This window comes from Camellia sinensis, chromosome 5 (assembly GCF_055761805.1).
Source record: "Camellia sinensis isolate YWXY chromosome 5, ASM5576180v1, whole genome shotgun sequence".
NCBI classification, from domain to species: domain Eukaryota; kingdom Viridiplantae; phylum Streptophyta; class Magnoliopsida; order Ericales; family Theaceae; genus Camellia; species Camellia sinensis.
In genome coordinates, this window is record NC_138965.1 from 217,196,394 (window position 1) to 217,268,482 (window position 72,089).

The 72,089-nt window shown below is 34.3% G+C and overlaps 2 protein-coding genes across 3 annotated transcripts; one reads left to right on the forward strand and one right to left on the reverse strand.

Annotated features, from left to right (window-relative positions):
* Positions 1–18,610: 18,610 nt before the first annotated feature.
* On the reverse strand, positions 18,611–30,389 carry ACOS5 (acyl-CoA synthetase 5). The gene is made up of 7 exons (XM_028237569.2): positions 29,938–30,389; positions 28,759–29,019; positions 27,666–27,986; positions 27,152–27,350; positions 21,611–21,756; positions 19,343–19,410; positions 18,611–19,017 (listed from the first exon to the last, which is right to left on the reverse strand). The coding sequence occupies exons 1-7, from the start codon at positions 30,355–30,357 to the stop codon at positions 18,765–18,767; spliced, it is 1,668 nt and encodes a 555-aa protein (XP_028093370.2). The 5' UTR covers positions 30,358–30,389; the 3' UTR covers positions 18,611–18,764.
* Positions 30,390–64,352: 33,963 nt separating this feature from the next.
* LCR (Galactose oxidase/kelch repeat superfamily protein) lies at positions 64,353–69,314 on the forward strand. Of its 2 annotated transcripts, none has more exons than XM_028237978.2 (2): positions 64,353–64,711; positions 67,852–69,314. In XM_028237978.2, exons 1-2 carry the CDS (start codon positions 64,515–64,517, stop codon positions 69,098–69,100), a joined length of 1,446 nt encoding a protein of 481 aa, XP_028093779.2. In that variant the 5' UTR covers positions 64,353–64,514; the 3' UTR covers positions 69,101–69,314. The 2 variants fall into 2 exon arrangements, with proteins under 2 accessions (XP_028093779.2, XP_028093785.2); XM_028237984.2 differs by lacking the exon at positions 64,353–64,711 and adding an exon at positions 65,327–66,263.
* Positions 69,315–72,089: the final 2,775 nt, after the last annotated feature.

The following is a 72,089-nucleotide window of genomic DNA, read 5'->3' on the forward strand; positions in this document are numbered from 1 at the left end:
GTTCAAAGGTCATAGTCTTCACTGATCATGCCGCTTTGCAGTATTTACTATCAAAGAAAGAGATCAAACCTAGGTTAATTAGATAGATTTTGTTGCTTCAAGAATTTGACCTAGAGATCTGAGATAAGAAAGGATCTGAGAATATGGTGGCGGATCACCTTTCTCGAATCCTTGTCGAGTATACTAGTGACCCTCTTATTTTGCATGATTTGTTTCCGGATGAACAACTCTTTGAGCTGTCGCGAGCGAACCCCCTGTGGTTTGTACATATTGTGAATTACTTAGCCATTGGGCAAATTCCGCAGAATTGGTCTAAGCAAGACAAAAACTGATTCATTTCACAAGTCAAGTATTATTTTTGGGAGGATCCGGAGTTGTTTAAATATTGCTCCGACCAAATGATCCGACGGTGTGTGCCAAAGAGTGAGGTGCATAGCATTCTTATATCTTGTCATTCTTCTGCATATGGCGGTCATTTTAGTGGGCATAAAATGGCCGCCAAGATTCTACAAAGTGGGTTTTATTAGCCCACAATTTTTAAAGATGCTCATTAATTTTGTATAACTTGTTTGCGTTGTCAACAAATGAGTTCGATATCTCGGCGTGACATGATGCCAATGACCCCTATTCTTGTAGTAGAGATATTTGATGTTTGGGGGATTGATTTTATGGGACCTTTCCCGTTGTCATTCGGGTTTGAGTATATTCTCTTGGCATTCGATTATGTGTCTAAGTGGGTGGAGGCGATAGCTACCCGAGCAAACGATCATAGAGTTGTAATCAAATTCTTGCATGAAAACATCTTTAGTCGTTTTGGGTTTCCTAGAGCCATAATAAGTGATCAGGGTACGCATTTTTGTAACCGGTTCTTTGAGTCGGTAGTCGAAAAATACTCTATCACTTATAAAGTTGGCACTCATTACCATCCTCAAACTAGTGGCCAAGTAGAAGTCTCAAATAGAGAGGTAAAACACATAATAGAGAAAACGGTGAGGCCAGATAGGAAAGATTGGTCACAACGGTTGATTGATGCATTATGGGCCTATTGCACTGCTTATAAGACACCCATTGGGATGTCACCATATAGGGCGGTGTTTGGCAAAGCGTGCCATCTCCCGGTTGAACTTGAGCATCGAGAATTGTGGGCCATAAAAAAGTTTAACTTCGATATGGCCGCGGCTAGGCTCAACCGGAAATTGCAACTCAATGAGTTTGAGGAAATTGAAATGATGCTTATGAGAGTTTGAGAGTTTTTAAAGCTCGGACTAAAGAATTCCATGACAAGCACATTAATATAAAATCGTTTGAACCCAGCCAAAAAGTGTGGCTTTTTAACTCAAAATTGAGACTCTTTCCGGGTAAGCTTAGATCAAGATGACATGGTCCCTTTATGGTTGTTGAGGCATTTATTCATGGCGCTGTTGAGGTGCAAGATCCAAAGACTGGCCATACTTTCAAAGTAAATGGCCAAAGACTGAAGCCATATATAGAGGGGATTGTGAATGGGGAAATGATTGAGTCCATTGCTTTGATGGACCCTTTTTACTATGATTGATAGATCGATTTCTTGTTCTCTTTTTTTTCCCTTCTATTCTATTCTGCCTTTATTTGTTCTTGTTGTGCTTTATCTGCATCTAGGAGACTTTAAATCCTCTAAAGGTGTAATTTCTTTGGTGCTAGCCGTGCCCGAACGGCATCTGACGGTCTGGTATAGCCACCTAACTGTGTTTGTAGTGAGTTCCTAGGAGACCAACTGAGACGGTGGAAACTAGAGTTCGAATGGCAAAGCCTAGAACACAAAGGTTTGGAATTTTCGAGACTAGAGTCTGGTTTAAATACCCAGAGGTGTGGAGATTGCTTCAAAACTACCTCGGCTTGAACTTTGTATGGCAGCCCCATAGGTTGAGGTAACTTTATGCGCCTTGATTCTGGATACCGAATCAACCTAGTCTGTCACCCTATTGGAGAATAGGGAAAGTTACAAACACAGTTAGGGAGAAAAGTAGTACCCATGTTTTTCGTGTGAAGATTATACCTTTGTTCGGCATTCCGATATTTTCTTAAAGTGCTATATTTATTGCGGATGACAAATGAAAGTAAGAATGGTTTAGCATGATTTCGGTGGTTCTTGGTTTTAATTTATTTTCTTTACTCTTTTAAAAATATTTTATGGTGTAGATATATATTTATACTAAAATAAATAAAAGAAAAAAATATATAAATAATTTTTTTTTAAAAAAAAAAAATGTACTTGGTCAATTTTACTAAAATAAATAAAAGAAAAAAAATATAAATAATTTTTTTTTTTTTTATAAAAATGTACTTGGTCAATTTTTTATATATATACATATATATATATATATATATATAAAGAGAAAAGAAGAAAAAAATTGTACTTGGTCAATCTATATAATAATAATAATAATAATAATAAAATAAAATAAAAACTCAGACTGCTCAAGCGAATGGGCTGAGCGCCCGAGCGGCCCAACCCAAAATGGCTATTGCTTTCACGCCACAGGAGCGGCCCAAACAAGCCGCTAGAGCGGCCAAAAATAGGCGCTTGTGTGGCCCAAATGGGCGCACGAGCGGTCCAGTAAAAAAAAAAAAAAAACCAATCTGCAGTCTGTTTATTTATATATTTTTAATTTTCTATTTTATATTTCATTTAAAAAAAATTTGTGTATACATATGTATATATAGTTTTTCTTTTATTTTGTTAAAATAAAAATATAAATAAATAAATAAATAGATAAATGAAAAAACAAAAACAACAACAAAAACCAAACCTACCACAAACGTATCACTTTCCCAACCATCTCTCTCATTCTACCTATCTCATATTTTTCTTCTTCTTCAACTTCTTCTTCTCTCTCTCAACCCCACACATCCATAAACTCAATCAAACCCCACCATCAACAACTTTCACCTTCCTTCTTCCTCACCACCATCTCACCGCGGCGCCCTATTTCCTCTCCGTCCAACAAATCTCCAGTGACCACCATTTTTTCCGACGAATCATCTTTCTTTTCTCTCTTTCTCCACTTTTTCAAGGTAAAATTTTCTTCTTTGTGTAGATTTGTGGGTGTAGGAGTATATTTGTAGAGCCTTTGTTTTTGGTTGTTGTTGTTTTTGTTTGTGATTGATCTGGTTCTTACTTAAAAAAAAAATAAAAAATTGAAATCTGGGCAAGAGGATGATCACCGCACGTGTCCATGCCGAAAAAAAAAACTCAAAAATAAAGGTGCTAATAATAATAATAATTTAGTTTATTTTTATTTTCTTTGTTTGTTTAGTTTAAATTGTTTCGTTAGTGATTCTGATTAGTTTCATTAGTTAGTGGATTGTTGTTATTTTTATTATTTTACTTGTCTAGTTAGTGATTTTATTTTTATTTTAATTGTTAAATAGTTTAGTTTTTATTTCATTTTATTTTATTTTTGGAATTTTTATTTTATTTTGTCACGACCTGCTCCCCGTACCCAAGGGTTAAGCATCGTGATGGCCAGTAACTGAAGTTATCTACGGCCAATTCTTAAACAAATAAATAAACGCAAGCGGAAGAAATATTTCAGTAAGGGTATCAAAATAATCATTGGAGTTTCTATTTTTATTACAAAATATATTAACCAAAAAGGCCGATATTTACATATAAAAAAGTGCTATGTATGTCTATTCCGTAGCCTCGCATCTAAGACTTTCCAGAAACTATTTCAGAATTGCATGTTTCCTGAAAATTGGTAAACAACTATAAGCACATGGCAGAATGAGAAATATTATACCAAGAGTATAAGGGACACAAAATAACCATGGATAGTTAATTAGGCCAAAACATTTATATAAATAAATCCTTTGAGTAGCAGAAATCATTTAAATAGCAGAACTGAAATACATAGATTATGTAAGTAAATAGCCATAACCACGGTACAGAACAGAACAGAACAGAGGTCACAGAAGTGACAGTCAGAACAGAGGTACGGATTCAAGAGGTGGCTCCCACAATAGTGTAGCACTTAGTTCCGCACAGCACTTTGGTCCGCACAAAACAGAGGTACGGATTCAAGAGGTGGCTCGTACGGATTCTAGAGGTGGCTCCCACAATAGTGTAGCACTTAGTTCCGCACAGTACTTTGGTCCACACAAAACAGAGGTCAATGGATCAGAGGGCCACAAAGTAACCGAACAGAGGCCAGTGGTTATTTAAGTTCCCCAAGGCGTGGGACTCCCGTGGTGGTACTTACAAAACATAATTTTATATAAGGTCATAGCTAAATATTCTTTAAAATATAAACAGACATATCCATGGGTTTCCTTTTAAGGAAATAGGGTTTAGAAGATAAACCACATAACTAGAATTTTTATAAAACATAACTTTTATTAAAAACATAACTTGTATAAAACAGATTTTGGTAAGTTAAAACATACGTAAAATACATTTTGATGACTCAAGGTATAATATAACTCACCTTAACTTTAATATCTTACTCTTTCTTTCTACTATCAAAGACTCTTTTAACTTCCATTATTTTTTCTTTCCTTCCCTCTTTCTTTTCTTTCTTTCCTTCTTTCTTTTCTTTCTTTCCAACGGACGCCTCCTTCCTTTTATAGGGGGAGAGTTGATACGGGACAGATTTTAATAATCATTACAAAGATTCATTCTTATCCTTAATAGATATTTAAGATAATTACTTGTTGATCTAATATTTTAATATAATTATATAAATAATTTAATTTTTAATTAAATTACACTTTATCGTATATTAACAGAAAATAAATTATTTATTTTACTACCACACTCATTATTATTATTTTTTATATTATCGATATTATTATTATTTATATTTTTACCCCTAAACTTTTAATAATTATATTATTTTACAAAATTATGCATAATAATATATAATAAATTATATATTTTTCGAACTAAGATTAAATAATATTAGTATAAATTTTACAAAATAATTAAAAATTTGGATTGTCACAATCATCCCTCCTTTTAAAATTTCGTCCTCGAAATTTGTCATATGTAAGCTATCCGCTGCGCACTCTGATAAATATATATTAGATGATTAATCTGATAGAAAATAGTACCTCTAAAAAAAACTTTACCAAAAATAACTCACTGTCTAGTTGTCAAAATTGGTTTGGGCCAATTTTGATGGGTATCAGCTGTCACGACCCGTACCCAAGGATTAAGTATTGTGATGGTCAGTAACTGAGGTTACCTCCGGTCAATTCTTAAACAAATCATTAAATGCGAGCGGAAGTAATATTTAAATGAGGGTGCTAAAATAATCATCAGAGCTTCTATTTTTATTACAAAATATATTGACCAAAAAGACCGATATTTACATATAAAAATATCATAAAAGTGTTGTGTGTGTCTATTCTGCAGCCCCGCGTCTAAGACTTTCCGAAAGCTATTTCTAAATTGCATGTTTCCTGAAAATTGGTAAACAGCTATAAGCACATGGCAGAGCGAGAAATATTATACCAAGAGTATAAGGGACACGAAATAACCATGGATAGTTAGTTATGCCAAAACATTTACATAAGTCAGTTTGGTAAATAAATCATTTAAGTGGCAGAAACTGAAATACAGAAATTATGTAAGTAAATGACCATAACCACGGTACTGAACAGAACAAAACAGAGGTCACAGGTGTGACAATTAGAACAGAGGTACGGATTCAAGAGGTGGCTCCCACAATAGTGTAGCACTTAGCTCCGCATAGCACTTTGCTCCGCACAGAACAAAGGTCAATGGATCCATGACAAACAGAGGACCACAAAGTGGTCAAACAGAGGCCAATGGTTATTTAAGTCCCCCAAGGCATGGCACTCCCGTGGTGGTACTTACAAAACACAACTGTTTATAAAGTCATAGTCAAATATTCTTTAAAATATAAACAAATATATCCATGGGTTTCCTTTTAAGCAAATAGGGTTCATAAAATAATCCACGTAACTGAAATAATAATATAACTTAATATAATTTATAAAATATAACTTGTATAAAATAAGTATGGTAAGTTAAAACATAAGTAAAATACATTTTGGTGACTCAAGGTATAATATAACTTACTTTAACTTTAATACCTCACTTTTTCTTTCCACTACCAAAGACCCTCTCAAATTCCATTGTTTTTTCTTTCTTTCTCTCATTTCTTTCTCTTTTCTTCGTTTCCTTTCATTCTTCCCTTCATAACCCCATTCCTTCTTTATACAAGTGAAATGCTTGCCTAGCAAGCTTCAAGTGCACACGTGGCCATGCCACATAACCCTCCCTATATATAGTTGGCATTATCACCTATAGGATTTAATCTTATCCCTCAAAAATAGATAAGTATAGATTAGTTAATTATTTATACTTTCACCACCAAATTTCTTACTAATTATATTGTTACAAAATAAATTATATATTTTACTACCACACCCATTATTATTATTTATTTATACTTTGACCTCTAAATTCTTAATAATTATATTATTTTACAAAATTACACATACTAATACAAAATAAATCATATATTTTTCCAACTGTAATTAAATAATATTAGTATAAATTTTACAGAATAATTAAAAATTTGGGTTGTTACATCAGCAGTCAGTTGCCTCTCTGCAAACTGACTTCTATGTATACCGGGATTCGAGTGGGCAGCGATTTGATCAACGGTTTGATCAGTTTGATCAGCATGGCATTAGGGTTCATGACGAGGCGTTCGAGACTCGGACACTGATGCATGCCCTATTTGAGCAGCATTTCCCACCACCGCCAGATCCACATCAGTTATTTCTGTATATTTCCTTTATGTTCTTTCCTTATTCATTTTGTTTTGTTTTGTTTTATTTTATTTATTTTTCTTTTATACTGTACCAAAAAAAAATAAAAAAATTCAAAGTGTGTGTTTGGGTGTCCTTGCCTCGCTGGATATGCGCTCACGCTGTCTGGTAAGATCTTTTCGCTCATTTTACTATCTAATGTATACTTGCTTATATTGAGGACAATGTTATATTCCAGTTGGGGGGTGAGGATATCTGTAATAACCATTCATGTTCGTACTTGCTGTATTTGATTGCACCACTTCACTTAATGTTTACTTTGTGCCAGTATGGTAATGATATGAGCATATGCTAATTGGGGGACATAGTGGGCTTGTATGAAAAAGGGTTTATTGCGTAAATACTCACTTGTGATGTTTGCACTAGGATAGTTGTTTGTGTTTGTGGTATTAGTGCACTTGTTATGAGTATGCCTTAATTCACATGAACACACTATCATAGTAGTGACCTCTTTATTACAATCTTTGGTGTACATCATTGATAATGGCTAAAGTTGCAGAAAAGAATAAACGAGTAACCAAGATTCTTGTTAAAAAAAAAAAATTTGACTTGTTTGGGTTCGTAACCTCTTTAACTCGAGTTATTAAGCCCGTAGGGGTGTCTCTACACCCAGTGCCCTAAAATCTTCTGGTTTGGGAGTCATTGGCCCAATACTTGCTACATGGGTTAATTAGAAAGCTTATGGGACCTAGATATTGCACAGTTAAGGAAAAAAAAGGAGAATGACTAGTTCGGATTCGTAGCCTTTTCAGCTCGAGTTATTAAGCCTGTAGGGGTGTCTCTACACCTAGTGCCTTAAAACCGTTTGGTTTGGGAGTCATTGGCCCAATGCTTGATACATGGGCTAACTAGAAAGCTTAATGGATCAGGATATTGCACAGTCTTTTATCCACAAAAATAAAAATAAAAATAAAATTGAGAAGCTTGGTTGCAACAGTTTAGTTTTTCTATATACGTTGAGTGTTATTATGAGTTACACTGGGCTATTATAGTGGACAATTAACTAATATGGAGATTGCACTTTACACTGAGGGTACTAATGATGTGTCTACTAGCATTCATAAGTATTGGGGACTATACTTTTGTATTAACTGAATTGTGGTTTAAGCTCAATAGATTACTTCATACTTGTCCACTATGCCGTCAATGACTCATCATGTTTTAATATCACACTGTAGTGGCCCATAAGTTGGTTGTTGTGTGGAGTAGTGTGGTTAATTGTTGTTGAGCGGATATGAATATGTTGATGTTTGTGGGTATCATTTTTGAAAATCCTTACGAGACTATACTCGTCCACTTGGGGTAATCTTGTGGTTTAAAGGCTTGTTGCATATGCTAAATGCAATCGTGATCCCTACGAAAGTGGCTGAGAGTATTTTACTTTTCTTAGTTCTTTTGTTTTGCTTGAGGACTAGCAAAATGTAAGTTGGGGGATGTGATGTTGGCCGAAAGGTACCGCATTGAGGCCACTTAAGTTACAATTTTAGTCTTTTAATTTTATTTATTTGGTGGAGATGATGTGTTTCGTGCACTTGTACAGATTTGGCAGGAAATATGAAACTTCAATAAAAAAGAGCGCGAAAGCAGATTCTCCGTGCGATAAGTGAAGAATCCGAGCCAACTAGACTACCGCACGTGCGGCTAAGCTTCACCGCACGTGCGGCCCACATGGGTGCACGAGCGGCCAACCTAGAGACGCGTGCACGGAATTTTTAGTCTGTTTTGCTGCAAATAAAAGACAGAAAAATAGCCAAACCTAGGGTTCGAAAAATTAATTCAGAGAAAGGGAGGCTAGGGTTCTAGAGAGGGATTCTACCAAGGCTTGAGGAACACTTCCATGGGGGTTTCTTCTTCATCTTCTTCCTTTTCCCACTCCTCCATGAGTGGCTAGTCGTCTTTTCTAGGGTTTTGATGAAACCCTAGCCATGTAATGGGATTTCTCATTAGTTTTAATTGTGAATTGGTTTGAATGGATGTATGGATAGTTTAGAAGTTTTTAAATTTGTTTCTTTTATCTTTTCAAGCATTTTACTCTCTGTGATTGTTTAATGCTTTCCATACATTAATTTTCTTTGTGTTTGTATTTAAAGTATGAGACGAGTCATGCTATGAGAGACGGGTCGTATTGCTACCATAGTTTAGAGCAAACGACTCGTACTACTCGGGATGATTCGTGCCTGTACATTGAATGCAACAACCCTCTTGATCAATATTTCAAACTTGTAGTTGTAAAATATTGGGTAGTTCAAATCGAATCGCAATTGTTGGCCAATGTTAAGTCTTATTCATGTGGTTAGTGGTGAATTCTTTGCCCTATGATTTTTTTCGAAAATTAATATCTCAAACCCTAATTTCGATTGTCAGTACAATTCCTCAATTTCATTTAATTGTTATTTAGTTATAAAATCAATCTTATCTTTTTAATCAAAATTAATTTAGGAATTTTGCGATGGAATTAACCTAATTTCACATTTGTGCATGTGGATCAGCACCTAAACTTGCCATTATTGTAATAGAATTTGGTATAGTTTAGTGATTTATATTTGGTGTGTGTAATGACCCATCAACCAACTTCCCAAAGGGAGTCTTAAGAGATGAGACGAATAAAGATATAAGAAGGGAGATAGAGAATTACATACTTTTAAATTATATTTACCAGGCTCTTAGGTAGTATTTGGTAATATTTACGTTTTTTTTTTATATTTATAAATTTTTTATAAATTAATTTTTTTTTTATTTTTAAAAAAACATAAATTATAAACGCGTTTGGTTTAAACAAAATGTTTGAAAAATTTTAAAAATATAAACTAAAAAATATGTTTGTTTAGGCCTAAAATATTTATATTTATTGTTTATTATTTTATTACAATGGGATTATACACATTAGAATTGAAAAAAATAATTTTAAAAATTAATTTGAAAAAACATTATTTGAAAAAAATAATTGAAAAAAAAATATTAGCCAAATTTTTAAATTTCTATTTAAAAACCAACATAAACTCATTTTTTTAGTTTACGTTTTTTCTTCAAATTTACAAACTGAGACAACTATTTATAAACTAAAAAAATTATCAAATAAATTTTTACTATAATTTTTAAAATTTTTATAAATATAAACTAAAAACAAAATAATTATCAAACAGACGGTTAACAATTTTAAATCATTTTTTTTCCCCTCGCATAACTTGTTTTTGGTTCTTTCCAAACAGAGTTAAGTGTGACTACAACTTCTTTTCTTTCCTAGCCCCACACGTCACTTTTCTTGAGAGATGAAACTTTAGTTCATCAATTCATGTGAAAAATGGTGGTAATGGCAATTACTATTAGCTTTTTGTGTTTGGTACTTTAGATTTTAGCTTAGGGATGTTTTGAAAAAATAATTAAAAATTAATTTTTTGTTTTTTTAAATTTTTTTGAAAAATATATAAAAAAAATAAAGAGATAATGTGATTCAAAAAAGTCAAAAAATTTAAAAAATTGGTTTTAAACCAACTTGCCAAAATCGCCCATAATTGAATCAATCTATAATTTAAAATATTTAAAGTATGAGCACACTAATTAATTGTTTAATAAGAGCAACTTGGACTAGTTGACATTATGGATCTAATAAATATAGGTGCAAGTGCAAGTGTTTGCGTGAGACAGAGCCATTAAGGGCTAAACTTTGTTTTTTTTTTTTTTCGTTTTTTGGCATGCAAGATGGGATTTGAAGATCGGCTCTGCTACAGAGCCCGAAACCCTTTCGAGCCAATTTGGCTCGAATTTGAGAAGAAGGAGGAAGAAGAAGAAGGGAAGGAGGGGGAGGGGGAGGGGGAGGGGGGGGAAGGACTGGAGGGGGCCTAAAAAATGGAGGAGGAGGGACTGAGGCGAGGACGCGATCGGCGGTGGCCGACGCGATCGGAGAAGGCAACGCGATCGGCGGCTGGAGGCGACGCGATCGGAGAAGGCAACGCGATCGGCGGCCGGAGGCGACGCGATCGGACGCGACCTCTCTCTCTCTTTCTCTCCCTCTCCCTCTCCCTCTCTTTCTCTTTCTTCCTCTGCAAATGCAGAGGTCGAAAATGGCGGAAAAAAAAGAAAAAAAAAAAAAAAAAAAACGGAATGCCCAAAACGACGTCGTTTTGGGCATTCGGGGCATTCGAGCCAGATATTTCGGGCCCTCAAACATTTTCCTTTGAAGATATGTATAACATGGCTGTCTGTCAGGTGTGGTCGGATATTTTTTTATTATTTCATTTTTGGGTAAATTACATATACTTCTCTCAAGATTTAGTTAAATTACAGATATCTCTGAAATTTTGAAAATTATAGATATCCTTGATGTTTATATTTTTATAATAAATTGCCTCCTGAAGTTTATATTTTTATAACAAATTGCCTCCTGAAATTTATGGGTATGTTTGGTTTGTGTTTGGGAGATGTGTTTTAGAGATAAAAAGTACGAAAATTTGTTTGGTTTGGTTTTTTTCAAAAGATGTTTTGGAAAATTATTTTGAGAGAGTTTTGAAAAAAGTAATTGATTTGATGTGTGTGAGAGAGAGATTTGTTTGAAAAACTTGTTTGGTTTACAAGTTTTGAGAAATTTTTTTGGAAAAATTTATTTAGTTTGATTACTTTTAAAAACTTATTTGTAGAAAAAATTTCCCAAAAACTTTTCAGAAATATAAACCAAACAAACCCTATATTTTTATAACAATTTATCTCCTAATTTGTTATGCAAATAATACTTTCAGAGGATATCTATAATTTCTTACACCTCAAAAGAATATCTTTAATTTTACTAAACATCGAGGGGATATATGTAATTTGCCTTTTATTTTTTCATAGGTGGATGGACAACTTGTGGTTTTTTTTGGGGCGGGGGGGTTGTGAATACTCGTGGTGGGTTATTCACATGCTATAATTGATTTAATACTAAACAAAAAAAATATGTTTAATAAATTTTATTGTAAATTAATAATTAATAATTAAAAAATACAAGTATATCTTTCAGCTTATGTAAAATTTTTTAACTTAATAATCTATAAGTAAAAGTTATATTAAATAATCTAGCATAAATTTATAAAATTTAATATATATATATATATATATAAGCAACTTATATAAATTGTACCTAATAATCACGTTTAAATATACATATTATTTGATGCAAAGCATTAAATGGTCTGAAGATATTTGGTAGTGTTTTGTTGGAGTTTTTTTTTTAATATTTTAAAGAATCAATTTATTTTTCAAAATAATTCATTTTTTAAAATTATTTATCAAATTAATTTACTTTTGTAAAAGTGTAAGTTCAAAATGCGATTTTATCATGAAATCGCATTTTTAAAATGTGATTTTATATTGACTTGACTTATTGATACATAGATATAGGTCATATCAATATGAAATCGCATATTCAAAATACAATTTCATCATGATATCATATTTTGAACCTGTGATTTTAAAAAGTGAGTTAATTTAATAAATAGTTTGCAAAGTTAATTATTTATCCAAATAATTTAATTTTTTAGAATATTCACACACAAAAAAACTCGTGTTTCAACTTAGATTTTGGACAAAAATAAAATAATTATTCCTTTGTCTCTTAATAAAATGACTATTCTTCTAAATTGGTAAGTGGTTATTTCCTTTGGAAATGTACATTGGCAATAGGCTCTCCTTTGTTTTTTTTTTTAGTTAAAATAGTACAAAAAGATAAAATAAATTAAAATTAATAAGATAAAATGTCATATTAAATTTATAATCATTTTATTTTTTATTTTACAAATATCACATCTAATTACAAAAAAAAAAAAAAAACAAAAAACCCTATTCCTAAATACAACTATTTTAGCCTATTGAAATAACTAACCGATTAAATATTAGTTTAAAGTTTTATCCGAATTAATATTAGGTTAGTAAGGCCATCTCCAACGGTTCACTAGATGCATCACCAAATTTTAATTCGGTGAAAAAGTGCATCTTTTTTGGCTCCAATGATTTTATCAAAACGATATCAAATTGAGAATGCCTTAAATTTTTTATGAAACTGAAGATGTCTTGCACCTTTCAACAATTTACCGTGCATAGCTGTTGAGTGTGGACCACTAGATGACTGGCCGAACATCCTCCCAGATGACCACCTCAAGCAAAATTTTGTAAAAATTTTACACTGTGAGGTCAACCCACCAGTCGACCACCTCTTTAACCAAATAAAATTATTCCATTCCCTCTCTGCAATTGTGTCCCTGATGAATACACAAAGCAGCTATATCATTTGATCTAATTGAAATCTCAAGCAAATTTGAAACCGACCCAACACTCCTAATCAAATCAATAAAAGATGTAACGTTTGAATTTGAGTTTGTAACAATCGAAGGAAATTTTTCAGAACCCACAAAAATAGATAGTAAACCAAAGCCTTTAACTTTTTTTTCCATAATTGGGAAACAGTGATGATTAGCTTTGGTTTGCAATCTTTGATTAGTTTTGAAAGCTTAGAGACTATGTACATAAGATTTACAGTAGTTGCGATTGGATTGAATTTGGGGCGAAAATGAGTACAACATCGTTTTTCTTGATACCCAGATTGAGCAAACCATCATTTTTTTTTGGTTTTGGATATGGAACACAAAGCATAATTTTATTTTTTTCCATTTACTCTTGCTGGTCGACCGGCCGATCGACCCTCTGGATGACCTTTGTTTTGATGACAACTATAAATTCACCGTTTGAATGACTGATATCATATAGAATAATTTGTACTTTTTTTTACTTAGATTTGCTGAAATATTTCGTGAACTGTTGGAGATGCCCCTAGACCATCTCCACTAATTACTTAGATTTGCCATCAAATTTTAATTTGGTGAAAAAGACTCATTTTTTTGCTCTAACAGTTTCATCAAATATGTATCAAATCTAGAATTTCACTTTTATTTCAACAAACTAAGCACCATTGTGCCTTTCATCAAACCACTATTCATAACCGTTACCGAATGTCCTCCCAAATGTCCTTCCGGATGACCACCTCGAATAAAAAATTTGCTAAAAAATTGCACCAGCCGGATGTCTACCTAGTCGACTGGTGTTCTGATAAAGTTTCAGAATTTTTCATTTGAACACTTGATATAAAAGGAAGTCTTTACTCAAATTTTTATTCAAATTTAATAAAAAAAATTAATGTACTGTTAAAAATGCATTAAGTAAATGGACAAAATCTTAATCCGTAAATGAAAAATAATGTCGATGTGATAAATATCATCGGTTCAGATTGGACGTTTAACTCAAACTTCTTTGAGCTGGAAAGGAACTAAGGGCATCCACAATGGAATAGTCAAAATTATTTGTTAAAGTGTGTTATATGACAAAAAGTGATAAAAATGGGGCCCAAAAATATTTGTTAAAATGTGTTAAGAGTTTGTTAATTTTAGAGAGTGAGTGGTGGTGCAATGGATGTGTTAAGGAGTGTGTTAAATATATATATATATATATATATGGTATATAATAAATAAAATAAATAAATAATTTAGTTTAATAAAAAATTTCAAGCTTAAAATTAAATTTTAAGTCCAAAAAAAAAATCTCAACAAGGAAAAAAAAAAAAAATCCGTTGACCGGGTCAACCGGCCGGTCAACCCGAAAGACAAAAAAAACACTTCCCTGCGTTAGCTAAAGCGCTAACCGCAGTTAACAAACCATTTAGCAACTGATGCTAACGAAGCCCACTAACACACGCACTAACAACTCCATTACAGCCCCAAACACACACCACTGCTAGCCAAAACTTGGCAACTGACACTAACAAACGCGTTAGTGTGTCCATTGTGGATGCTCTAAGCTCTAATAAAAGAAAGTAAGGTCCAACATTAGTTTAGTGTAATTTAAGATGCAACTCCATAATAAAATTAGGAAGTAGCAACTTGTTTAGATTAGATTAAATTACAAATATACTTCTTAAGGTTTACTTAAAATATAGATTGTCCTTTGTAATTTAAAAAGTTATGAATATTTTACTGTCAGAATTCTTTTATTTAATAAAATTAACTGAAAAAATAAAATTCATAATTGTTCTTCTATATAATAATAAAATTATCTAAATTATTAATTAAAATATATTTCTAACATCATTAAAAACTGTTAATTAACTTGATAATTTATTAATAAAATAGACGATTTATAATGAAATTAGAAATCTCAAGAGACGAACGTAATTTTTAAAACTATATAAAATAATTCGTATTTTAATCAATTTTTATGAGGTGTATTTATATTTTATACTTCAGATTAAATTAAAGACATTTTTTTAGACATTTATCTATGGATTTTGTGTGGATTAAGGTTGGCACCACGTAAGTTCTTTGGGCTAAAATATTATTTAATTAAGGGAGTGCAAAAGGTTAGATTAATAAATCAGAATATCCGAATGAGCACATTAGTACTAAGGCATTCATGTCCCTAGACTCTGCCTGGGTCTATATTCCTCCATAAATTGTACTTTGCACTTCTCAGCCACTCATATGAAGAGTCAAACAAGAGGTTGGAAGGTGCTAAGCTAAAGCTAATCCAAGATTTTTTTGACTTTTATTTCCTAATGCCTTCAGGAGATAAGTTATTCTCCCTACCCTATCTATTCATATATATATATTTTTTGAATTTTCTAATGAAAATCATATATATAAAAATTATCTTAATAGAACAACTATAAATAAAGAAACAAATCATATTTTATTTTATAAAATAAATGATTTAAATTTAATTATATTACCATAAAATGGGATTTATTTCTATATTTATAATTTTTTGATGAAATTGAATTTTTGCATGAATAATTTTTATTGCGAGTCTTACAAAATAGACGGTCCAAATTATCGATGAAGTTCAGATTGAAACCTATAAGAAAAATATAGAGAGATGTGATATGCATGAGAACTTATTCCCTGCAAGATCTATGACTATAAATTATTTAATAGTTCTGAAATATTACGTGTTTGTATGTCTAACCATCGATATTTTATAATTTATCTACCATCCTCTCATTTCTAAAGTCATGTATTTATTTGTGTGTCTAACGAAAAACAGAATAATGACTAGTTTAATTATCAAATTAGATTGAGTGAAATTACGGGTACGATATAATTGATTGATAAAATTATTAATATGCCAGTATTAAATTAATTAAATGTAAGAACCTTGATCATATGAAAGAATAATTTTACTGTTTTTATAAAGTAAGGGTAAAACAGTCTTTAGCCATCTAATAATTCTGTAGAATTAGATTGTGAATTTCATCCCACCCGAGAAATACTAGTCCGATCCCGTGGGTATTAACAATCTATGGAGAATCTTAATTTTATGTGATTTTCAATTAATATGATTTTGATCTGGCTCGCGAATCAGCAAAGCTCCAACGTTGCAATCGGACAAAAATTCCTAGGTGAAAATGGGTAACGTTAGACACATGCGTTTAATCCTAAACAACCAGTCATCACAATGAGAAAACATGTGTAACCTCATACCTACAACAATGGGTCAATAAAGACAACGTACAAGTTATTCAATGCTCATAGAACATGATTAAATAATGTCTCAATGAGATTGTAATCAATAAAGATGATGAAAATTACCACTTTATAATGAAAATTTGAGAAATAACAAAGACATAATATTTAGTGATTAGTGTATGAAGATGAATATTTCAACTTTTGCGAAACGACAGGTAAAAAGAGTAATGCTAGAGACCCCAAATATTCTATCAAAAGTTTTATCAAGTATCTCACCTACACAATGTGGGTCCCATGTGGGTCTCACACCCACATTTGATAAAACTTTTAGTAAAATTTTTAGAACCTCTAATATTTTTGCAGGTAAAAATTCCACACTTTGTGTGTGGCTTGTGTTCGGATGTTCCGAGCATTTCTTTTTGGGTCGAACTCCTCTCTAGTTCGGATCCGAACTGGACGTCCAGTTTAAGCAAGCAACGAATGCTGCCCATGTTACTACTTTTTGCCACTTACAAATCCAATCCAATACTAAGGCTTCGTTTGTCATAATTTAAAAAAATTAAAAAATTAAAAATTTATTATCTTATTTAAGTTATATTATTTTATTTAAGTCATGTTATTTGTCTATCACATCACTTTAAATTTAATTCATATTTTATAAAAAGTAAAAAAGTGCATTTATTTAGATTATCCCAAACCACTCTTAAGTCTTGGTTTGACGTCTCTAAAAAAAGTCAAAAAAGTCACTATCCTATTTAAGTCATATCACCTCTCTGTCACATCGGCCTCGTTTGGGAAGTGACTATTTTAATAGGCTATTTGGCTTTTTGGCTATTTTAATAGGCTATTTTGATTATTGTGTTTGGGAAGATGAGATGGATTTTATTTGAGTTACTGTATTGAAAAATGTGTTAAAATGATGTTTGAAATTAGAATGATAAATTTGTCCCTAAAAATATATTTTTTTAAATTGCTGTCAAGGGGTAAAATCATAATTTATGCACTAATGGAACAATTTCTGCAGCTGACAGTGTAGGCTGGCCGGTTGTGCAGCCTATTTTTTTTTTTATAAAAAGCTTGCAACAGTGGTCTTTTTGGCTAAATTTTCATTTTAGGCTATAATAGCCTCTTTAGCCACTTCCCAAACACCGCCATCATTTTAAACTCAATTCATATTTCATAAAAAGTCAAAAAATATATTTAGATAATCCCAAATCACCCTTAAATTTAAATAAAAATAATAATTCGATAAAATTTAAACTTTTACCCATGGTACGGACATGAGAGAAGTTGTTCTCTCCTTTTTAGTAAGGATACACTATGAATACATTTTTTGAAATTTACTTAAAATATAAATTGTTTTTTGCGGTTTAAAAAATTACAAATATTCTCTTATTGAAATTTTTTATTTAACAGAATTAACTAAAAGAATGAAATTTATAATTGCTCTCCTATACAATAATAAAATTACATAAATTATTAATTGAAACATATTTTTAACATCATTAAAAATTATTAATTGACTTGATAATTTATTGATAAAAATAAATAATTTGTTATGAAATTAGAAACTTCAAGAAGTAAAATGTAATTTTCAAAATTACAAGAAGCGATTCGTATTTTAATCAAATTTTAAGAGGTGTATTTGTAATTTACGTTTTTAATAATGTCCAAACTTATCCAATACAGGTGGTTGGTGTACAATTACGTGAATTCTAGCTATATTTTGTAAGAAAATTTAGTCAAAATCTTTTTATTAGATATTTATTTGGTGAAAATGATAATTTAATTTATTTTATTTCATAAATCCCATAAAGAGAAAATATATAATTAAGTAAGGATAAAGTAACACATTTTTTTTTTTTGACAATATTATTAGATTAACATGGTACTGTGAATCAGAATAACATATTATCGTGAAATAAAATAACATGTTACTGTCAAATAGAATTTAATATTTTAATAATAATAATATGTGTTAAATTTTTTAAGAAAAACATTTGTGTTTATTTTTAATATATTAAAATTCTATAGTGAGGGAATTTTGATTAAATCACTCTATTTTGTGTTTGGTGAATCCAAAATGAGCATGTCCTAGAGAGATTGCATGATAGGTATCATGAAAAACCTTTCATAAAAATAATCATGAAAGTTTTGTGATCCTTAAATTACACATAGAATAAAGTACTACACACTAATCAAGGTAATCCAAGAATCATAAATTTTTCATGATCCCTAACTTTTCTCAAAACTAACACATCAACATCAACAACAACAAATGTAGGTGCAATTCAAACATACTAGATTTCATTGGAAGCAAGTCACAGACGCAAAGATCAAGTGGTCCGACCAAATTACCCAGTTCCAACCAAACCATTACCAATTAATATATAGTTTAGCAATTGGCTTGAAAAAAAAAAGGGTAAATTTTGGGCAGTGTCAAGCTGAAGAATGTTGCACCACTTTTGGGTTGGTTGTCATGTTTTTAATCATCTCTTCTTTGAGAAGCCTTCTCAATATTTTCCCAGAAGGTGACCTTGGGATTGAATCCACAAACTGAACCACTCTTACTCTCTCATAGTTTGCAACATTAGAGGCGACATGTTTCACGATCTCATCTTCACTTTCTTTGGCATTTGAGTTCATCACCACACAAGCCGCTGGTATCTCCCCCGCTTCTTCATCCGGTAGTCTGAGGAGTTAGAAAAAAAAGGTAACTCAAAAAATAATTAAAAAAAATAATAATTAAGTGCGTGGATCAAAGTCGTACTAAATTTGAATCTAGACCGCTTGAGCTGCTTTTTACGGCTCAATAGCTTTTTCTTAAAAATAATGACAAATTATGATATAATGATAACTAAATTTTTATTTATTCAAAAGAAAATAGTGTGGCGTCCAGATTCATTTTAAATGCGAATCTTATTATACATAAATTAAATCTGAATCATATAGTATTATTTTTTGATAGAAATTTTGAATACGTAGAATTAGTGTAATGATATATAAATGATACTTACGGAATAACAGCAGCATCCGCAACAGATGGGTGAGTTAAAAGGATGCTTTCTAAGTGAGCAGGAGCCACCTGCACATTCAAAGTTAATGAAGTTAAGCAACCTCTTATTAATCCATGAACTAATTAACTATTAATATTAATTTGAACTTTACTATATGATAAACAAATTTCTTGAGGGGTCCAACTACTATCACTAATAATTAGTCTTTAATTTTGAATATTATTTTCTCCACAAACTTGACAAATAGTTAAATGAGGAGATTTTCTATTTTAAATAAGGTTACCCACACTCCAAATTAGCTTATTACATTGTTTTAACTAATTAAAAAATATATTTTATTTATATATCATGTTAAATATGTGTACCAAATAAATCTTTCTAAAATTATTTTAAACTTTGTATAAATTTTAAATTTATAAAGGAATTTGTGAAAGAGAAAAGAAAATGGATTAAAAAAAGAGATATTTACCAACAAATCTTATCTCACAAATAATTGCTCTAATTAGTTTCAAATTCTTTCTATTGATTTGTCAAGTCCTATTAGTAAAGAGTTTCTTTTTGTGTGGTCTTATTTTTTTATTTTGGTAATTTTTTGGTGGATAATTATACTTTTTTTATTAATATGACAGTTATGATTTGATACTCTAATGTAGCAGGTATTAATGTGATATTCCAAAAAAATTAAAAACTCTTTAGTGTACTTTTTTAAATGTGACAACGTAACGGGTATGATGCGACACTCCAAAACTTTTACTCAAAAAAAAATAAAAATTTCTTAGTGTACTTTTCCAAACGTAACAACGTGACAGGTATGATGTGACACTCAAAAAAAATTAAAAACTTGTTAGGGTATTTTTTTTCAAACGTGACATGTGACATTCCAACATGACGGGTAGATGTGACACTAAAAAAATAATAAAAACTCTTTAGTATACTCCAACGTGGCCACTATGATATGACATTAAAAAACTTTTTAATGTATTTTTTTAAATGTGACACTCTAATGTGACAGGCAAATAAGTCATTACACATTCAAAATGACTAAATGGATCAAAAGAAAAAAAAATATGAAATTATATGAATTACAAGTCCAAAATATGAGATTTGTTGGTCAATCTCCAAAAAAAAAATTAACAATTACTTTTGGTTCACATTTAAAAAAAAAATATGAACGTAAGTAATTTTGAAGTATAAATATATGGTATTTCATAATATTATGATTGATAGAGAATGTGTGTAACTGAGAGATATTGCCTTCGTTTGGGATGTGAGTTGACTTTTTAGCTTTTTGATTTTTCGCTTATTTGTGGGGCTAAAAAGTCTCGTTTGAGATAGGCTTTTTAGGTTTTTAACTTTTTGTGAAATAAAAAATAAAATGATCATAATTTGGATGTGATACTTTGATGGTGTTTGGGAAGTGAGTTTTTATGTAGATTTTAGTAGATGTAGGTTTTTATGAGATAAAAAAATTTTGGTGTTTGGGAAGATAGTTGGGTTTTTATGTGGTTGGATGTGATGTTTGTGAGAGAAAAAGTGAAATGATTATGGGGTTGGATGTGATATTTTGTTTGGATGTGTTTTTTTTGGTTTTGCAAAACTTTTGTCTTTTAGTGGAAAAAATGAGAAAAAAATTTGGAATATGGCTTCCCAAACACCACCTTTGTTTTATTAGGCTAAAATGCTTATTTTGTCTTTTTATAACTATTTTAGTCAAAACCCCATGTGGGTGATTAAGGCCTCATTTGGAAACAAGTTATTTTAGTAACTTTTTAATTTTTTGGCTAAATTATAAAGTTAAAAAAAATAGTATATTTGAAATGATTTTTTATTTTTTACGAAAAGATATTCAAAAAATAAAAAAAATAAAATTTTTAACTTTTTAATATAAATTGTAAACCTTTTTATAATATTTTTGACTTTTAAATTAAAAGTGTTACCTGCCAAATAAGATTTAAAAAATAGAACAAGACAAAATAAATTACAACTAATTAAGAATACATATCCGTGATATTTCAAAAATAGTCTATAATTTTCCATGAACGTAGTATTAAGACATTGTTTGTCATCTCCTAACAAAGTTAAAAAGTCACTATTCTATTTAAGTTATATCATCTTATTTAAGTCATTCACTTCTCTACCACATCATTACTTTAAACCCAATCTATATTTTATAAAAAATTTAAAAATATACTTAGAATATCTTAAAAAAAACTCATAATAAGGCTAAAATATCAACCTGCAATGATTAGGGAAAAAAACAAATCTTACTTGAAATCCTTTGTACTTGATTAGTTCTTTAATGCGATCCACAATGAAGACATCTCCATCATCGTCAATGAACCCAATATCACCAGTGTGAAGCCACCCTTTTTCATCAATGGTCTGAGCTGTCTCTTCCTCGTTTTTGTAGTAACCTGTAAAGTTAGTGATTTGAAAAACCCATGATTGCTAACCTTTTGAAGTTGTTGTAATGGCAGAGTTACATAACAAGTCTACATCTTCTGCCATTCAAATTATTACACATAATATTCGTCTACTAAATGAGACGTTATCTTATCAGCTATGGTGTATAAATTCAAATCCAATTGTGAAGACATCTTTAACAATTTATTAAGGCCTTGTTTGGTTTGTGTTTCTCAAAAAATTTTGGAAAAAATTCTCTACAAATAAGTTTTTAAAAGTAATCAAACTAAACAAATTTTTTTAAATTTTTTTTTCAAAACTTATTTGGTTTACAAGTTTTTCAAACAAATCTCTCTCTCATACACATCAAATCAATCACTTTTTCCAAAACTCTCTCTCAAAATAATTTTTCAAAACATCTTTTGAAAAAAATCAAACCAAACAATTTTTTATACTTTTTATCTCTAAAACTTATCTCCCAAACTCAAACCAAACATACCCTAAATATTTTATTAAATTAAAATAAAAATATATAATTTTTTTATTTGATAGCATTCACTTTAACGATAAATTTGTAATTATTATTAAAATACAAGTTATTCGGAGAGACGACCTGCCAATCTTCCAAATAAAAATAAAATAAAATAAAATAAAATAAAAAATTCACCAGTCTATTGACAATCCACAAAATCCACAAAATTACTCTGTTCAGGAAATGGTTCAATTAAACAAAAACCATCAAAACATACAAAATAAATAACATAAATAACATAAAAATAAAAAAATGATTCTCATCCTATAAATTCAAGTAGCCCAATCCAATTGCCTTACCAAAGAAAACATAAGTAAAATCCATACCAATTTTCAGAGTTCTATTTTCTTGAAGAGCCAGATCATAATAAAGTCTCATTTGGGAACATGTTATTTTAGTAATTTTTTAACTTTTTATCAAAAAATGTGCAAAAAAAAGAGAGGGTGATGTGATAACTTATAGTGATTTTTAAATTTTTTGACTAAAATAGCTACTCTCCAAACAAGGCCTAAAATTCCAAAACAACTCCAATCCTCATAAGTCACCAGTAACAGTTCCAAAAAAACAAAAAAAAAAAATTCTTTTCCTTCTTTTTATTCAACAAACCATAAATCACAACAAAACCCTCATTTTCCAATCCATCATACACTCATCAAACACCAACTCACCACTCTTTTGTTCTCATCTTCTACACACACACACACACACACACACACACACACACAAAAAAAAGAGCTATCAAAAGAGAAGAAGAGAGAGAAAGTGTAGATATCAAAGGGAATTGAATGGTTGACGAAATGCTTAAGAGAATAAGATGTTATCAGAAGAACAAAAGAAATGAAAGCAAAATCGATGTATGTTTGTGCGATATATGCCTTTTAGAAGATCTAGCAAATGAACACAGAGAGAGAGAGAGAGAGAGAGAGAGAGAGAGAGAGAGAGAGAGAGAGAGAGAGAGAGAGAGAGAGAGAGAGAGAGAGAGAGAGAGAGAGAGAGAGTGCAAAGAACGATGAGAAGGTAGAGACAAATTTGCTTCGGGAGTAAACAACTTTGGAAGCCTGTTGACAGTCCAAACCATCGCTCTATTCTGAGAATTGTTCAAGTAACAAGATGACCGAGGGACAATCGGTCGAACGTCATGTGTGTACCATCTACAACAATCCTGCACAGTGTTCTGGTGAAAGGTGTCCAGATCTTCAATTTAGTGAAACATTTGTTATTTTTTCAATTTGATACAAGTTTGATGAAACCATTGGAGCACAAAAAATAGTACTTTTTCAACAATTTGAATTTGATGATGAATTTGGTACAGCATTTGAGATAGCCTTACATGTTGTAATTTATTTTTCTTATTGTAACAACTCAAATTTTTAATTATTCTGTAAAATTTATACTAATATTATTTAATCACAATTACGAAAATATACAATTTATTTTGTATTATTATATGTAATTTTGTAAAATAATATAATTATTAAAAATTTATGAATCAAAGTATAAATAAATAACTAAGTTAAGCTTATCCATTGAATAGCTTAGTGATAGCAACTAAATGGGGGGTACGTGGGTGGCTACGTGTCACCTAAGCTTGCTGAGCAAGCCTTACATCTTGTAAAAAATGAAGAGTTGGGAACAAGAAGAAGGGAATGAAAAGAAGAGAAAAAAAAAAAAAAAGGGAAAAAAAAAAGGAGCCAACGAAGAGCCTCGAAAATATAGGAAAAATATGAAGGAAATAGTAAGACTTAATCTTAAGGTGAGTTTATATTATAACTTGACTTATCATAATATATTTTACTTATATTTTGACTTACCATAATTTATTTTATACAAGTTGTATTTTATTAGTTATAGTAATACAAGTTATATTTTATAAATATTTCAGTTACGTGGATTAATTTTTGAACTCTATTTGTTTAAAATAAAAACCCATTTATATGTTTGTTTATGTTTTAAAGAATATTTGACTATGACTTTATAAACAATTATGTTTTGTAAGTACCACCACGGGAGTCTCATGCCTTAGGGGACTTAAATAACCATTGGCTTTTGTTTGGTCACTTTGTGGGACTCTATTGTCATGGATCTATTGACCTCTGTTTTGTGCGGAGTAAAGTGTTGTGCGGAGATAAGTGCTATACTATTGTGTGAGCCATCTTTATAATCCGTACGAGCCACCTATTGAATCTGTACCTCTGTTCTGACTGTCACTCCTGTGACCTATATTCTGTTCTATACCGTGGTTATGATTATTTATTTACATAATCTCAGTTTTGCTACTTAAATGATTATTTATTCAGACTGAGTTATCTTAAATATTTTCGTTACATAACTATCTATGGTTATTTTGGGTTTCTTATACTTTTGGTATAATATTTCTCACTCTGCCATGTGCTTATAGCTGTTTACCAATTTTCAGAAAAATAATGTAATTCAGAAATAGCTTTTGGAAAGTCTTAGATGTGGGGCTGCGGAATAGACATACACAATACTTTTATGATATATTTACATGTAAATATCAATTTTTTTGGTCAAGAAATTTTGTAATAAAAATAGAAGCTCCGATGATTATTTTGATACCTTTACTTAAATATTATTTCCGTTCGCGTTTATTAATTTATTCAAGAATTGACTAGAGGTAATTTCAGTTACTAGCCATCACGATACTTAACTATTGAGTACGGGGAGCGGATCGCGACACTTACTCAGATGAAACCAATTTTATATAGACAATAAATTCTCTCCAATTGGACAAAAGTACTATTGGGCTTGATAGGTTGTGCCTATTTTAACGATTCAAATAGTTTATTTTGCAATTTTAGTTTTGAGAATAAAAAATGAACAACTTAGGTTTCGTTTGGTAGGCCTTCTAAATTATAGTTTCACTCATTGTTTTCAGTGGAGTGTTTGCTTTGAGCTTTTAACTCATAATTCTACACTTCAAAACATAATCATTACTTTTCAAAACTCATAACCAAACACATAATTCAAAACTTAATTCAAATCAATATTTTAATTTTGTTAAGATTTTAAATATTTTAATATTTAAATATGTTATGATTTTTTTAATTTTTTGAATATTTTTAAATATTACGATTTTAATTTTTTAAATTTTAAAATATTTTATAAAAATAAATTCAAACTCTATTTAATAAAAATATTTTTAAATATTTTAATTTTTTTGTTAGGTATTTGATTATGATTTGAGTGTAGAGTTGTGAAAGTAATATGGAGTTTCGAGTTATGTGTTTGGTTATGAGTTTTAAAAATAATTTCTTAATTGAGTTTTGTTTTATATGTTTTGTTACGATTTGAATGTAAAGTTGTTTTTAAATTTAAAATATTAAAATTTAAAATTATTTAAAATTTATGAATATTTAAATTATTTAAATTTTTTCGATTAAATTTTTTGAAAATTTATTTTAATTTTTTACTTATTAAATTTTTTAGATTATTTAAATTATTTAAATATTTATGATTTAAATTTTTTGAATATTTATTTTGAAAACAAATTATTTTCTTTGTAGTTTTTTCAATTAAAAAATTGATTAATATTATTTTCTGTTAATAATAACTTTTTTTAATTGAATTTTAAAAAGAGTTTGGTTATGAGTGTTGATCAGAATTTTCAATAGTGTGAAAGTAGTGTGTTTTGTTATGAGTTATAACAATTTAAGTTAAGTTTTGAAAACTCTTTCCAAAACTCATAACCAAACAAATTTTCTTACTTCACATGTCAAATCAAATTTTCAAAACTCAATTTCACACTCAATTCAACACTCTATTAAAAAATTATAACCAAACAATTTTTTTATACTTAAATCATAATTTCAAAATACACAAATTCAAAATAAAAATCATATTCTCAAATCATAGTTAGAAAATCTTACCAAACGGAGCCTTAGTTGCTCTCTTTTCTTTTTAAGTAGAGTTCGTTAAGTAGCACATTAATGTAAAAAAATTAAAATAATTGGACATTAATAAATATATCATTATATCATATTTATATTAAGAAATGTGATATGATGATATAATTACTAATACAACAATGATTCATCCCCCATTTTCCTTCCACCCCCTTTGACCCCCTCTCTCTCTCATTGGTTACTTTTTTTTTTTTTTTTTTTTTTCCTGCTCCTCCAATCATCACCCGCCACGTGGTAAAGGGGGTGAGGGGGTGACCCCCAAAAGGGGGTCCCAAGCATTATTCTTACTAATATTATATCAATTTTACTTTTTACATAGATGATTGGCTTAGTACAATCATATAAAATAAATAATTATTTACTTTTATTTTTTTCTTTTTTATGTGCTTCAAAAATATACAAAATAAACAATTTAAACTATCAAGATAGACTCACCTAGCGTAACAACATCTCACCTAATTGCCCAACGAGAGAATCACTTACTTCTAAAAAAGCAAATATCACAATTTTTTGGGGGTAGGAGTGTAAATCTGCCCCGGTCTAGCTTGACCTATGTTAGGCCTTGCGGGCTCTAGCCAAATTCAGGCTGACCCGACCTGCAAACCAAAAAAAATAGGCCCATGGATAGTCGGCCCAATGGGCCTAGCCTTGGGCTTGGGTAGGCCCGCTTTTTAAAAAAAAAATTTTGCTAAATTTTTATTATTTTCTATTAAGACAGACATTGGATTTCGGGCGAACCAAGCCTTGAGTGGGTCGATAGATAAGGTTTCAAAATGATGGGCCAAGCCTAGGGACTCGGGCCCAGGCCTAAACGGGCCGGACTCACTTCAAGTCGTGGACAGGTTTCGGACCGCCCACGGACACGGATTATTTTTTCACTTCTGTTTGGGGATACTTCGCATTTTTTTTTGTTTTTGTTTTTTTTAGGTATATCGGAAATAAAGGGGGTACCTTGCATTACGCATGGGCTTCGAACACAGACTTCGCCAGGGGTGTTCTTGGGGAGAGATCGACCTGTGTTTGGATCAACAAACTTTAGTTCCATATTGGGAAGGATAAACCCAACCGAGTTTTTCTTTGCAATTCGATGACCCTTGTTTGGATCCCCGTGGGTAAGTGTTATGCAACTATGCTCTGTCATTCCATATGCCTAGCATTGACAAAGTCAGATTAGTATACAAACACTATTTTCATCATAACATCAGATTTTGAATTGAGTGATTTGAAGAGGGAAAAAAAAAAGAAGAGAAAAGAATAATGGTATATCTCTCCTTGTTTGAAGCAGTTTAGAGAGAAATGAAGATAAGAGAGTGGGTTATCCTATGTTTTTGAGATAAAAGTTATAGGATCATTTTCGACGATCTCAACTGTTTAATAACTAATTTGAAATTAGCGAATTTTGTCGTCTATCTTATCTTTTCAAATTACACAATCCAAATGGAAGTGCATCGAAACGAATGCTCACCTCCTGCACATCCACACCAGGGAACTTCTTCTCAAATCCCCTAAGAACCTCCGGTGCAAGCGGAGCTGCAGCGGTCATGACAGCCCTAAGCTTCAACTCACCAAGATCAAACTGATCGACTGCTCGATTTTTAACCAAGTCCGATATAATAGCAGGCACAATGGGTGCAAAAGTGACTTCATGAGTGATCAAAGCTTCCAAAAATGTCTCAATCTTGTACCTGCCCATAACCACCACCTTCCCTTTGTTCTTCAGGGTGGCGCAACATATTCCGGTCATTCCATATATGTGAAAGAATGGCATTAGGCCGAGTGTGGTCACCTGTGTTGGGTTTTTAGATGCTAAAAACACTTGAAACATATATTCACTTGCACATAATTAAATATATCAAATGTTAAAATTACAAAATCAATTGATCAAATTACATAATACAAAGAACATGCTGGATGTGAGATTGATGAGAGGCACGACCAGTTTTGTCGCCCTTCGTGCAAGTTCTAATGGACCAAGTACAACTCTACAATACGCTCAAAAGCTCAGTTACACATGATTGGTAGTAAACAGGATATCAAGTTTGTCTCAAATTGCATATTTTTCATCTTCTAGGATCTGAATGGTGGTTCGGTTTTTTCTTTTTCATCCGGTAGTGAATTTTTTAAAATTTGTTAATTTTTATTTTTATTTTTTTATATTTGCCTCAAAAATCTTTAAATTCAGTTTTTGTAAGCCTTTTTCCATTTTCAGTGATTTTTTTTTTTTTTTCAAAATTGACTCAATTTTTTTAATTCTAAATCTTTGAGTCCAGACGGGCTTAAAAAACAAATTATTTTTTGACTCAAAAAATCGAAATTAAAAAAATCAAAAGAATAAGTTGAATTTTTTGGTTTATCCAAATGAAATAAGATATATTCACAATGGACATATGATATCTATTGGCTTGTGTCTGTTAGGCTATGTTTGGAAACCATACATTTGAATTAAAAAGTAAAAAAAAAAAAAATTTATTATAAATTCTCAAATTATTTTCTCTAATTTTTTGCATCAGTCAAAATATAACTAAAAATGTCAATTCCCAAACGCGACTTTAATTTACCTGTCCGACAAGTTCGGGTCCGACACTGAAGAGTGTAGAGCAGAGATTGGCGACGAGATTGCGGTGAGTGAGCATGACGCCCTTGGATGTGCCGGTGGTGCCAGAAGAGAATGGAAGAGCGCAGAGATCGGTCTGGAGGATGGTTTCGTTGATGTGGTCGGTGTTGGCTCTATCTGCTGCTTCCAGCAGTTCGTCCCAGTATATGGCGCTCTCTACCTTTTCTTCTCCTAGTACTATTATTGGCAGTCCCAGCGATTTCACCTGTTGTGTTCAATGGGTTAATTATTACAAGGATTAAATTAATCGTACATTGCATGTACAAAAATTGGTATTCTTGTTTTGTATGAGTGATTCATGCAATGTTTTTTGAAATCAGAAAACAGTACTTGTCTCACTTTCATTGTCAATAGCTGATGATAAAAAAAAAAAAATTAAATGTCCCTAATAACGCGTTTGTTATTTGATTGTACTAATCACCAAATTGGTGATTTTTCAAGAAATTGTGCAAGAATAGATAGGCCATGTTTGGTTAAGTTTATGGCATTGCTTTTAACTGTTTTTTTTTTTTTTTTTTTTTTTGAAAATTTGCACTACAGTGTTTGTGTTAGGTGCAACTTCTATTTTACAATTTATAAAAAATAATAAGTTAAAAAAATTGATCATTGAGTTTTGTTTTTGTTTTTGTTTTTTTTAAACTCGTTAGACTTTACGCTAGCTTAATTTAAAAGGGAAAGGAAAACAAGATCACCCCAACGCCCCACATTGAAAAGTTAAAAGAGAATGTTTTTAATTTTGTTTTTTTATTATCAACTTTTAATTTACTAGAAACTATAATGAGAAATTGATTCATTATTTCTAAAAAACGAACTTGTTTGATTACGTTTTCATTGTCTTCATTTTCATTTTTTATTTTCATTTTTAATGTTTTCAAAACTAGAATAATGAAAAATTTATGACATCTATAGTTTTTTTTTTTTTTGCAAAAATTATTTATAGAATTTTAAAACCAACTTTTTTTAAAGAAAAAAATGCATGTTGTTTTTTGAGAATATTTTTTCAAAAATTGGGTTCAACAGAATTTTCTAAACAAATAATTAAAACACTAAAATGTAATTTTTAATTTTTTGAAAATTATTTTCATTAAAAAAATAAAAATAAAATTCAACTTCTCATAGTTACCTTGACATAGTTTGGTCCATTGGTGACGACAAGCTTGGCGTCAGCAGCCTCCACCTGCTTCCTAATCTCCGACTCGTGCGCCGCTGGATTAGCGCCGGAAAACACCCCACCAGCCGCCATAATCCCAAGAGCAACAACGGCATACTCCGCCACATTCGGCAGCAGCACCACCACCACTCGTCCCTTCCTCAGCCCTAGAGACCTCAATGCCTTTCCAAACCTCTTTGTGTCTCTAACCACCTCACCATGTGTGTACTCTCTTCCACTTCCTACCTCCACAAACGCCACCCTGTCGGCAAACAATTCGCCACCCTGGAGCACGAATTCCGGCAGCGTCGTGTTTTCGGGCACCGGCACGGGTTTATATAGGCTTTGGAAAACATGGTGTTCTTGTTGTTCTTGACCTAGTTGTGTTGCCATTGGTGTTGCTGGGTGAGAGGGAAAGGGGTTGATTGAGAAGTTTTTTATAGGATGAAGATGAAGATGAAGATGAAGATGATTATGGGTCGTGCATGAGATTGGCATGGGCTTTGACAGGTGGGGATTTGTTGAGTCATGTTTGGTTTACTTTCAATACTTTGGAATTTTTTATTTTGTGTTTCGGTCATAAATTTGAGTATGGATTTTTTTTTTTTTTTAAAAAAAGAGGTGAAATGTTTCACTTTTATTTCATCCACATTTTCTCTTTTATTTTCAAAATTTTTATCCAAATTTATGATTTAAATACAAATTGAAACTGAAAATTTGCCAACCTTCAAACTTGGGGACAAAGATGACCTCTGTATAGTTATCATGTGCATATTTACCTAATACGCCTAAGTACATTATTTAAAAAAAGAAAAATTAAAAATCTTTATATGTTAGTTTTTATAATTATAATTTTTTTTTTAAAACATTTCCGAAGCACCAAAAAAATAATTATAACTTTTAGATTATTAAATTTCAAAAAAAAATTATCAAAAATTATAAATCTATTTAGTATAACTTTTGATAACCTATATATATATATATAAAAAGTAAACATGTTTTATTAAATAAGTTGTTATAATTTTTTATATTGTGCAATATGTATTTAAGGTTTAAATAAGTTTTTTTTTTAAAAAAGCTAGAAATTGTAATTTTAAAAAATCTCTTATTTTTTGTACCAAATAAACTAAAAAATTTAAATAAATTATAATTTACCATTACAAGCACAACACCATCATTAATCACTTTTACTTTTATTGTTTTATATGTACAAATAAGTTGACATTAGGCCCAAATTCAACCATGTAGGACTTTGTTGCCCAAACTTGCACAGCGCAAATTGATCCACGTGTGGATTTGTTAACGGCCCAAATTCACTCTTACGGCCCACGTAGATGGGCAATTGTTTTAGGGCGATGTGGTGCCGCGTCAGGCTTGAGTTTAAAATGGTCTCGTTGGAAGAGTCGATTATTTTAATAGGTTATTTTAATTTTTAATTATTTTAATAAGTTAAAATATTTATATTTGAGAAGATTGTTGAATTTTTTTATAGTTGAATGTGATGTTTGTGAGAAAAAAAGTGAAATGATTATGAATTTAATGTGACGTTTTGTCTTATTAGTTATTTTAGCCTATTTTATCTTTTTATGAATTTTAACCTAAAAAGTAAAAAGTAGTTGCCAAACAAGGCCAGTGTATGTATTGTCCATTTCAGCTCGTCTCATGTCCAATAAGTTATTTGGCGTTTTTCGACACGTGATGGTATCATATGTGTGTCGTGATTAGTAAAGAAAGTAAAATTTATGATTTTGTATCAAGTAATTAAAGAATCACAAGAAACATAATAATTTATAATTGGTCAGAAACATAACCACGTGGTTCCTTCATACCGAGCAATAATTTTTCTGTATATCTACCCTTAATTCATTGTCCAACTCCACAATTTTATTAAACTATCACTGATTAAGTAGGAGTGACAAGTTATACTTTGAAAACATAGAAAGACTAATGTTATATAAATAAATAAAAATATATATATATAATTTTTATATATAATAAAATGATTTTTTTAATGAATTTTTAAGTTAAAATAAAATATTATTAAAGATGAATTTATTTATAATAATAGTATTATAGTATTTTTATATATATAAATTTTATATATGAATATAATTTTTTAAATAAAAATAAATAAAAAAAAGAAATGACAAGTGGCAGCTTAAGATCTATCTAAACTTACCCACAATAAATTGTACTATACTGTGATTTTGGCCAATTTTTAAGGATTTGTTTGGTAACTATTTCATTTTCAGTTTATATTTATAAAAATTTAAAAAACAATCATAAAAACTTGTTCAATAATTTTTTTTGATTTATAAATGATTATCTCAGTTTATAAATTTGAGAAAAAAACGTAAACTCAAAAAATGAGTTTACGTTTTCAGTTTTCAATTTTTTTTTCAAATAATTTTTTTTTAAATAATTTTTTTTTCAAATATTTTTTTTTCCAATTAATCTTTTTTTTTTCAATTAATTTTTTTTCCCAATTAAATTTTTTTTCAATTATTTTTTTTTCATTTTTTTAAATTATAATGTGTATGATCCCATTTTCATAAATAATAGAAATAAATATAAATATTTTAGGCCTGAACAATCATATTTTTTAGTTTATATTTTTAAATTTTTTTAAACATTTTGTTCAAACCAAACGTGCTTATAATTTATGTTTTTTTAAAAATAAACAAAATTAGTTTATAAAATTTTTGTAAATATAAACAAAAAATGTAAACGTTATCAACGCTACCTAATTATTTTAATTTTTTATTATTGAATAGTCATTCATTTTATAAAGACTTGTATTTTTATTAAAGGGATGTTTGAGAAGTAAATATTTTAATTAAAAAAATTAAAATGTTAATATAAAATGGCACACAAACTCTAAATAGTTGTAAGAATCTCACTTTGTGAGCAATAATAATATTACCGTGGCATATTGACATTCATATGATCATATCTTCCAGTAAATTAAAAAAATATATAAATAACAGCGTATTTCGAACCCTCAGATTCAAAAACAAAAAAGTAAAGGATTGAATGAGTAAAAGCAATGCACACGTAAAAGAAGGAATCGAAATCATAATTAAGCATAATGATGATGATGATGATACACAATCCCATATACATAATTCATTCATTTATTTACCCACCAAAACTAATACTAGCTTTTCTTCTTCCCTAGACAAACAAGAAAGAAAATGAAATCATTACACACCTCAACACCCACAATACCCCCTCTTGGTTTTGACAAAATCTAATCATTAATTTAACCTTTCTCCTTCCAACCTCTCAAACTTTAGCCCCTCTCTCTCCTCTCCACATAAAAATCTTCAACCAAAAAAAAAAAAAACTTTTCTTTAGTTATTTCAATTTATACATTGAGAAAAAATTTAACAATTTTCACAAAATTTTCATTCAATCTTTATTAATCATTATTGACATCGAACTCCAAGAATTGACTTTGTCATAAAGATATGAGGATAATATTTAAGATTTCGAATTCAAATCAACTTAGGTCTTATTTAGAGATTAGGAGTATAAGTGACTATAAGTTATCATCTCTTTCTTTATTTTTTACATTTTTTTGTAAAAAAATTGAAAAATTAATTAAAACAGCTAATTTCCAAATAGGGCTTAAGAAGTTAATGGAGGTTTCTCTTCTTCTCCTTCTTCTTCTTTTTTTTTTTTTAACATTTATTTTAGAAGAGATTAACTGTAAATTTTTCCTTTATGTTTTTTATATTCTAACTTGAAAATTTACCTACAATAATTTGCAATTTAGGAAATGGATGGTAATGTGTGGCTTACTTTACTCATGAGCTTGTATGATGCCACTGAACAAGGGGGGTTGGGATGTCACGAACGCAAGTGGTTTAATCATCACTTCTATGTATCTTTCATCAAAATGTATTACGAAACCTATGATGGTTGGTCATTTGGGTCGACTAAGTGGTTTATTTATTTATTTATTTTGACGTGTATAAGCTTATAAAGGCTATGAATCACTATGAACAATCCAAGCTCATTACTTGGAGCCTAATACATAACCCAGCTGGTGAGGTTCAGGACAGCTGGAATCCAACATGACAAAAAGAGTCAATGACATTCAGACACATGGTAGGTGAAGGACGAGCCACATCAGCAGACAAATATCTGCAAAGTTATTGTCACTGCACATCACTATTAATGCAGCCCATCACAGTATTTATTACGACAACAGCTCTCCGTCGGAACATGACCCCCTTACCCTGAACAAGGTAAGCTACAGCATAGACTTTCGGCGAGGAGGTTAGGTCGGAAGGGACAACAAAATGATTATCAAAGGATATAAAGACAAGAAGAAGGTTAAGTTTTTATATCTCTAATCTTTCCCTCTGCACTCTAATTCTCTTCCTAACTTGCTCGTCGGAGGGTTCACTGGGGGACTACCCCGTTCCCCGTTGAACTTGTTTGCAGGTTATCCGGTGGACTTGATCATTTGGACCTAGGCTTGAGAAGCTTGGACCAGTCCGATCCATTCACTGGGACAAACTGTATCATCAGTTGGCGCCGTCTGTGGGAAGTGGTTCTTATCCAGACGCCAATTGTACTCATTGTCGCCGGAGACCCTGTCCTAACAACCTTTTCCTCCTACCCATCCAAGTGTATAGTCACGACTAGATCCATGGCTTCTCACCATAATGCTACCGACCATCAAACCGACCCTCCCAATTCAAACAACCCACCACAGTATATCATTGAGCTTACCAACAGCATTAACCGCATGGCCGAACAAAACCAGGCCCTAATAAATGCTTTACTCGAAAGAAACCTTCCGATGCCTCCTCCACCACCTGCAGATATCCCACCCAACCAAGAAAGGGCCTCGAGCCATGCTGTTCCGCAACCCTATCCACCCAACTTGGAAGGTTTGCAACCTCCCCCCCGCATATAAATTTACCACCTCCACCCCCACACCCTTCGGTCGTGGCACCAGCCCCTGAAGGGGAAGCCAGCAACGTCCAGCCCCCATTGACTGACCATGGTAACCACATTCCCCTCTGGGACGCTGAACTCCGAGCAATGAAACTCCAGCTCCAGCTCCACGGGGTCATACAGAACACTCAGCATAAACCCTCTACCACGACAAGCTTACCGTTTGTTGCCTCTATCCGGGACAAACCTCTGCCCGCCAAGTTCAAGATGCCCACCATTGACTCTTTTGATGGTACGACGAACCCAGTCGACTATTTGGAGACCTACCGTACCCTCATGATTCTCCATGACTTCCCTAACGAGATCATGTGTTGGGCTTTCCCCGTGACACTGAAGGGGTCAGCTCGATTGTGGTTCAGCCAGTTACCAACAGACTTTGTCTCCACTTTCCAGCGTCTCAGCGACTCCTTCCTTAGCCATTTCATTGGAGCCCAGCGCCAACGTTGCCTTGCAACCCAACTCCTCAACATCCGTCAGATCGAGGGGGAGTCGCTGCGCAGTTTCGTTACCCGCTTCAACACCGAAGCCCTGCAGGTAGCGAAAAATGATGACAAGGTCATCCTCACGGCTTTTATGGCCGGGCTACGATCGTCCGATTTCCTCTTCTCCCTCTCCAAAAACCCCCCGACCTCCATGGCCGCCCTACTCTCCAAAGCCCAGAAATACATGAATGCCAAAGATTCACTAGTCGCCCGGCAGGATCCAATATCTAAAAACCCGCCCCCCAGAGAAAAGAAAAAAGACTCAGAACCCAGAAACACCCAGTATAACAGCCAAACACCCCACTATACCGACCGACCTCCTCGCGCTGACCGATCGGCACCAGCCGGACCGCCCGGTCGGTTCGAGCGGTATATGCTCCTTAATTCTCCTATGGAATAAGTCTTCCACCAGATCCAACGGGACTACCCCCTCAAATGGCCCCTACCCTCACGGACCCCTTCTAACCGGAAAGACCAGTCCAAATATTGTCATTTCCACCAGCACCATGGCCATAACACTGATGACTGCATCAACCTCAAGGATCAGGTCGAGACCCTCATTCGTCAAGGGCGTCTCAGTCGGTTCACGGACACCCGCCCACAGCAGAGGCAAAGAACCGAGCCCCTCAGAAACAACTGCCAGCGTACCCCACCCCGGCAGCCAGCCCAACCTAACCAAGGCCATGATCGCCCCCCACAACAGCATTGGCCGCCAGGTAATCCCCCTCCGCCAGTTGGTGAAATCCGAGTCATTTCAGGTGGCCTTGCTTGTGGCAGACCATCCCGCTCCGCTCAGAAGGTAGAACTCAGGAAGATAAGGCAAGGCTCGGACAGAGCAGTTGCCACGGTAGACAGACCCTCCAAACAACCCAAGTAGTGGACAGAGCCCATCACCTTCACGGACGCCGACTGTACAGGCATCCGTTATCCTCATGATGACCCTCTCGTCATTTCTGCCCTCCTCTCCAACTATAAGGTCAGATGGGCTCTCATCGACAATGGCAATTCTTCAGACATCATATTCCTCAACTGTTTCTACCAGCTCAAGATCGGGGAGGAAAGCCCGTCTCGCCTCTAAACCCCTTTGGTCGGTTTCACTGGTGACCGGGTGACCTCCATCGGCTCCATCGATCTCCCCCTCACCATTGGCGAATATCCACGGCAGACTACCAAGTTGGTCACTTTCCTTGTGGTCGACTGTCCTTCTACCTACAACATCATCCTTGGCTGCATCGCCCTCAACGCTTTCCAAGCTATCACAGCAACCTACCACCTCGCCATAAAGTTCCCTACTGACCTGGGCGTCGGGACAGTAAGGGGAGAGCAGACTGTAGCCAGGGAATGTTATGTTTCTTCACTCAAGGAAGTCAAACTGAAGGAGGCCATGATCATTGAAGGACTTGACGTCCGAGATGAGGACGAGCTAGTCAGAGGAGAACCGGTTGAGGAGCTCGTTGAGGTTCCCATCGAATCCCACCAACCCTATGAAGACTGCCAAGATCGGCAGCCAACTATCCCCCTAAGCTAAGGCTGACCTTTCCGCCCTTTTGATAGAGCACAATGATGTATTTGCCTAGACCCATTCAGACATGCCGGGCATTGACCCCTCTTTCATGACTCACCGCCTCAGCATCGAACCCCATTTCCGACCTTACCGCTAGAAGCAGTGCATCTTCTATCCAGAGCGCAATACACTTGTAGCCGCAGAGGTTGACAAGCTCCTTGAGGCCCAACTCATAAAAAACGTGGATTACCCTAAATGGTTGTCAAACGTGGTCCTAGTCCGCAAGAACAATGGCAAATGGCGACTCTGTGTTGATTACTCTGACCTAAACCGAGCTTGTTCCAAAGACAGCTATCCTCTTCCCCGCATAGATCTGCTGGTCGACGCTACGGCCAGTTATCAAATGCTCAGTTTCATGGATGCTTTCTCTGGGTACAACCAAATCTTGATGCACCCGTTCGATCGGGAACATACATCCTTTATTACCAACCGAGGTACCTACCATTACCGCGTGATGCCATTCGGACTGAAGAATTTTGGGGCCACCTACCAACGGTTGGTCAATGCTGTTTTCCATCATCAGATAGGTCGGAATATGGAAGTCTATGTCGACGACATGCTAGTCAAGAGCAAACTCTCTATTGATCATCTGTTCGACCTGCGAGAGACCTTCGCCACCCTACGCAATTACCAAATGAAGCTCAACCCAGAGAAGTGCGCCTTCGGCGTAGGATCTGGGAAGTTTCTGGGTTTTATGGTCAGTCAGCGGGGCATTGAAGCTAACCCTGAAAAGATCAAGGCCTTGATTGAGATGTAGTGACCCAGAACGGTTAAGGAGGTTCAAAGGCTCACTGGCCGAGTTGCGGCCCTCAACCGCTTCATTTCCCGCGCAACAAATAAGTGCCTACCATTCTTCAAAGTTCTTCGATAAACTTTTGAATGGACAACTGAATCTGAAGAAACTTTTCAGCAGTTGAAGCAGTTCATGGCAAATCCCCATCTCCTTTCACAAGCAATTACGGGCGAGCCCCACTTCTTCTATTTAGCCATCTCAAGCACCGCAGTCAGTGCAGCTCTTATCAGGGAAGCCGACTCTATCTAACGACCGGTCTACTACATCAGTCGGGCTCTCCGGGGAGCAGAGCAGAATTACCCGCTGTTAGAAAAATTGTCCTTGGCCTTGGTCACCGCCTCCAGACGGCTCCGTTTTTACTTCCAGGCCCATTCTATAGTGGTTCTCACCGACCAACCCTTAAAGAAGGTCATGCAGTAACCAGAACTTTCCGGCAGACTCATGCAGTGGTCAGTGGAACTCAGTCAGTTTGACATCTCCTACCGGCCTCGAACAGCAATTACGGGACAGGCTGTTGCGGATTTCATCCTGAAATTCACTAATCCTACACCAACCGCTGCGCCCCTACCCCCACCAACCCCTACCGACCCAGAAGACCCGCATTCATGGACTCTCAACGTGGACGGATCGTCCCGCAGGGAAGGTAGTGGGGCTGGCCTCATTCTCACCGCCCCTGAGGGTGGCTATTTCAAATGTGCTCTCCGTTTCTTGTTTAATGCCAGTAATAATAAGGCCGAATATGAGGCATTGATAGCAGGACTCCTGTAAAACCCCATATTTTTATATAATAATAATAATAATATATATTTTTAATTTTCTTAAATAATTAGTCACAATATTTTGAATTTAATAGTCTTTATATTTTTATACTGAACATTTATTTAAAATAAAATAAAATAAAATATTTTTTTGACTTTATATTATCACTCAATATAAATTTATGAACCTTATGATATTTTTATTCAAATTACACTGAAACCTAATATTTTATATACTAAAACCCAAAAAAAAATAATATATATATATATATATATATACACATATTTAATCAGGCTCTAATGGAAGTCAATTAGACTAATTAAATTAGGTGGGATTTGAGATTAGATATAATTAACTAATTTTGTGTCAATCAAGACTTATTAAGAATATGTATTATTTAATTAAATCAATCTTAATCATAAATTAAACTATGGAAGGAAAAAAAATAAAAATAAAAATAAAAATATAAATATAAATAATAAATTTATGGGTGTATATGAAGTGAGGGTGTGCTGAGAAACCCAAGTGTGTGTACTAAGAAATCTGTTTGTGTGTGCATGTGTAAGTGATGTGCTGGAAGCTTGACCAAGGTGCATGTGTGCAATATGTGTCAACAAGAGAAGTGCATGTGTGTGTGTATAACTAAGGAGTTAAAGGTGTTTGGGTGAGGAATTGGTGGGTATGTGCTGTGAGAGTCCTAGAGGGAGGGAGAGAGAGAGAGAGAGAGAGAGACGAGAATGAGAGAGAGGGAGTGAAAAATAAGAGAGTATTGAAGCCTATTCCATTTTTTTTTGCTAGAAAGAATTTCATGGGAAGCAAAAAAAAAAAAAAAAATTAAAGAGATGAAGATCTTGAAGGCTAATAGGTAAGAAAACCCTCTCAACCTTCTCATTTTTTTTATATAATTGAAATTTTCAGATTGTATACATATGATACATTGTCTAAATTGTTTTGAATCTGCCCGCATGTTTACCCGAATTTTTAGATAATTTTATACTCACAATTTCGAGATGATTTCTTCTACAAAGTTGTTGATAATGATGTCTAGTTTGTCCAGAAATTTTTGGAAATAATTTTTGAGCTTTCTACGAATTTATACAAATTTTTAACTAAATCTGAAACTGTGTTGAGAATAAATTGTTTTGAATCTGCCCGCATGTTTACCCGAATTTTTAGATAATTTTATACTCAAAATTTCGAGATGATTTCTTCTACAAAGTTGTTGATAATGATGTCTAGTTTGTCCATAAAGTTTTGGAAACAATTTTTGAGCCTTCTACGAATTTATACAAATTTTTAACTAAATCTGAAACTGTGTTGAGAAATCTGTCTTGAATCTGCCAGTATGTTACCCGAATTTTTAGACAATTTTATACTCAGAATTTTGACATGATTTCTTCTACAAAGTTGTTGATAATGATGTCTAGTTTATCCAGAAATTTTTGGAAACAATTTTCGAGCTTTCTACGAATTTATACAAACTTCTAACTAAATCTGAAACTGTGAGACAGATTTTATCATGTATTTGAAAATTTATTTAAAATTCTATACTAAGCCAAATCTGGCAATTTCTAACTAGAAGATGAAATTTGAGAAGTCTAGTTTCATAATAAATTTTTAGATTATGGGTTTGATCTATAAATTTAAGCATGGAATTAATGTAAAGAAATGTGACAAATCTGTGTCATAAACACCCTTGGAATTTGTTTAGAATTATTTATAAGTTATTTTTGGAAAAAGCTTTCTGAAAAATAACCATAACATGTTTATTGAGTATCCTGTAGATTGATATGAATTTTAGAGTTGTATAAGTAATGTATTTATAATTTTAATTGCAAGATATATACTCTGAAAATTTTTCTGGACAGAATAAAATCACCATTTTAATATTATGCTAGTCTAATTTTGTAAAACAAAAATTTTTGCATGTGTGTGTTTAGGGTTTAATTCTTGTATCTAAGTTATTATTTCATACCATGGTTTAAATAAATTGTTTATTTAAATTCTGTACTTTTATTTAGTATTGTGTGACACATGCAATATTCTATGATTGAGAATTTTAATGAGTTGGTATAACATTATTTGTGATTAAAAATTTGGAATTATTTGTGATTAATATCAAAATTAACTGAAATGATTAACGGCATATACAAAGTTAACAATTGACGGTTAATACCAGTTGTTCGGGGTGAGTCTTGGTTTAAAGACTTTACGGAATTAAGGGCTGACGGTTAACACCGGTTGTTCAGGGTGAGCCCTATTTTTGAGAATTCTCACGTAAATTGTGTTGCGAAACTCTAAGATGGCACGGGACTTATTTGAACCCTTTTCGGTATTCAGTTTTGGAATAAGGGTGGATGTGCAGGTGGCACACAGGGAGGTTGCTTACCCCTGGTAGACCGTTTCCTTGGGGTAGACCACGGATGCCACTACTTGGGTATATAACTCCGGACGTGGGCATCCCTGGTAGTTACGGTTGGTAACACTTAAATATTTGACCAAGGGAGGGTTTCAAATTAACCGTTGCCATGCTTAGTGGTTGGTAAGTTAAATCACTTTGGCGAGATTTCGAGTGTCACCTAATTTATTAAAATTACTGAAACTATTCTAATGGTTGTAATTCCTGTGTATAATTATATTGTTATCTCATGTTTAGAATATTATTATTTGTCTCTTAAAAAGAATGGTAGGTTGGTTACGTTTTCTTACTGTATTGCAAAACTCATGGCATATATTTTTGTTGCCCTGGCGTTTTATGCCAGGTTTTAGCGAGGAAATAATTGAAGCTGAAATGGAGTTGACGCTAACGTAGAGCCTTGGCTGAGTTGAAATCATAGCAAAAGTCGAATAACTTTATTATCCTATATATTAGCTATTAAGGACCTTATAATTTCATTGCTGTTGTATTTGGATAATGTTAAGTTTTTATTTAATATTATTTGAACCTTTGGTTATGTACGAGAGTTGGAATGCCCTATTAAGATGTCAACTTTTTAGTTTATTAAGTCATTTTGTTTATTTAATTTCCCTTGATGTTTCAAAAAAAAAAGAAAATTTGGGGCGTCACAACATGGTATCAGAGCTCTAGGTTAGAATACCTAGGGACGGTGGGAAGAGGTTTAACCTCAATTGAGGAGTAGTGTCATGTGTTAGAAGGAATAGAATTGTGTAACTCATAGTTTTTGAGAGCTTTATGCTAATCATAGTAACTATCATTGTTTGATGCTAATTGGGTTGACGCCAAATTTGTCGGATGTAAAATCATCACTGCTCTATCTTCATTGAACCTTTCCAATTCGACAAAGTATTGCCTTAAGATGATCAATTGGTAATTTTTGAGTCATGTTTATTGTATCTTGTATGTTGTTCTCTTGAAAACCGATTGCACTCTTTTAATCCTTACAGGGTGAAGAATCTTAGGTGTTTGGTTTGAAATGTGTATGGCCAAACACAATTTCAATTCAAATATCTAGTTTGATCACCAGCTCCATAATCTTAACCCTATTTAAAGTTCAAAACTATCATGTCATCCGACTTTACCGTCTGCTCAAATTCCTTTTGAATTCTTATGCTAGTTATGCTATGGTCGTAGCCACGTCATACTCTTTCTTCTCTACTATAATTGTGTGGATCTTAGGATTAGAGCTTGAACGATTAGAAACACCTATAAGTGTAGCTTCACTGCTAGGAGGTCAAACTCGAGTAGATAACGTCTGCAAATCATGTGAACTAAGAGTCTCTAATTTACGTTTAACTTGCGACCTACGAGTCATGGAAATTTCAGACTTTGACGTTATCCTAGGAATGGACTGGTTATCAGCCCATAGAGCCACCATTGATTGCTATCGGAAGACGGTGATTGCTTACTCTCAGGATGGAACACGATTCCAATTTAAGGGGGATAGACAAGATTCCCTATCACTAACACTTGGAAATTCAAAGTGGCACAATCACCTAGTTGGGTGGCTAGCCAGCTTAGTTCTGGAAGATAAAGATCGTATGGAACTAGGGCTACGAATATGCTGATGTGTTTCCAGAGGAATTACCAGGACTACCCCCAAAGCGAGAAGTAGACTTTACCATTGAACTACAACCTGGTACATCACCGATTTTAATGGCACCACATCGCCTGGCACCAACTGAATTGAGAAAGCTAAAGACATAGTTGCAAGAATTATTGGACAAGGAATTTATAAGGTCAACCACGTCCCTGTGGGAAACACCAACCTTATTTGCTAAAAAGAAAGATGGGACACTCAGGTTGTGCATTGATTATCGACAACTCAATAGTCACCATTAAGAATCGGTATCCACTACCTCGGATTGATGACCTTTTCAATCAGCTTAGAGGGGCAAAGTATTTCTCAAAGATAGACCTCAGGTCGGGGTATCACCAATTGCGTGTTCAGGAAGAAGATATTCTTAAGACTGCGTTTCGAACTTATTACAGCCACTATGAATTCGTAGTGATGCCATTCGGCCTAACCAATGCACCAGGCATGTTCATGAGCTTAATGAACAAAATATTCACGCTTTACTTAGATCAAATTGTGGTAGTTTTCATAAAATATATTTTGGTGTATTTCAAGTCTGAAGGAGACCATGAATAATATTTGAGAATAGTACTTCAAACTTTGAGAGAAAACCAGCTGTATGCTAAGGCTAGTAAATGTGAGTTCTGGATGGGGGAAGTAAGGTTTTTGGATCACGTGGTATCTGACAAGGAAATATTAGTAGACCTAACTAAAGTAGAAACAGTGACAGAATGGAAGCAACCTAAGAACACATTTGAGATTCGTAGTTTCTTAGGACTCGTCGGTTACTATCGAAGATTCAAGACTTCTCAAAACTGGCCAAACCAATGACACATTTGACTCAAAAGAGGGTAAGTTTGAATGGAACGAATCTTGCGAAAATTCATTCCAAGAACTCAAGAAAAGATTGATGAGCGCCCCTATTCTCCTAGTGCCAGAACGTGACGTTGGGTACAACGTGTATTGTGATGCTCCCAAAGAAGGTCTGGGGTGCGTATTGATGCAAAATAGCAGGGAGGTGAAATTGATAAGTTAAATCAGTTTAATTTCAAGTATTGGACCCTATGAAAGTGTAATTAAATACTCGATTCAGTTTAATAAAACTAAGGTTTAATCAATTGGGTTCGAATTGGAGTTAATTGAGTTGTGAGGATTGAGAATTTAGATTATTATGAATTAAATTTATTTATGAGGTGCTCAATTGAATATGTAATTTATAGATGGAGATTTTGAGTTTGATATGAAATTGAAGGCCTTAAAGGTGAGAGAAACCAAAATTGATGAGCTCCATAAGTTTAATTTGATAATTGGAGCATTTTGGGGATTTGAATTGAAATCTGATTCAGAATGATAAATTAACCAAAATTAATTGGGCCTTTATGGAAGTCAAATTCGACCAATTAAATTATGTACGAGTCTAGAAGTTAGAGTGTTTATGGGTGTGGGTGTATTGAGAAATCCGCTGTGTGTGTGCATGTGAGTGATACGATGGAACCTCAATGAAATGTGCTAGTGTTCAGGTGCACACGTGGTGTGGAATGGAAGATGGGAGAGGGTGTGAATGAGGTAAAACTGGAAACTAATAACATAATAGTAGAGTTCGCTCATCGGTTACCCACAACTTTTCAAAACCCAAGGACAACTTAAATTTCGGGGACGAAATTTTTGTAAGGGAGATAGATTGTAAAACCCCATATTTTTATATAATAATAATAATAATAATATATATTTTTAATTTTCTTAAATAATTAGTCACAATATTTTGAATTTAATAGTCTGTATATTTTTATACTGAACATTTATTTAAAATAAAATAAAATAAAATATTTTTTTGACTTTATATTATCACTCAATATAAATTTATGAACCTTATGATATTTTTATTCAAATTACACTGAAACCTAATATTTTATATACTAAAACCCAAAAAAAAAATATATATATATATATACATATTTAATCAGGCTCTAATGGAAGTCAATTAGACTAATTAAATTAGGTGGGATTTGAGATTAGATATAATTAACTAATTTTGTGTCAATCAAGACTTATTAAGAATATGTATTATTTAATTAAATCAATCTTAATCATAAATTAAACTATGGAAGGGAAAAAAAAAAAAAAAAAAATTATGGGTGTATATGAAGTGAGGGTGTGCTGAGAAACCCAAGTGTGTGTACTAAGAAATCTGTTTGTGTGTGCATGTGTAAGTGATGTGCTGGAAGCTTGACCAAGGTGCATGTGTGCAATATGTGTCAACAAGAGAAGTGCATGTGTGTGTATAACTAAGGAGTTAAAGGTGTTTGGGTGAGGAATTGGTGGGTATGTGCTGTGAGAGTCCTAGAGGGAGAGAGAGAGAGAGAGAGAGAGAGCCGAGAATGAGAGAGAGGGAGTGAAAAATAAGAGAGTATTGAAGCCTATTCCATTTTTTTTTGCTAGAAGGAATTTCATGGGAAGCCAAAAAAAAAAAAAAATTAAAGAAAGGAAGATCTTGAAGGCTAATAGGTAAGAAAACCCTCTCAACCTTCTCATTTTTTTTTATATAATTGAAATTTTCAGATTGTATACATATGATACATTGTCTAAATTGTTTTGAATCTGCCCGCATGTTTACCCGAATTTTTAGATAATTTTATACTCAAAATTTTGAGATGATTTCTTCTACAAAGTTGTTGATAATGATGTCTAGTTTGTCCAGAAATGTTTGGAAATAATTTTTGAGCTTTCTACGAATTTATACAAATTTTTAACTAAATCTGAAACTGTGTTGAGAATAAATTGTTTTGAATCTGCCCGCATGTTTACCCGAATTTTTAGATAATTTTATACTCAAAATTTCGAGATGATTTCTTCTACAAAGTTGTTGATAATGATGTCTAGTTTGTCCAGAAATTTTTGGAAACACTTTTTGAGCCTTCTACGAATTTATACAAATTTTTAACTAAATCTGAAACTGTGTTGAGAAATCTGTCTTGAATCTGCCAGCATGTTACCCGAATTTTTAGACAATTTTATACTCAGAATTTCGAGATGATTTCTTCTACAAAGTTGTTGATAATGATGTCTAGTTTATCCAGAAATTTTGGGAAACAATTTTCGAGCTTTCTACGAATTTATAAAAACTTCTAACTAAATCTGAAACTGTGAGACAGATTTTACCATGTATTTGAAAATTTATTTAAAATTCTATACTAAGCCAAATCTGGTAATTTCTAACTAGAAGATGAAATTTGAGAAGTCTAGTTTCATAATAAATTTTTAGATTATGGGTTTGATCTATAAATTTAAGCATGGAATTAATGTAAGGAAATGTGACAAATCTGTGTCATAAACACCCTTGGAATTTGTTTAGAATTATTTATAAGTTATTTTTAGAAAAAGCTTTCTGAAAAATAACCATAACATGTTTATTGAGTATCCTGTAGATTGATATGAATTTTAGAGTTGTATAAGTAATGTATTTATAATTTTAATTGCAAGATATATACTCTGAAAATTTTTCTGGACAGAATAAAATCACCACTTTAATATTATGCTAGTCTAATTTTGTAAATCAAAAATTTTTGCATGTGTGTGTTTAGGTTTAATTCTTGTATCTAAGTTATTATTTCATACCATGGTTTAAATAAATTGTTTATTTAAATTCTGTACTTTTATTTAGTATTGTGTGACACATGCAATATTCTATGATTGAGAATTTTAATGAGTTGGTATAACATTATTTGTGATTAAAAATTTGGAATTATTTGTGATTAATATCAAAATTAACTGAAATGATTAACGGCATATACAAAGTTAACAATTGACTGTTAATACCAGTTGTTCGGGGTGAGTCTTGGTTTAAAGACTTTACGGAATTAAGGGCTGACGGTTAACACCGGTTGTTCAGGGTGAGCCCTAGTTTTGAGAATTCTCACGTAAATTGTGTTGCGAAACTCTAAGATGGCACGGGACTTATTTGAACCCTTTTCGGTATTCGGTTTTGGAATAAGGGTGGATGTGCAGGTGGCACACAGGGAGGTTGCTTACCCCTGGCAGACCGTTTCCTTGGGGCAGACCACGGATGCCACTACTTGGGTATATAACTCCGGACGTGGGCATCCCTGGTAGTTACGGTTGGTAACACTTAAATATTTGACCAAGGGAGGGTTTCAAATTAACCGTTGCCATGCTTAGTGGTTGGTAAGTTAAATCTCTTTGGCGAGATTTCGAGTGTCACCTAATTTATTAAAATTACTGAAACTATTCTAATGGTTGTAATTTCTGTGTATAATTATATTGTTATCTCATGTTTAGAATATTATTATTTGTCTCTTAAAAAGAATGGTAGGTTGGTTATGTTTTCTTACTGTGTTGCAAAACTCATGGCATATATTTTTGTTACCCTGGCGTTTTATGCCAGGTTTTAGCGAGGAAATAATTGAAGCTGAAATGGAGTTGATGCTAATGTAGAGCCTTGGCTGAGTTGAAATCATAGCAAAAGTCGAATAACTTTATTATCCTATATATTAGCTATTAAGGACCTTATAATTTCATTGATGTTGTATTTGGATAATGTTAAGTTTTTATTTAATATTATTTGAACCTTTGGTTATGTACGAGAGTTGGAATGCCCTATTAAGATGTCAACTTTTTAGTTTATTAAGTCATTTTGTTTATTTAATTTCCCTTGATGTTTCAAAAAAAAAGAAAATTTGGGGCGTCACAACTCCGCCTCGCCAAGGACATTGGAGTCAGCCACATCCAGGTGTTCAGCGACTCCCAGCTCATCGTCGGCCAGATTACGGGGGAATTCGATGCCGAGGAGGACACAATGCGGGCTTACAGGGATATGGCCCTCCCCCTTGTTTGCCTCTTCAATAGCTTTCACATCAAGCACATACCTCGGGCGGAAAACTCCAAGACAGATGAGATGGCTCAGTTGGCCTCTGCAGACCAGTCCGACCTCAGCCACGGTGTCCGCCTCGAATACCTAGCCCACCCGACCATCTCACCCGACTTACAAGAAGTGCAGTTCCTCCAAAATGAATCTATCCCTTGGGCGTCCGACATCTTCCTATATTTGACAGCAGAGGAACTCCCAGATGACCAACAGCAGGCCGCCAAAGTCAGGGCCCGGTCGTCCAATTACATTCTGGTTAGTGGCGTTTTGTACAAACGTGGTTTTTCACACCCATACCTGTGATGCCTCAATTCGGCTCAAGTAACCTATGTAATGCGGGAAATCCATGAGGGAATTTGTGGTAATCATTCGGGCGGCAGGTCTCTGGCCCACAAAATACTCCGTACTGGTTATTTCTGACCAACTCTCAATCAAGATGCAACTGATTTCGTGTTCAAATGTGATAAGTGTCAACGTTTTGCCAACATCCCCCATGCTCCTCCTACAGAGTTGATCACACTTTGCAGCCCTTATCCATTCGCCAAATGGGGGATCGACTTGGTCGGTCCACTTCCCACCGGCCGAGGTTAGACCAAGTTCGCGATCGTCGCCATTGATTACTTCACCAAGTGGGTAGAGGCAAAACCCCTTGCCACCATTACCGAGCGGAACACAACCAAGTTCATCTAGCAGTCGATCGTTTGCAGGTTTGGCATTCCTCAGACCATCGTCTCCGACAACGGCAAAAAATTGACAACGCCAAGTATAGGAAGTTTTGTGCCGACCTCCAGATTCAACCATGTTTCTCTTCCCCCGGTCATCCCCAGGCCAATGGCCAAGTTGAGGTCACCAACCGTTCTCTCTTGAAAATCATCAAAACTAAGCTAGAAGCTGCTAAGGGACTTTGGGCTGAGGAACTACCGAATGTACTCTGGGCTTACCGAACTACAGCTCGGACTCCTACTGGGGAAACCCCTTTCCGCTTAACATACGGCGCTGAGGCGGTTATTCCAGTAGAAGTCGGTCTGCCTACTCCCAGGATTTTACATTCGGATCCAGCACTCACCGAAGAGCTCCGTCGTGCAGACCTGGACCTAATTGAAGAACTCAGAGAGACCACCGCTGTCAGACTGGCCTCATACCAACAGAAAATGAGAACACATTACAATCGCAAAGTCCGACCAAGGGAGTTCGCTGTAGGGGACCTTGTTTTGAGAGAAGCAACTCTTGCCACCAAACATCCGACTGAGGGTAGCCAAATGGGAGGGACCTTATGTTGTGAAAGTCCGACCACGTTCGGCCACCTACCGACTTCAGGACACGGAAGGTTGAGACCTCCCCCACCCCTAGAACGTTGAACACTTGAAGCGCTATTTTCAATGAGTGCCTACTGTTGTATTGCTCAGTTGTTGTATTTTCTTTTTGATGTATAATGTAAGCTTTGATCGACTGGACTACACCGTCCAGGACAACAATCCTATATCTTAGCTATTTGTGTGTTGTCTCAATAACGTTCTCATTTGCAGCACTCATTAAAAGCCTCAGTTAGATTGAGCACCAGAAGCCTCGGCCAGTCCGACCGTCAGCAGCCTCAGCCAGACTGAGCACTAAAAGCCTCAGCCAGACTAAGCACTAAAAGCCTCAGCCAGACTAAGCACTAAAAGCCTCAGCCAGACTGAGAACGAAAAGCCTCAGCCTGACTGAGCACTAAAAGCCTCATCCAGACTGAGCGTGAAGCACTTGGCCAGACCAAGCCTCAGCCAGCCTGAGCACTAAAAGCCTCAGCCAGACTGAGCACGAAAAGCCTCAGCCTGACTGAGCACTAAAAGCCTCATCCAGACCAAACCTCAGCCAGCCTAAGCATAAGTCTCAGCCAGACCGAGCGCCACAATTTCAGGTTCAGACTGAGTTACTTACCACGCGTGCAGGGCTCGGTCAAAACCATCTATGCAAACTTCATGCTTGTGGAATTAGTAGACACACTTAGTCACAATTCCAGGTCCAAGTTTTCACACCACTCTTTGCTTAGTCAAATTCCAAAGACGTTCTTACGCGTTTTTTTTACAAGTCAGGTCATTTTCTTCTCAATCGAACTCTTACAACTCAGCCTGTTTCCTTACAAGCCAAGCCTCACTCCAATAAACCACTAATCTACTTCAGCAGCGTGGCAAACACAGACTTGTAATTTCACTCTGCATTGAGGAGTTCTTAACTTTGCTCTGCATTGAGTTTTTATTACAACTTCAATTTCACTCTGCATTGAGGAGTTCTTAACTTTACTCCGCATTGAAGTTTTTATTACAAGTTCAATTTTACTCTGCATTGAGGAGTTCTTAACTTTACTCCACATTGAAGTTTTTATTACAAGTTCAATCTCACTCTACATTGAGGAGTTCCTGCCTTTACTCTGCATTGAGTTTTTATTACAACTTCAATTTCACTCTACACTGAGGAGTTCTTAAATTTAGTTCTTATTAGAAGTTTAACTTCACTTTGCACTTCACAATAAGTTATACACACGCTTCGCCCACGCCTCATTCATTTTTGCTACACAAGCATAGACAGTCAAACGAAAACATAATTGCAATTTTATTTATTTAGAAATTTGTACATGAGCTCATTACAGCCATTCAAAAAAAAAAGAAAATCTCTTAAGTACAAACTTTCTTCACTTCACTCATTTTTCCTCACTGGAGACAAGGTCTTCTTCTTCAATACCCTCATCCAGGAGGGTCTGGGCCACATCATCTTCACCAATTGTTACACTACTGAGGTCTAAGTCTGGGAACAGTTCTTCAGCCCTACGTTTGAACATTTTCCAGCCACTGTTCCAGAACTCAGCCATTTCGTGTTTATAGAAGTCTGACCGCTGGAAGCTCTCAATCACTTTTGCTTCAATTCTGCCCCCAGCGGTCGTCCTCGATGGGCCCGCCCCCCCAGACTCCTCCCTCGCCAAGCTGCTTGCGACCGCGGCATCCACGGCCATTTGAAATTTAGCAGACCCCTTGAATTGATCCACTGCTGCCATATACAGATCGGGGTAAGCCGCCCTTTCAGAGGCTGTCTTCGCCCTCTCTTCGTCCAGCTCCTTCTGCAGGGTCGCCGTTTCAGAGGCTGTCTTAGCCCTCTCTTCCTCCCACTCCTTCTTCAGGGACGCCCTTTCAGCAGTTGCCTTGGCCTTCTCTGCCTCCAACTCCTTCTTCAAGGTCTCCCTCTCAGCAGTCGCCTTCGCTCTCTCTGCCTCAAACTCCTTCTGAAGGCTCTCCCTCTCTTCCAGTGCCTTTGCACGCTCGCCCTCTAGCTCCTTCTGCAGACCGCTAATCTTTACGTCTGCTTCATCCTTTTGCCTGACCAGCTCTTCATTACTGCTCATTGCCTCTTTATGTTGTTCGACCGCGACCGCGTAGGCTTTTTGGGTTTCATCCAACCTCTTCTGCTCGCCAGCCAGTTGGAACTCGAGCGACACAACCTGGCAGCGTGTGTTCTCCAGCTCCACCTTGATCGCTTGTAGATCGGCGTGGGCACTCTCCCAACTTGCACTCTTCTCTTTCAACTTGGCAAGCTGAGTCTTGGCCTCATCTGCCTTGAGTTTTCAGCACCCGCCTTCCTCAGCAGAGCCCCTGCTAAGGTGGTTACCTCCATTTGAGCGGAGCATAACCCCCTCAGTAGTTTAGCCTCATTGAATCTGGCTGCTGAGCGCAAGGCTGTCTCTTCTACTATCCCCACAAGGCGCTCTGCCCCTGTCCTGGCTGGGCCTTCTTCTCCCTCCAGCCGCCCAGTCACTACACGAGCGTGGTAGATCGCAGTAGTCAGACTGACTTCCCCTCCTTGGGGTGCAGGCCCCCCCTAGGACTGTTCTCCCCTCCTTGGCTCAGGGCCAGTTGTTCCACCTTCTACTTGCACTTCAGGGGCGACCCTCGCGACCCCTGCGGCGATCGCCGCCGCTACTGGAACGATTTCCACGCCTTTTGAGGCAATGTCCACCACTTCTGGGGCAATTACTCTTCCTGGGGTCTCCTCCACTTTCCCCCCTCTGCCTCCTTCGCCATGCTGGTCTCTTCACCCATCACTTCCCTCCTCCTCTTCAAGGCAGGCTCTTCTTGACTCCTCCTCACCCTCTTCTACAGAGCATCCCCCTCCTTGTTCGTCTGTTCCTTCACAGGATCCACTAGGGGCGGTCGTGGCAATAAACTGCCTAAGTCTTTCTCCCCCAACGGCTTGGGGCGTGGTCGGATCCGCTCTCTCGTGACCGGCTTCGGAGCAGGCCCCAGTTGGGACTCCTTATACTTGTCCGCCCGCGCGAACAACCTCTTTTCCTCCTCCTCCTCCGCTTTCCTCCGCACCTCCAACTCTTCCCTTTCTGGACCCCCTCTAAACGGCTGTGGTCCCAAGTTTAAGGCAAACAGAACTGACGGTAGGACAAGCTCGTCCCACCTTATTCCTTTCTCCTCCCTCCAATCCCTCACACTCTTCACTCGGTCCTCAGTCACCTTGTCCAGCTTGGGCTCGACCGATTTGGTGGGCACCTTCCAAGTTGTGCGAACTCTCGCCACGCCGTTTGCCGCCACAAAGAACCACCTTGGCCTCCAGCCTTTTACCGACGATGGCAGACCCGCTACCAGACCTCGTCCAGCCACCGCCTGTAGTGTAACCCAAGTGTCCTGCTGGCCGGAGGCCTTGTAGTACGAGAAGAACTCATCTACCGTCAAGGCCAACCCTCCCGTTGCTTGTGACCAGGAACTCGCGCACGCCATCAATATTTTCCAGGCGTTTGGCATCAACTAACCTGGCGTTGCATCTAGTTTATTCAACACATCAACCACAACTTGAGGCAGCGGTAGCCTCACACCTCCCCGCAATGCCTCATCGTACAAGCTAAATTCCCCCGTCCGTGCATCTGACGCCCTCTCGGTAGATGTCGGCAGCCTCAACCCTATTTCCAAAGGAATCTAGTACTTCCCCCTTATTCCCTTCAACTCTGCCGGTGTAAGAGTGGATCTGTTTGCCTTTGTATGCCAGTGATCTGGTTCTGCTTGGCTGATTGGCTTTGGAGTTGCTATCATGGTGGAATCGTGGAATCGTCCCACCAACTCCCCCACCCTCTCCGTCTTGTATTGCTGCGCTAACTCCACTGCGCTAACTCCACCCTGACATTCGCAGCTTTTTCTTGGGCCATTTCTATGGTATGTCTGCAAATCGCTTCGGCTGCAGGTGTGAGGAAATTGAAAAAGTGTTGCAGAGGTGTATCATGAGCAACAAAGGAATTCACACTTGGAATATTTTGATTTTTCGTAAACAAGTAGGTGAATCGAATAATGCCAAAAGCCAACGGTTTGCTCGTATTCTAAGGATCCCAATTAATTTTCGCCAGCTTGAAAACTTTTCAAATCATCCGCCAAAGTTGTTTTTTCAACACCCATAATGACCTATCATTTCACTTCTGATATAACGCCTAATCTCCCCCCCGCGGGATGTTGCCACGTGTACGACCACGATCCACTGTCTCCTCCCCTTACCCTGTCTTTTCCACTTCAAATCACCACGTGACACGCCACCTCTCTAGCCTCTCGTCTCTCCACCTCACCCTTCACGGTCGACCCTCCCACTCGGTCACCCTTCGTGGTCGGCCCTCCGCGTGGTCGACCCTCCCACTCGACCAACCTCCGCGGTCGGCCCTCCTCGTGGTCGACCCTCCCACTTGGCCAACCTTTGCGGTCGGCCCTCCTCGTGGTCGGCCCCTCCACTCGGTCACCCTGCACGGTCAGACCACCTCCCGATCGGCTCACCCTCTCGGTCACCCCTAACACCCTCATCTTCTTTATTTGTATTCCCTTCGTTGGACTAAAGCTGCACTCGGGAATGGGGGACTACTGACGTGTATAAGTCCATAAAGGCCATGAATCACTATGAACAACCTAAGCCCATCACTTGGAGCCCAATACATAACCCAACTGGTGAGGTCCAGGACAGCTGGAATCTAACATGGCATAAAGAGCCAATGACATCAGACACATGGCAGGTGAAGGACGAACCACATCAGCAGACAAAGATCTGCAAAGTTATTGCCACTGTATATCACCATTAATGCAGCCCATCACAGCATTTATTACGACAACACCTCTCCGTCGGAACAGGACCCCCTTATCCTGAACAAGGTAAGCTACAGCATAGACTTTCGGCGAGGAGGTCAAGTCAGAAGGGACAACGAAATGATTATCAAAGGATATAAGCAAACGTTGAAGATAAGAAGAATGTTAAGTTTTTCTATCTCTAATCTCTCCCTCTCCACTCTACTTCTCTTCCTAACTCGCTCGTCGGAGGGTTCACTGGGGGACCACCCCGTTCCCCATTGAACTTGTTTGCAGGTTATCCGGTGGGCTTGATCATTTGGACCTGAGCTTGAGGAGCTTGGACCAGTCCGATCCATTCACTGGGACAAACTGTATTATCACATTTTATTTTATTTTTGTTTTTATCGTCACTTTTATATGAAAATTGAAATTGAAATTGAAATTGAAATAAATTATTAAACTCGTGCATAAAATATATAATAGGTTAGTCTCAAAAAATATAACTGCACTTGTAACTCAATGACTAAAGGGTTAAACATGAGAATTTTGTTATTAAGTAATTTTGAAACATTTTATGTTCAACTTTCGCATGAGTCGAACTTTACCATACAACTAATATCTAGAGTTTATTCATATAGCCTTGTATTGGATTAATAAAATAGGCTCATTAAAATACTCCATCATAGAAGGGGGAAAAGCAAAAAATAAAAAAAAAATGTATTTTTTTATTTTAAATTCTAATGGTCCAAACTCTAAATGATAGATGATAATTTTGGTCTTTTCTAATATTAGTTGGAGCAAAGTTTTTGTTTAGTTGTTTTCATTGCTTTAGTGGCTTGTCATTTTTATCATACTCATTAGTCATTGATAATGCACACTCAATGCATGTAACTTTCTCTTATTTAGCACATAGGGACATTTTGGCAACATCAGTAAAAAGTTAATTTTTTAATTTTTTAATTAAAAAAGTCAATTTTTTTTATAAAAAATAACTCAATTTTTGGTCAAAAAAGTCACTAAAAAAATTAAAAAAATCATTTTTTTACTAACTTCTTAAAACAAAACATAAAAATTGTCCACGGCTTTTTTAAAATAATAAAAAAAAAACTTGTGAAGCCCAAATTAATAAATTCCCTTTTGTGGAATGGTTGTGATGGTGTACTTGAAGGTGGATAGGGATAATGATTTTGGACATGGATGTTGAAGTTGTTTTTGAGAATTTTACCATCATAATCAAGTTAAAATAGAATTTGAATTTATTTATTGGAATCTAATGATATTTGAGCATAGGCAATTTAGATACATTACAAAATCTGGAACTTTAATTACCGAGTTGTCTTTTATTTAATGATATTTTGAAAAATTAGTAAAAAATTGATTTTTTAACTTTTTTTAATGATTTTTTAGCTTTTTTTGTGTTAAAAAAGCTGCCTTTTTGTGTAAAAAAACTATAAAGCTAACTTTTTTAACTTCTTTCCAAATTGCCCCTTAATAATAATAATTCATAGGCAATAATATATGGGAAAATGTCTCGTAACTCTAATTTTGTGGCTCAAAAGTGGCTCAAATGGCCAAAACGACGTCGTTTTGGCCATTTTTATGTTGTTCTGTACTCAAAACGACGTCGTTTTGGCCATTTGAGTCACTTTTGAGCCACAAAATTTGAGTTACGTAACATTGTCGTAATATATGAGTATTGGGATTAGACGATGGGAGTGTGGGATAAAATGTTAAAAAAGTTAAAATATATAAAAATCACTCTAAAGGTATTTTAGAAAAAATTACTAACAGATCTGGACTTGAAATATATATACCATTCTATTTATTTTCTTTAAAAAAGTATGGACATAAGTGACAATCCAAAAAACAAAACGAGAAAGTATCAAAATTTGGAGTAAAAATTTACTATTGTAGTGATATTAGGTCATTAGTGATACCAGGTATTATCATATAATAATGGATTAATTATACCAAGGTCAAGTTTGGCATCTATTAAATAATACAAAAAGTCAAAAAGTCACTATCTTATTTAAGTCGTATTATCTTATTTAAATCACATCACCTCTCTAACACATCACATCAAATCCAACCCATATAAGCCAATAAGTCAAAAAGTGCACTTTTTTAGAACATCCCGAACCAACCCTAAGTGTGGGGATATATTTTTGAGTACCGACATGTGGTAAGGTGACGCCGACATGTCAACCGAGGTGCCACGTGTCATGGTCATGACCTCGAGGTGATCTCAGAAAAGCCGAGGTTATCTCCGAAGATATCGGAATCTGAGATAATCGGATAAAAGATAAGGGACAAGAGTCTTAGAATAAAGAGGAGACTTAGCCAAGATAAGGATAAATCTCTTAGGCATAGTTTGGGAAGTTGGTTTTGGTGGGTTAGGGGCTAAAATAGCCACAAAAAACAAAATAGGCTATTTTAGCCACAAAAAACAAAACATCAAACCCAACCCATAATCATTACACTTCTCTCTCACAAAAAAAGTCAAAAAAGCCAAAAAATCCTTCCCAAACCAGGCTTTTTAGCCCCAGGCTAAAATAGCCAAAAAGCTAAAAAGTCAACCCACTTCCCAAACGGAGGCTTAGGGAGTTTATCTTTATCTCTTGAGGAGTCCAAAGTACGTGCTGAACAGGAATCCATAGAAGTCAGGCTTCTAATGGGATTTAGATTGAGGTAACTATAAAAGAGAGGCACCCCGTGAGTTTAAGGTACGCAATTTTATACTTTGAGCATTGAGTTTAGTATTATTGATTATCTTTGAGAGATATACCGACTTGATCGTCGAAGTGTCCCGGGTGGACGAACCACCACCGGAAGCTTCTCTTTCTATTGCAGGTTAGCCAGGTGTTATCTATTCTGTCAGTGTTCTCCAGCTGAATATTGAGTCAGGCAGTGTGGTCAGAAAATAATCCACACACTAAGACTCGCTCAATTATTAGCAAATGTAAACGTATTCCTCTTATCATCTATGAATATTTCATATTTTGACTTGTTCAATGATAAAAACATAACTTTTTCTCATGCTAAAGTGACTTCAAAAAGGGTATTTCTACAATTTTTATAATGGAGACAATCGATACATATGAGTTTATAAATGAGAAAAATAGTTGAGAAAATCTTACTATAATTAATCATATAATACTACTAGTACTTAAAAGTACTTCCAAGGCAAACAACATTCCCTAGTCGTAATATAAATTAAAAAATAAATGTATAAAAATTTAATATTGTAGTGATATTAGGTCATTAGTGATATATGGTATTATCATATAATAATAGGTTAATTACATTAAGACTTGCTCAATTTTTATTAAATATTATCTTATTCCTCCCGTCATCTATGAATATTTTATATTTTGACTCATTCAATTATAAAAATATAATTTTTCCTCATTATAAACTAACTTCAAAAAGGACATTTTTACAATTTTTGTAGTTGAGACAGTAAAAAAATATGATTTTATAAATAAATAAATAAATAAAGTGAATATTTGTTAATAGTTGAGAAGGCAGTTTAATTAATCATATAACGCTATTTTACCATATGAGATGATGAACTCTACTATTGAGATATAACTATTAAATCCAACATAATATAATAACTATTGCTATGATTTTACTTTGTTTTTTATCACAATAAAAATATAATTTAAGAACTAAGTATAAAATTAAAATAAAATGACATTACAAGTATTGTCTCAAAATGATGTAATTTTATTTAAATTTTAGTATCACATCAAAATTATTATAAAGAAAAAAAAATGATAAAAATCTATAATTAAAAAACATAATATCACTTATTAATAACCACATGATATTATTTTTTACTTCAAATTGGGGTATTTGAAGAATTTAGAATTCAGATATTTGAGTAGAAAGGGCATCAGATCAACCATCAAGTAGTAGCTCCTTAATTCAAATAAAATCATAATAAAAAAGACAAAGAAAAAAAAAGAAAGAAAGAAAGAAAGAAAGAAAGAGAATGAAGATGTGATGCATCCTACGTGGAAAGAAGATAGAGAAGGTAGAGTATGCAGAGATGTATTCTCAGCCGTTAGATTTGTTTTATTTTTCCTACGAAAAAGAAATCGTCTACAAAAAGGTGTTCAATTTAATCTGGACCCACGCGAGATGCGTTCACACGTGGATTTCTGGATCAGACAAAAATGAAAACAATCTACTACTTTCATTTCATGTGCCCCTATTATTGGACAAGCGCTAAGGTATCGTTTGGCATTTTATTTAAAAATTATTTTTATTTTTGTAAATTTTGTGTCATTTTTTTTGCTTTTTCTGTCCACCGGATGTGGAAGTATCTAAAAAATAATAATAATTTAAAAAATCTAAAAAAAACTAAGTAAAGATAAAAAAAAGTTAATTATTTCTTTATTTATTTTTTATCTTTAGTGGATTTTTGTTTTTACTTTCCTAGTTTGTTTAGTCAAGTAAATTCTAAAACTGCACAATTTTTTGAAAAAAAATCACTAAACAAGAAAAAAATTCCAAAAAAAAAAAAGAAAACTAAAAAAGTCAATCCCAAAATGCCGTTAAATAATTTCTCTAAATAACAAAATAAAAAAAGGAGAAAGGGTGTTTCAAACAAAATCAAAAAAATTATAAAAAAAAAGGAAAAAAAAACACCGGGGTATGTTTTCTAAACATATATCAGTTTTTAACAACAAATGTTACTTAAATATAAAATTTGTTTGTACACTTACCCAATTTACACCAATTACCCCAACAATGAAAAGAGGTGGTGTTTTAAATACATTTGTAAGTTTGAGCTTTATTTGGTCAATTTAGACTTAAATATATATATTTTTAAATTTATTTATTGGGAAAAACTTAAATATTATTGAAACATTTGAATTGTCAAATATTCTTGTAATGTTCATACTTCGTTGGCTCAACATACCAAGGTTAATATTTGAGTTGTTGAACATTCTTTTAATGTTCTTGCTTTATTGACTAAAGATACAAAGGTTATGTTCAATCTTAATTATTTGCATAACCTAAGAATGTTTGACTACTCAAATCAAACAATCGTATGTTTGTTAGGTAAAATAGGGCCAAAAGAAACTTTTTTGTTCTTAAAATTACAATCAAAATCATAAACAACTACTTTCAAATATCTGTCAAACAACCCTTAAAAATAAGAGCAGTGATTGGCACCCCCAGTACGGAGGCACCCCAGCACCCCCACCTCCACGTGGGGGGCTGTGGACCAAGGGAAAGTAAAAAAAAAAAAAAAAAAATTTCAACCAATCACATGCTGCCACATCACGGGGGGTCACTGGAGGTCCTTCAAAACTGGGGTTCCAAAGCATTTTTGTAAAAATAATTTAAAAAGTAAACAACACCTTAATAATTAATTACAAATTATAGAATTACATTAAAAAAAAATTATTCATTATTATTGGTGGCAATGTCACAAATGGTAGTTTCACTTTTATTGGTGTGGACTACACACATAAGATTGATATTAATGAATAGAGACATTATCATATGGAAAATAATTCATCTCCATAAAATTTTTTCACAAAAGCATCTTTTCATAAAATCTAACCGGTAAAAGTTTATTCATTTCTAAGAAAATAATTATGAATTTTATTTTTTAAGTTAATTCTATTAAATAAAAAATTTTAACGAGAAAATATTTATAATTTTTCAAATCACAATAAACTATTTATATTTTAAACAAATCTCAAAAATATAATTATAATTTATTCAAAATATATTTAGAAAATGATATCATAAAAAGATGTGGGTATAAACTAGGCTAGCTATCATGTCTAATTATGAGTGTATTTTAAAGCACTTAAAAATACGAAAAGTTGTTGTATCATCATTCTTCTACCTTATTATTATTCTTTTGTACATTATTATTTTACCTTATTGCCCTCACACTTAAATCGAAATTACAAATTTAACCTGGTCAACAAATTGTGGGTTCCACTTGATGATATTTGATGACAAAAATTAACTTCAACTAACTGCACCTAATGTAACCATCGATCAAATGGCATCTTATGCAACCTTTTTTTATAAAGGCTTCACTTTTTATGCTCACAATTTGAAGTTTTGGACCGAAAGTTGTTGACATTTTCAAAATCTTGAAAAAATGGGTCCCACAAAAAAAAAAAATTGTATAAAATTTATTTGGTGAACTATTTTTGAAAATTTCAAGAACTTTTTTTTTAAAAACATTCATTTTCAAAAAAATACAAAAATTATTTTTTGATTTTTGAAAACCATTTTTGTTGAAAATAATGATACTTTACTTTTTCTTTTTTAAAAATATGAGAAAAAATAGAACAATAATAATGTTAGGAATACAGAAATCAAAAACAAAATGAGACATAATCCCAATAAATTTCACATGTAAATTATGTCTTATTTTGCGTTTAATTTCTATACACCTAAATTTACTAAAAATAAAAACAAAGAAAACAAAAACTCAACATGACTTACAAGTTGCTTGAAGTAGTTGTGATGTTATGATGACTCAATATGGTCTCATCCTCTCACTTATAATATTTTTTTAATTTTATGTAGAACCTAGACACTAGCTTATCTAAAGACGCTCCCATATAGCAGGGACACGTTAGTCATAAACACACAAATTTAATGGGGAAATTTTTTTTCCTATTTACATAACTAAAATATCTCCTTACACTAATTACAGTACATACAAAAATTTGATTATATCTCCATACAATCTTCATAATACCAACTATACTTTCATCTTTAAAGTTTAAACCCTCAAACTTTCAAACCCTAATTTTAACCACCCTAATTACCAACTCCAACAACCACCGCTGTTATCTTTGGTGGCCAATCCATTGTCCCTCTCTACTGATGATCTCTTTCTATCACCGCTACTTCTTTTTCGGTTCTCCTCACAATCACCATGACCTCCCATCCCATTGCTACGATCACCTTTCTGGACCTTTCATATGTCGACGCCAGCGCTACAACTCTCTTTCGGTTATTTTACCTCCGTTAATGCATCTTTTTCCGCGATCTTCCTTCCAGTAGCGACCTGTCTCCACCACAACCCATCTCCATTGCCATGAACTACCCCATGAAACCCCCATATCCTCCACATTGCGAGAGAGAGAGAGAGAGAAGTTTGAAATCTAGGATTTGGCAAATGGGGAGGAGATGGAGAAGGAGAAGGAAAAAAGGAGGTGGAGGTGGTCGCGATTCGCAAGAAGGAAAGGGAGTTGATCGGTGGTATGAGAGGGCTGCCGGAGGTGAGATAGTAAGTGATGGAGAGTGGTAGGTGGGGTAAGAAAGTTGTGTGTTCAACTTTTAGGGTTCAAAGATCAATTGGTAATCTTGTAAAAGGATAAAATGGTAATAAAAAAAAATTATGAAAATGAGGTTTGTAATGCGGCAAAAGTGTTGTGTAAGTAGAAGCACTATTAAAAAAAAACAAAAAAAAACTACTAAAACAAGTAAATTACAAATCCAATTTTCATCAATAATTCGTTAATTATATGGATGAAAAAAAAGCATATTATTATCTTTTTTGTATACGATAAATATTTATTATTTATTATTGTGACTTCATACCATTTGCACTAGTTCTGATTCATCAGTCTTAATAAAAAGAATATCAATATAATTATATCAAAACTGTGAATTATTATATATTTTTTTCTAAATTTTAAAAGATTTTAATGTATGTAATTTACCCTCTTCAAAATTCTAGAATTTTTCTTTATAAATTAGTGGGTATTGCAATAACTGAGGGAAATCTGTAATAATAAAATTTTAATATTTAAAATAAGATCTATTAAAATAAAATAATTAAAATTAGTTAAATTTGTAAAAGTAAATTTGGACAGCTACAATACAACCTTGAGTTCCACTAAGATGCCCAAGCTCGAGGTATGTATGTTGCATTAAAGAACATGTACTAATAAATTAACTATGCGTATCAGAGTGGACCACCAAGTTCTACAACTACAAGCTCTACGAATGTTGTAATAACTTCCCATATACAGCTTTTACATTGAATGAGTCATCAATATCCACCAAATTGATTAAATTATTCAGTATCATATTTGTAGGTGTTATACCATAAACATAGTAAAAATTATATTGTACTTCATAAATATGACTAAAATATTCAAAATAAATTATAATTTAGTGATCGATGAGACAACATAAGATCATGACAATTTGAGATTTGCTTGTGGCATCACCACAATAATTTTTTTCGCAAATACATTTTATACTATAAATTTATTAGTTTATATTCTTGTTATCTTAATTTTTTATTATACTTTAGAATATGTCCCTTACATAATGTATATATTTTTTATATCTACTTGCTTTCGACACACACAAAAAGTTTTTTACACTACAATTATTGCCTCGATTGTCATTCATTATAATGGAATTCATTGTAATAAAAAAATAGTCGTCAATATCCATGTTAAATGCATGATTTTTAGATGGATAATTGTGTACACAAAAAATGATGTGACTTATTTAAATTTATTTAGAGAAAAAAAAATAAAAGCCAAATTAGTAACTGCTATCGGCACATAATTTTGTATGATTTTTTTGTATAAATATTGTGTATGCTTGTGATTTTCCTTTAAAGTTTTCCCAATTCCATAAAAATGGATAAGTTTGTGTTGCTCAGGCAAACCAAATCTATGCTAAAGTTTCCCAATTCCATAAAAATGGATAAGTTTGTGTTGCTAAGGCAAACCAAATCTATGCTAAAGTTTTCCAATTCCATAAAAATGGATAAGTTTTGTGTTGCTAAGGCAAACCAAATCTATGCTAATGATTTGGAAATTTATCTAGTTATAGTAAAATAATAATGAAGGTTGAGCAATAAAATGGACACACAAAGTTAATTAAGTGAAAGAATACTCTTTCTAGTTATTTCTCCATACCCTAGACTAGTCATTCTCAAACGTTTAAAATGAGTATTGACAATTATGTCTTAGCTTCCAAATTTTTTTAGGGTTGTCAAAATTGAGTAGTGATTGGTAGCTCGAATTTGAGCTCCCCGAATTCGAAAAACGACGTTGTTTTTGAATTTTTTTTTTTTTTTTCAGAAGAAGAAAATCAGAGGAAGAAGGAGTAAGAAGGAGGAGAAGAAGAAGAAGAACTGGAGGGGAGGGGGCCAATAAAATCGGGCTGGAGGCAGAGGTGGGGCCGGAGGCGACGGCGGTTGGAGGCGGGGCTGCGACGAGCTGCTGCTGCGACGATTAGAGGGGTCCTCTCTCTCTCTCTCTCTCTCCATTCCCTCTTCTCTCTCCTCTCCTCTCTCTTTCTCCCTCTTTCTCTCTTGCTTTCGATTTTTTCAGATTCGGGGGATTCAGGGGAATAATTTTTCGGGAAAAAAATCATTTCTAGTCAAAATTAAATAATTTTTAGGTTTTAAAAAAATTCAAAATTCAAAACAATTGAAATTAAGTCAAAATTTATTGAAAAAACCTACAAAATATTAACCTATTTTTGTTTTAATTGTTTTTTTCTTTTAAAAAAACTATCTAATATAGCCATACCTGAAAAGTGAGATGGTTTGGGATGTTTTAAATAAATATATTTTTTGACTTTTTATAAAGAAAAAATGTAAAAAAGTAGAGAAAGTAGATAAAAAAATAGAAAGGAGATGCTGATAGATATTGATTAATGTAACCCAAATAAGTATATGTATGCAAAAAAAAAAAAACTTTTTTAATACATGTCAAACACACACTTAAGCTTGGTTTGACATCCCTTAAAGAAATTAAAAAGTCAAAAAGTCACTATCCTATTTAAATCACATCGTGTTATTTAAGTCACATTACATCCTACCATATCACTTCAAACTCAGGCCTAGTTTGGGAAGATTGAAAAAAGACAAAAAGTCAAAAAGTCACTATCCTATTTAAGTCACATCATCTTATTTAAGTCACATCACCTCTCTAATACATCACTTCAAACCCAACCCAAACCCAACCTATATTTCACAAAAAGTCAAAAAGTACACTTATTTAGTCTTCCCAAACTAGGCCTCAGTCTATATTTTATAAAAAGTTAAAAAGAATATTTATTTATATTATCTCAAACAACCTCTTAATTTCAAAAAGTATTACGTAATTGTGTTTGTGCAACTAATTTTATACTTTCTCTGGTGGTGTTTGGCAAGTGGGTTGGGGCTAAAATAGCCACAAAAGACAAAACAGGCTATTTTAGCCACAACAAACAAAACATCACATCCAACCCATAATCATTACACTCTTCTCTCACAAAAAAAAGCCAAAAAGCCAAAAAGCCCTTCCCAAACCAAGCTTTTTAGCCCAGGCTAAAATAGCCAAAAAAACTAAAAAGCCAAAAAGCCAACCCACTTCCCAAACGGAGGCTCTATAATATTTTGTTTGGAGCGTTCATTACCACCATAAATAGAAATATCAAAAAACTAGATAATTAGCCAAGTTTGGGTTATGCCAATCTGTCATCCATTGTTGTGTTTGATTTTCAAATTGATTTTTTTTAAAAAATATGTAAAAAAATAAATTAACCTTTTAATTATTGCGACCAATTAGCAAACGTGAACTCAAAGTCCTAAATCTATTATTGGTAGTTGCCGTCCAAAGACTAGAAATTGACAACTAACTCGCAATTAAAACAAAATTAACAAAAAAAAAACAAAAAATTTATCCCATTTTATCCAAAACACTGTGAAAGGGTATTTTAGGAAAATGCGGAAAAAGTTCACCATCATCATTGATTAGGAGAGAAAAAAGTAGCGTACCAGTCAATACTACTTATTAACGTATGGCCTAGTGACGTGGAAAAAGAGGAATGGTTAATAACCAAGAGAAGAGAAAGATAGAGACAGACAAATATGTGTAGAGTACAGAGAGAAAGTGTTTAGTGAGAGAGAGAGAGAGCGAGAGAGAGGCGGAGCAGAGGAGGTGAAGAAGAAGAAGAAGAAGAAGAAGAAGGGCCTCGGCGAGTGGGGCATGGAAGGGCTGGCCATGCTGAGGCAGCTTATCGGTCAAGTTCAAGAGCTCTTTGAACTCTACGGTTCTCCTCCTCTTCACTATCTTCATCTTCAACCTCACACTCAACTACTTCCACCACCACCACCGCCGCCGCCGCCGCCGCACCAGCAGCAGCAACAACAACAACAACAACAACAACAACAACAACAACACAGGTCTCTGTTCCTTCTCTCTCTCTCTCTCTCTCTATATATATATATATATAATTGTTTGCTGGTGGATCTGTGTTGTTGCTTTTGCTTCAAAATGGAGGATTGTTAGGAACGTTTTGTTCTCGTGTCTTCAATTTGGTTCTTATTAGGTTTTCTGGTTTAATCAAAATGCTTCTTTGTTTTAGTTTCTGTTGCCTTTATATTCACCAATTTCGAATTTTAGCTTCGATTCCTTGTGTAGCATTTTCCGTGTTCTTGCATTTTCTGCTTTTGGTTGATTAATCGAGCCTAATTTTAACTCTCTCTCTCTCTCTCTCTCTATATATATATATATATACAAAAATGCTCCGTAGCCCGAAAAACTGAGGCTCGAATGGCTCAAATGGTACGAAAAATATTATCTTACCGGTAAGAGAATAAAAAAAAATCTTAAAACGACGTCGTTTTGGGATTTCGAGCCATTCGAGCCTTTGATTTTTCGGGCTCCGTAGCGGTGTTGATATATATATATATGTATATATATAAATGTTCATGTATCTGTGTACTGTCACTTTGATGTTTCTGATAATTTTCTCATGCTATTTTCTATCTTCTATTTCTTAAATTGTTAGTTGAGGGAGGTTCTGGGACTAATTTATCATTTTCTCTATCAATTTAATGAGTTTCATCAGAAGTTTTTTTTTTCTTGCTCATATGTTTATTTTGGGAGTTGTGGATCATATACACTTTATAATTATGAAAAATGACATAATTTTATATTTTTAAAATCATAATTAATAATAAAAAAAAATTATAACCAAACACAAAAAAAAATCGTAACTAAAATTAAAAAAAAAAAATCATTTTGGAATATGTGAAAAGTGTATTACGACTATAAATATTTTGACATTTTTGTGTTGTTTATTGACTGCCCTTAGGTTGTCATTAGCTAGCAAGTGCAAGACCCTAAAATTAAAATATAGCTTGTGTGGATGCAAGCATGGTTTTGATTATTACATCTTATGTTCTGCAAGCAAAATTTTCAATCTGATGGCTGCTTTGCCTGCAATTAGAAGCACACACCTAACTGAATTTGATTTATTTTTTTCTCCGGTAAGTAAGATTATATTTAAAAAAAAGAAAAAAGAAAAAAGAAAAAAGGAAAAAAAAAAAAAGAGTACAATCTACGAGGACAAACCCCAAGCTATTCAAGGCTGTCTTGAGGACCACCTATATACTGGGTTACAAAACAAAATGACAGGAACCTAATTAAGTCTTGAACAAAACCACCGTCCCACCTTCAAAACTGGGCTACCATTGACAGCAACAACAGCAGGAGCTACTTGACACAGCTCCAGCAGCCTATTTGTCGATATATCAGGAGCAGAGCACAAATTACACTCTGAGCAGCCACCTTAGCATCCAAAAGAAAGTTTCCTTCCAATCTACAACCTCGAGCACTTCCAAAAGGCAAGCGGTCACAGCAGTCCATATTCACAGCTGATAATACGTCGCGTATCTGTAATAAATATCGCATCTCTATTGGTTACTTCACTTGATATGATAATAGTGCAAGGTTAGTTTCAAGTTTTCTGCAAGAAGCTGTTATGATTAGTGGCAGTAAATTGTCTCAACTGTATAACTTGATTGCATACTGAAATTTTTATCCAGCCAATACCGTGTTTACTTCTGGTCTAGGGCTTCTGCCAAATAATTCCAAAAGTGATATATTTGCGTCTAGTGTGGATGGCATTCTTGCACATGGGACAATGCTTTAGCTTCCAATAGGGTAATTTTTCCGATTGGGGTTCTTCTAATATCCACAAAGTTAAAAGCTGAGGGTTGTAAAGGTTTGGTGGAGGGAATGACGCTATGGATGAAATCTTTGAAAAATTAATTTGTATCGTATGCAGGGAGACTTCAACTAATAAATATTGTTCCATTTAGCATACAAGTTTATTGGAGAAGGCTTTTCATTCTGCTAGTTAACGTTACCAAGAAAAGTGAGTTAAAGTTGTGAGCCTTCTTCTGGAAAGGAGTTGAGATGAAAAATACAGGGGCTAGAGTACTTTGGACAAGGTCAATCTCCCCAAGGAAGAAGGGGTCCTAGGGATAAAAAAAGGCGAGAGACTAGAATAGAGTAGCAATGGTCAGAGATCTATTTGGCTTTTGCATCAACCTCAGTCAGACTCTGTATGGGTCAGATGGCGAGGGAAAAATTGTTGGAGAGAAATGATGTAAGGGCGGCTAAGGTTCAATGGGACATATAGCTCATGGACTTAGATAAAAGTTTTGAAGCTCAGATAAAAGTTTTGAAACTCAAAGATGATGTTAGGCCTCTCTTATAATTCGTTACCTGAATTTGATGCTTGTCGGCTACCACGAATTGTAACCAGAGTCTAAACTTGTATGTTGATTGGCTGGAATAAATCATGAATTAGAGGAATAATAATTACGATAAAAGTGGGTCTCTTTTACATCGTGCACGTCTTATTATTATTATAATTACTAAATTTCATTCTGTTTTACTTTGAAATTGTGGGGTCGGAATTTTGTTTAAATTTTGTGTTAAAAGCAAAGACATTGTTTCAGTGATCATGTCATCCTTCTGGTGAGATGGTTTTGAAAAAATCTATTTTTATGCAAGTGTCCAATTTAGTCAAAGCTAAGTGAAGGCTATGTCTTAATTTGGTAGTGCTATGTCTTAATTTGCAGATTTTGTTTTGCCTGCAGATTTTGTTTTGCCTCATCTTCCTTGTACTCTAATCCCACCATGCTTTTCCATAATGCATCAGAAATCTAGAAGCATTTATTACAAACCAAATATCTTATAGCTATGTTTTTTAGAGCTGAAAAGGCATGGCTAATGGTAAGAAATCGAAAATGACAAGGTAATACTGCTATAGTTTTTGAAGAATGTGTTGACTGTGTAAGTTTTGTGCTGATTCCGCCATTGCTAGGTGGTGCAATTAATACTGGATGACAACGTTTTAACAGGTCTCTAACAGATGATATTTCAATTTAAGATTGTATTGTTTTGTTTTATCCATGTATCGTGTATAATCATTCAGCTTTTTTTGTGTGCGCGCTCTTATGTCCATGAATTTGTAGCAAATTGTTACGAGGTTTCCAAGTCCTGAATGGCATGGTTGCATTTTGTACAGATGGTGCTTCTTCAATCTTGATGATAACCCTGCAGAAGACGGTTATTACAGTTTTATAATGAGGGCTGAAAAATCCAAAACTTTCAAGATGCTAGAACCTGGCAAGCCTCCACCTGCAAAGAGATCTCGGAAAGAGCGGAATTGGGATAGATTATCCAATTCTACTAGTTATACTGAAAACATGGAACAGCCAATCTGGAAAGAATTTCCCGAAGACCTTTTCGAAGCTGTCATTGCAAGACTCCCCATCACCACATTCTTCCGCTTCCGCTCAGTTTGTAGGAAGTGGAACTCTTTGCTGACCTCTCACAGTTTCTCCCAACAATGTGCACAAGTCCCACAAGGCCAGCCTTGGTTTTACACCATCACCCACGAAAATGTGAATACTGGAGCCATGTATGACCCATCCTTGAAAAAATGGCACCACCCTATAATCCCGGCATTGCCAACAAAGGTAATTGTCTTGCCAGTGGCTTCAGCTGGGGGTCTTGTATGCTTTCTCGATATTGGCCATAGGAGCTTCTATGTATGCAACCCTCTTACTCGATCTTTCAAGGAACTTCCATCTAGGTCAGTTAAGGTCTGGTCTCGAGTCGCTGTAGGGATGACTTTGAATCGGGAATCGACAAGTGGCGGCTACAAGATCCTCTGGGTAGGTTCTGATGGTGAGTACGAAGTTTATGACTCGATAAAAAACTCTTGGGCCCATCCCGGAACCATGCCTTTCACTGTTAATCTGCCGTTGTCACTGAACTTCAGGTCCCAAGCGGTGTCCATTGATGGCATGCTTTACTTCATGCGTTCAGACCCTGAGGGGATTGTGTCCTACGATATGGATACTGGAATTTGGAAGCAGTTTGCAATTCCAGCTCCACTACATCTGAGCGATCAGACACTCGCAGAATGTGGGGGGCGAATCATGCTGGTGGGGTTGCTGACAAAGAATGCTGCCACATGCGTGTGCATATGGGAGCTGCAGAAGATGACTCTACTGTGGAAGGAGGTTGACAGAATGCCAAACATATGGTGCTTGGAGTTTTACGGAAAGCACGTTCGAATGATTTGCTTGGGTAACAAAGGTTTACTCATGTTGTCGTTGAGATCAAGACAAATGAACCGATTGGTTGCATACGATATGTTGAGTGGGGAATGGATGAAGGTTCCCGGCTGTATGGTGCCACGTGGGAGGAAGCGTCAGTGGATCGCTTGTGGCACCGCATTTCATCCTTGCCTGACAGCTTCAGCTTGATTCAGCAATTACCCTTGTTTCTGGTATGGCTTTATGCTTAATTGGCTGTGCAAGCTTTTGCTAGTACGTTGTCTGCAGCCCAAGTTTATTCTATGATGATGAAGTAAATGATCCTAGGGAAGACTATGAAATCTATGATGATAATGTTTCCTTCTTTGTACAAATATTTAAGCGTTAACTTTAATTTCAGAAAACAAGTTTAAAATGCTTCCAATTTCCTGTTTTCTGATTGGTGAGCGATGATTGCTCCCCAGTCTTGTGTGTTTCAAAAACGTATTCGAGTTTGACTTGTTTACTTTTTAAGTGAACCTAATTTGAGTAACTCAATTTTTTATAATGCGATTAAGTTTATCAAGACAAATAGAAAATGGGATTTTAAATTTATTTAAATTTGACATATTTACATGAATGATGCTACATGCATTAATTGCTGTATTAATTAGTGTACCAACATTAATTATGACATTATTATTAATTTTATTCATTATACAAATTACAAATATAAAAAATATCTTAAATTTTGCCACATTATTAATTGATACACTAGTTAGTATACTAATTGATGCATATAGTATTATCCTATTTACATAATGAGTTAATTTTGAATAAATTTTTAATGAATCAAACACATTTTAATAATTCCCTCGTGTGGAGCTTCAATCGATAATTCCCTTATGTGGATCTTCAATCTTTCTTAGTCAAATCCTCATTTTGTATAGTAGTTCGTCTTTAAAGCCTTTTACGTTGGAAAGAGCCCAATGTTCACTCACAATTTAATCCAATTGTAGTGAGTTATAGTGTTCAATCCAGCCACACTACCCGTTATCAAATTGTACAATCAAATGTCGTATAAATGAATTATAACTAATCCAATCTCCCTCTTTTATACAAGTCATAACATGAATAATTTGAAGTACACCGCCTATACTTGCTTCAATAGTATTAAAAAAAGAGTATTGAATAATTTTTCCAATGTGCAAGTGTGCATTGTTGGTTTGTAAAACAAGAAATGAGAATTGCCAATGATGGAGAAGAGTCTAGGAAGGTTTTATTTCATTTTCAAACTTTCCACAGCATGATCAACAACCTCTATAGTATTGTAAATGAAAGCTCAATTTCGAAGTCTATTATGTATGTATGTTATCAAAAAAAGTTGCACATTACAAAAAGTAGCCATTTGCTACAATATAACAACATTTGCTTAACCCATGTTTCCACTCGTTGCCGTCCTGATCATCTGAAACAGAGCTGGAATAAATGAAAAAATGGCATCAGAAACCCATCAAATCAAACACGTAATCTACAAAGACTCGAAGAGCAGAGTTTTGCAGTACAAAGCATAAAAAAATGGGTTATATGGTTATAATGGTCATATAAATGTTTTGTTATATGATTAATTTGGAAAGAAAAAGAAGGGAAAAAAACCCCCTAAATTTATTTGATGTCTAATAGTGTAAAGTAAATTATTCTAGAACTATCTTAAATTCCATTAGTCTAATCTATACAATTCTACTCTAATCGTATCACTATTTATAACATATACAATTCTACTTTAATTCTACTTTAATTGTATCTATACAATTTGCACCACGTTTCATTTTCCATTCCAAGAACGATCCATGATCTAAGTAACATACATAGATATGAACTCATGAACCAATCCAAGAGTGGAAAGACTTTCATAGTATGTTGAAAACCAAGATTCCATAAACATTGATGCTTGATTCAGAATTAAGTGAACATATGAACAATAATAAGAAGGATATAAGACAGATGGGAACTACAGGAGAATCTTACATGATCCAATGACAACAAATATGAAAAAGCCGAGGAGAATAGGGCCAACAGGATAGTCATTTCCCTTTTTTGTAGTCGTTTCAGGCACGGCTCCTCTCTTGGTAATGTTCTTCTCAAACCTTGACACCTTCCTATCTGCAAGACGCCTTGATGTTGTCTGCAATTATGCAATTCAAACCAATATTGTCAAACAAGGGAATGCCCACATTATATGGAAGAGGGAGAATTTCACTCTATCAAACTAGGCAAAAGACGAAAATCAACCAAATGGCAGAACTGTGTGTCATTGTTTAAAATGCAAATGATTCAAGAACTCGATGCATTGAAATCAAATATAAGGGGTGTACATTGGCATCTCAATCAAATGCAACACAATGACCAAACAGGAAACAATTGAAGTTAAAAGGAATGCTACATAGCTGCTAGTACATGAGTGCACATAATACCTTTCTTGTTCATTTTCGGCATTTGAAAGAATCTTGACACACATTCTTCAAAGAAACTACATTGAGGGTAGGATCAACCATATTGAGCCACCAAATTCATCCTAAATTTTCTTGTGTGTAAGATAAGAATTACCTATCTTTCTTCCATCAATTAATTTGCAGTCGTACAATTAACAAGTTTAATATTGAGATGCATTGAAAAGTTATTCACTTATGCTTGGATTTTGGATTTGAAAAGGGATTTGTGAAAAAAGAAATGAAAAAAAAGTAAGGTAAATGAAAAATAAGTTAATTTTTTTAGCATTTTTCTGTTCTATTATTTTCACGCCACAAATCTCTCTCCAAATTCAAGAGATCCAATATAGCTTAAGAATCTTTGCATCTTCCCCATTAGTACAGGATATTAACAATGATGACATTGATGATATTACAACAATAAGAACTACAATGACCCTATACAAACAGAGAAGTTACGTAGAATTTTTGTACATAATGATGTGGTTGAATCGAGAATATTTATTTCAAAACAATACCAAGATGGATCTTAATTTCCAAAAATGTCATCGCAAACTTATTCTCTATTGAAATTCCAGGCATTTTAATCCCCCCCCCCCCCCCCCCCCCCCCCCAAAAAAAAAAAAAAAAAACACACACACAATGACAATGTGGGAGTGACAGTTTTATAACCAACATTGAAACAAATCAAATTGAAAAATGCCATTTATGGCACAATATCATTCATCATT

Coding starts and splice junctions, on each gene's coding strand:
- ACOS5 (XM_028237569.2), bottom strand. CDS start 30,357: ATGGCAACACAACTAGGTCAAGAACAACAAGAACACCATGTTTTCCAA. Junction 27,351..27,665: donor CTGGTGTGGATGTGCAGGAG/GTGAGCATTCGT, acceptor TGTCAATGCTAG/GCATATGGAATGACAGAGCA. Junction 19,411..21,610: donor TCAAGTACAAAGGATTTCAA/GTAAGATTTGTT, acceptor TTGAATGTGCAG/GTGGCTCCTGCTCACTTAGA.
- LCR (XM_028237978.2), top strand. CDS start 64,515: ATGGAAGGGCTGGCCATGCTGAGGCAGCTTATCGGTCAAGTTCAAGAG. Junction 64,712..67,851: donor CAACAACAACAACAACACAG/GTCTCTGTTCCT, acceptor CATTTTGTACAG/ATGGTGCTTCTTCAATCTTG.